A 70,373-nucleotide genomic window follows, 5' to 3' on the forward strand; every position below is an offset into this window, starting at 1 on the left:
TATAAAATAGGGAAAAATTATTGTGTAGTGCTGGCTTTTCCACTTAAAGCATGTTAATGCTAAGTGAGATTATTTCATCATATTTATAAAATCTTCACAATCAAAGTTTTCAGACGTGGAACATTTCTTTTGAGCTATAGAGCCCAGCTGGTCTTGATGCATAATTAGAGACCATCAAAATTTACTTGCAATTTCAACACTTAATCAATGCCAGGACGAAGCGTCACTCGACCCCATGTGGAACAGTGTTATGTGATAAGTGAAACATATGTGAAAACGTATGTGAAAGATTTCTTTTAAGCCCCATGGTAATGAATACATTTCCAATGAGTAGTGTAGGTATTTCCTATACCACTGTCATCGCCTGATTTGTCGCACATTTTGTAATCATAAGATGCAAGCTCGTTGTCGCTTTCTTCGTTTTTCCATCTGCCGTTTGAATTGTCAGTCTCTACCGTCCATATGTCATTTGCATGTCATTGCCTGTGTATGCCGTTTGAATGCGCATGTTCTCTACCTTTCCCTTTTCTAAATGTTTCCTTTTTGAAGATACCTTCAACAATCATTACGCCGTTTTGCTCCAGTTTCGCACACTTAGGTTTTTGACCGTCAATGTAAATTATGGATGTAAAAGTGCAGCGAAGTGCTGAAGCTGAAATGCTGAAAATGCAACGAAATGCTCCGAAATACAGGTATTTATAATTAAAACACACTGAGTATTTTTTCCGATGTAACAAGAACATTAGCAATGCATCAGTGTTGGAAACATTGCTCTGTAGTAACACCTTACAAACTTTTTACATCACAAACATTTGCCGTCACGGACTTAATATCCCACGCTCTTGATAAAGCCGAACTTAAGGCATATTAATTCTATGCTTGGAATATTTAACATACAAGCTTTGTTCCACACGCATGTTTGCCTGCAACCACTCGACATGCCATTTCGTGTGCAAACACATCCCCCCCCCCCCCCACACACACACACAAGTCCGTCGCCCTCCACACACCGTCCGTGCTTCACGAATGCAGCTGCTGGCCCTGCCAAGCGCGGTGACCCGCAGGGAGGGTGCGCGGCGTGCAGCTCCGGCCTGCCGTCGGTAACCCTGCCCTCCAGCCCCTCACGGGTGGTGCAGGTCTGCCCGCCATCGTGACGCGAGCTCCGTAGATGCTGTTCGCCGCTGCAACACGTGCCTGTATCCGGAACCAAACTCGCTGTGCTTGTCTCTCGGTTGTCTCTAGTTTTCCTCTGATTTTAATGTAAAGAGGGTGGACAAAGACGACGGAGTGTGAGGAGATCACATCACATGGTGCACGACCATAACATGTTCCAGCCGCATTACGTGGTCTGCAGACCGCCAGCCAAGTCGCTTCAACATGGGGATTCCGTTATATGTGCGTGGAGTTTTCGCAGGGGAGTCGGACCTAGTCGGACTAGGCATGGCAATCCCGCGGTGACGTCACCACCGGGACGCCCCGGGGCATTTTTACCTGTTGAAGGGCATCATAATGCGGGTTTTCAATAATTGCTTGCCAGTACTTTTAAGCCGTCCTCTCCCATAAAAATGAGTTAAAATGCTTCCTAGTACGTCTCCTAGCCATATCCGGGGTTAAAACAGCTGTAGCTGGTCAAATATTCCAACATCAGCCCTTAGCCCTTCATCATGCTTTGCATGTAATAAGGGCGACTTTTACCAACGTTTGAGATGATTATCGCCCTACCTGTCACGGACCGTTTCGGACTTCCGATTTAGTGCGGGTTGATTCGAACCGGTGACAAGTAAAAACGAAAGGTCAGCTCGATTGAAGGGAAATTTTCGGCTGTGCAACCACTGAGAAGGCGGCAACGGTTGCATTCAATGTTAAGACAGGCACTTGGAGTTTTCCTGGGCGAAAGAGCCGTGTAGGCAGTCACAATATGATTTCGCATGATGTCATCAATAGTAATGCATAACTCAGTTTTGAGCATATGCATGAGCTCGGAACTGAGACTTTCCCACAAAAGTTAAGAGTGCATATGTCATTTGTGGACTCCTCCTACCGCGCACCATCATAGCCATATCTAAACTTAATTTGTTTCCAATCTTAGGCCGATGCAGTTATGGCCCCAAATGCATAGTATGAAGTTTTTTTAAGATTTTCAGAGAGGTTTAAGATCAGCCCTTAGCTATAACCTTCTCAAACTCCCCCTCCCCTTCTCATGCAACTTTCCTTCCAAAGCTAAGAAATAATGACAAATGGGCCTAAATACGTTGCAAATTTGTAGACCGCTTGTGATGTAGACAACCCTGGCACCGTGAAGCCTTATAAAACCTGCTTGATGTATCAAACATGGTTAGTGACACAATTCAAGGTAAAAATTTCAGAGCTGAACTGAAGTTTTTCGTGTGATTTCTTCGATACCTGCTGGTTGGCCAATGCAGACTTGAGATTTGGGGGTGCATTGCAGGGTGCTGTCTTTCAAGGTATAAAAATGAGAGGAAAGTGGCACCTCCAGTAGGCAAGCAGTGCCAACTGGCTCCACAAAACCTAACAGGATCCATGGGCACCGTAATTGAGCGATGTATCATGCAGTACTCATAGCTGCAGGTTATCATTTTTCAACAGTAAGAAGGATTGCCTGGGGAAAGACAACAACAACATTAATTGGTGACATTTTGGAGTTCCAAAGAGTTCCTGTGCCATGAAGTTATGTTATCTTATGAGTGCCTTAGACGTGTCAATGGAACATTGTTTAAATGTAACTAAATACTGTGATGATCCTTTTCAATAAGAAATGGAGGACCACAGGGTACCTAACCCAACACTATGCCTGATAGGCAAGTGAGACCCCCAAAGGTGAAATCCTCTGAGACCAAACATGACTAACTCGTCACCAAAGTAAGAGACCTGAAGGCCCCAGTGTTCACTTACGCTATCTAAAGCAAACAAATATAGGTAGTGCAACACTTGGGACATTAAAGAATGGCTTGAAGGAGAAACATACTGATCCCCATCCACCCCGACTCCCCCCCCCCCGCACTTGGAATACCTTGGTTATTGCACTAATAGTGGTCAAATGTTAAGACGTGTTAATGGTGCGTCCCAAATGGCATGCTATATGACATATTTCTGTAAATGTACGAACACTCCAAACACAAGAGCATGTTCATCATTTATGTGTCAAACCTACAGTTTCCCCAAATGTTTGTATTTTATATGACTATCATTAATCACAGGAGCACAGTAGCTTAGGAGCATAAGTTTAGGAAGGCACGAACTGAGTACACCATGTGATCTGGCAATTTTCTACCAGATTGAAATTTCTGTTTGTCGATTTTAGATTTACTGAAGGTTTCATTTGGATAGAAATGTCTTCATATCACAATATCAAATTGCGTCCTTAACTGAGCCTTCGCCTGGAAAGTAGAAAAGCCATGTTACAGATAGAAGCGTCAACATATGGCCTGGACTGAGACACCAAAAACAGAATGCAAATTAGCAAAACCACGGCTGGAAATTAACAAACTCGAAACACGGAGAACCAAACGGGTACTTGCGTTTTATCAGCATGCATTAGAGCCTAGTAATACCCGCAAAATTTGCCATTACAGCATTCCTATTTTAGTTATGCATGCATGAGACACTTTTATCGTGTTCCCTCTTGTAATCTGACCGCATTATTTCGATAGTTCAACTTAAAATCACCGCTTAGAACTGGAGCGACGTGCACCTCAAAACAAAAAAGTTGGTCGCGACCATTTCAGATCACTGACCTCTCAACGTTCATGAATTTAAATCAAGAGGTTTGTTGACACTCCCGTGTGTATTCAAGACATTCAAAATAAACATCAGAAAATATCCCGTAGTTAATCTGACTTTCTTCAGCTTCAGGCGCGCCTTTTGCATCTCTTTTGGGGCAACGGGGGGGTCCTGTGTGCGTCAGGAGCTTACAGTGCCTAATAGGCGCTTCTGTTTCGGCAAGGGGTCTCGAGTCGGCCAGGAGAACATTTGCTGAGCAGGGAAAGTGACGGACCCCGAATGTCAGCGTGTCCCTCGTGTTGGTCCAGGCCCTCTGACAGAAGGCACGGGATCGTATGATTATGGCCTGCGATGAGGCAATGAAAGCGCCATTTGTCAGCCAGGGCCACAGTACCAAACCGGGGGCCCTCTACCCCATTTCAGCCAAGGACACGCTCAGCCCAACTGGAGTCTCTGTGCCGATTATTGGACCACCTGCAGCGATAAACAATCTTGTTGCATCAGTGAGGACTCGGGCGTCGATTTGGGTCTAGCTGCCCGGGTTAGAGGGTTTTCTGCTGCAGGGAGGACCATCAAAGGAGTAATTTTGCAACATGAGGTCTGGGTGGGCTAAGTAATAAAAGATGATGACACATGCCTTTAAATACGCCAGCAGGCTGGATTCTCTCCGCAATTGGTCACCGTGTTCTTTTCAAAGCGTGGAAGGAGCCCGAGTTGGCAGGGTGAATAGGCGCCTTAATTGAATAGGAAACTACACCCGGACCGAAGCATGACGCATCCCTCAAAAGGCCTCCGGATCAATGAGGATACCCCGCCCCACGTCGCCAGAACGGCTGCCGGAAGACACCCCGCGCTCGGACGAAATGGCCTTTTACCCTTGACCGGAGCAATAATATGTCCCTAGTGTTCCAGCCACGGACTCCATGCCCCAAAACAGGTCAGCGGTGACAGTAATATTTAACAGCGTAGGCTTGACCTCATTTTTAACCAAAATGAAGTCAAAATGAAAAATGGTCAACGCATGTTTGCCTAAGAACTATAGTCCTTGAAGAATTGGCAAAGGAGGCAAACAGCCTTATCAACAAGAAAAGCGATAGCCAGGGCTGGGCTTCCACAAAATCTAACAGCGTTGACTACTGCAGATAACGCCGGGCGGTGGGGCGGCCGGGCGCGAGAACGACCGTCGTGAAATGATGCTCCCGAAACTCGTTCATAATCAATGCGTAGCGTTTGAAGATTAGACCGTGACATGTTCTTCGCCTGTATAAGATCTAGGTTCTCCCCAGAGCAAGTTAACAGGTCCAACAACACGAAAGATAGAGATTGTACCTGAACTCTCCCACTTCCACCACTGCAGATTCCAGCACCAGTTAACGATGCTGTAAAGGATAATCCGTTCCCTTTATTTACCTGAAAATCGCGAAGGTGAAATCTACTGACGAACTACCTTATTAAAGTACGAATTGATGTCAAGACCCGTTTAAAGGAGCCTTTTTCAAATGCGCCATTACTGTCATTTGCCCGTTGGCCACCGCCTGGCGTTGGCCGCGGAGCTCCTACTGCGCGCCCAACGGAGACCACGGAGACCGCGACGGAATTTTTGGGATTTTTGGCACTTGCGAGCGAGCTGGTTCAAAACTACATAATCTAGTTTTTCCCACTTCTTGATTCCGACTGAAGGTTGAAAATCCCAGAAGAATATGGGTTGACCGTGTGAGTATACATTTCTGGCTCGATTCTGATCTACAATTTACGTTCGCGAGGTCCGCAGCATCGCTGTAGAACTCTGTAAAACTTGGGAAAGCTTCTGAATTATATTGGTTTGAAAACAGCCCACTGAGCCATTGTGGAATTATGAGTGCCGGTAATCTATTTCCTGCAGTCATTTAAAGATCGCTTGCTGAAATTTATTAACTTCGAAGTGCCAACAGACTTTCGTCATTCGGTAACTTATTGATTCTGTTCCAGTTAAAGGAGATAAAAAGAGCTAAAACTAAGAAAATCTTGCCCCTCGAAATCAGTAAATCCTGTGCCCCCTCCCCTTTCTTACCAACGCTATGTCTGCACTCCTGTTCCCGAAAAATACTTCGAGATACACTACACATTGTTACATCTTTTGATTGCTTTAGTCATAAGCCCTACGCACACGACTTTTAGAATGCTCGCCGCAAAAGAGCATTGTGGTGGAAGATGCATCCGGATGGGCGACGTGGGGATTAGGAATGGGTAGCGGTGGGGTATGTGCACGGCACCATGAGTGATGGGTAGAGTGGGCTGAGGAAATCTTTCTTGCGAAGACCTTTACAGACTGGTCAGATAAGCAACTTATAACTGCTACTTTGCCAACCTTGGCTGGCATTTCTTTCGTTTGTCTGATTAAATTTCGGTGATTTGACTAGATTGCACGTCTTAAGAAACCACTAAAGCCATGGGATTGTTACGTGTGTTACTTGCACTGCTACGTGTTCTGTTTTATGTCATTACCAGTCAGGCTAATCCACCCTAGAATCCAACCTTCTTTTTGTGATTCTGAATGAGAATCACTATAACGGTATGACAGGAATCAAAGTTTATTCAAAAACTCCAGCTTTTAACTCGTAATTCGGCTCACATTTCTTTCGGAATCGATTCCAATGACGCGACGGTGAATCAGACACAAGTATTCCGTACTCCACTCCCTCACTACCAGCGGAGGTCGGCGGGCGGCGCATGACGCCGCCCCGCCCACGTCCGCTCTCACCCGCTGCACCCATTCCCACCACGACCACCGGAGGTCGGCGGGCGGTGCGTGCGCCTCCCCCGCGTCCGCTGTCCGCCACTGCACCCATCCCTCCTCCCACGGCCACCGGAGGTCGGCGGGCGGTGCGTGCGCCTCCCCCGCATCCGCTGTCCGCCACTGCACCCATCCCTCCTCCCACGATCAGCGGAGGTCGGCGGGCAGTGCGTGCGCCTCCCCCGCGCCCGCTGTCCGCCACTGCACCCATCCCTCCTCCCAAGACCAGCGGAGGTCCGCGGGCAGTGCGTGCGCCTCCCCCGCGTCCGCTGTCCGCCGCTGTGCCCTATCCCTGACCCCACCCCCTCACGACCAACGCGTCGGCGTCGGCGTCGGCGTCGGCGCGCTGACCGCCGGCCAACGATTTTCCGGTCGTCGTCATGGCGACGTGACGTCACGTCTGTCCAGTCAATACGGCGCTATTGAATGCCGAGAGGCGTGCCGTTGGGAGGCGCAGGAGACTGGCGCGGGCCTTGTGGCGGCCAGTCATGGCGCTGGCAGTGAGACGAGCTCGACAGGTGAGCGAGCGCCGGGGGGAGCGACCCACAGGCTCGTGGGTGCCCAGGGCCAGGCGGTGCCGGGAGGGACGGGCCGGGCCCGACGGTCAGACAGCGGAGGCGGTCCGCAGGTCGGCTCCGATAGTGTCACATGCTCGTGCGGCTGGCCGGGACGACTGCGGTGTCTGGTTGGGACAGTGTCTGCTCTGCGTTACCTACCTCCGGCCTACCCGACCGAGCTTTGCTCCAGCGCGTGAGGCGTAAACCGAAGCAGTCCTAGGTCTAGCATGTAGGTTGGAAGCGAACATGGAACAGTAAGATGCTCTAAGTCGTAGAAACATTTCATTAGAGCGTACGGATGTGGCTATCAAATTATTTTCAGGCTGATGTTGGGAAGCCGCTTAGAGCTTGATGCGACCTTGCAAGATCGCTTCTTCTGTTCTGTTTTTGTGTAGTTTCCTGCATTGCCTGCGTTGCTGTACTGCATATACCGCAAGGGAACGGTTTGTGGCCAAACGGCCAAGGCTAATTGTTGATCATTTTATAATGAGGATACATGAAAAGACTGTCTAATACCATTTGATTGAGACTAGATGGTTTGATGACTGAATAAAACAAACTGCTTCATTTCAGCAGGAAACAAAGGCCATAATGTCATGTTCTTACAAACGCTTGCCATCTATGTCCTTTTGCCTTGCACGGCGCAGATCATCGGTTAAGACTGACAAAGATAGCCCGATCTGGTGTTCCGCCCCGACTTGAAATGACTTTGGCGCACGCAGATGATGTCGGCACGATGTATGAGGTCCCTGTATGTATATTTTTTGATATGTGGATTATTTTGGACCATCCCATCATGATGGGTTTTCTTTGATCCGGGATATGTGCGATCTATCGCGCGTTCTCGAGGCATGAATGTCTCCAAAAGAAATAAATTGCTAGACGTCATTAGAATGTGGTCACCTCGAAGCGTGTTCCACGAAATGAGTGGGTGAATTGAACAGGGACATATTCCTGGACGTATGCGTTTTCCTTGATCGATCTCCGTGCAAACTCATTTGTGGCAAATTTATATGTCTATGAGGTAAAGGTTAAATTTGAGATCATTGTCCCAAGTGTCCCTAGACATCCTGACACAGAAAAACTTAACTTGCAAATAGTTATAGGTTGTAAAAAGGTTTTTATTTGAAAAAACAACAATGATAATAAGCTCTGTTTTTTATTGCAAAAAGACCACATGCATGGAGTATAGTCCCTAGCTTCTGTCGCTAAGCATAACCGGTCTGCTCAAATGCATGGTGATGCCTACCTATTCAGTTAGGGCCTTCAGTCCCCCCTAACTTGAGATCCAGATCCCACAACTTTGAGAATAAAGTGGATCAAATCCGGGAGAAATCCGTTTGTTAGCTTGTGTTAGTATCGAGTTATTTTTCACTGTTCAACCCCCACCCCTCCCGTCCATTTTGCGAAGCTACGCCCGGTGCTGTTTGGTGTTTACCAATGCGATGGTTTCCAGGGATGTTTTCAGAATATTTGCTTTCCTGGTGGCCCCATGCTAGTTGTGTCCCTATACCACCGCTCTGAGTACCGCCCGCTGTATTGTTGAACGCGCTGCACTGTTGAGAAGGGTGCAAGGATTGCTGGTGTTAGGTTGGAGCGGGCTGCCGCGAGTCTCTACAGCGTTAAATGCGAATCTCCCCCCCCCCCCCCCACCAATATCTTGAAAACTGACCTTTCGAATGTCAAAAATTCAGCGGCGTTCGATTGCCCCCGACAAGATCCTCAATTCTCAAGCAAATCTCAAGATTGTTGATAGGAAGCAATAGGTGGGAAAACATCTCTCTCTCTCTCTCTCCTCTCTCTCTCTCTCTCTCTCTCTCTCTTGGATTTTTATTGATTCACCATAGCTGTAATGTTTTCAGCCGATTTCCACGCAAGCAACAAATTAGAAGTTTATGTGTACAGCAACGAACAGCAGCATTGAACAGATGAACGGCAGCATTGAACAGATTGAACAACATTGAACAGGAACACTGAACAGATGAAAACTCAGCGGTGCAACCAGGAGGCGTGAAAATATTTGATATGCTAACATTACTAAAAGTGGGTTACTTTGAGCTAATGTGGAGCACATCAGACTGTACATTGCTATGATATTGAAAAGTAGGTACGGACCAAAAAATGGGCGGTAACAGATTCATAGGAGGTGCCAGTATGGTGAAACGGGAAGGTCTGATGGGTGTCTGTTATAAATATTGGTTACAGCGCTACTTAGCGGTGGAAACAAATTATGGGGTTTAGATACAATGTGGGTACAGGTATATGTCGTCAGTCTTAACATGCGCTCGGGTGGACGGGGGTCAGATTGATGCCCTGCTAAGGTTTTCCAGAATCATTTCAGAACGGTGCGGTGTGACCGCACTAACCCGCTGTAACCTGGCATGTACCATGTGAGGTCGTTGACGTATGGCAGGTCAAAGTCAGGCGATGACAGTCAGCGAGAGGCATTTCTATGGAACCGTTAAATGTGATGCAAGAACAGTGTTAGATGAAGCAATGCATATCTTAGATACGTTCTTAGATAATAGACTAATCGAACTTATGATTACAGCTACTTGCAATGACCAAGTGTCAGGTATAAAGGCCAGAACCGGGTCAAAGCTAGAGTGTCTTTTACTCGAAAGCTTAGTTTTATCGGGTGGTTTGTGGTGTTTGTTTCGAGTTCATTAATGACGGACCGCAACAGACATGCTCCATGGACCTTTTAAAGGCAAGTGTAGGTCAATATCCTAACATGATCTGGGTCAACATATCGTTTTTAGGAACATATCACTTGGCGTAATCCCTGCCGCTTACTCGAATGGCAAATAGGAGCAATCTCGTAGATATTTGGTCACCTTGGCCTCATCAAGGTCAAACAAGGTCACTGACCTCATTGATCTTTTGCTTAGAACAGGCATCTAACTTTTCGTCAGTTGTATGAGGAGGTCTGGGGTCACTTGAGGCGCCAATTTTAGGTTTAACCTTGTTTGACCTTGTTCGACCTCAAGGTCATGACATAGGAATCTCAAATTTTGACTCAAGTAAATTCACGTAGAAGTTAATCTACCCTACCAACTTGGTGTTTCTGGCTAGTTTGGTTATCGAGGTCTCGGGAGGGGGTCAAATTGACCCCTGCCACTCCCATCTGAGGGGGTTTCAGCCGGCCATCCGGGCACGTGCTAATGCGCGTATCCAGTTTTCAAGAGTAAGGGAAGAGACAAACGACTAGATTTTGGCCCATCGCCGTGGCCGAGGACTGTCCGCTGTTAGAGGCCGCCTGTCCTGTATGACCATCGGCAAATATTTGGTCGTGCAGGGAGTCTTCGAAACGCTATCCTCTTCATAGGTTACCTTCGCCCCATTTATGAGTTCTGAACTTGCATTTAGTATATGTTTATAGAGTTTGTTAAGTGTTTAGCATTGGAGGATGGAATGTTGCTAAAAGATTGAGGTCTTCATGTTCCAGCTGAGATAAGTTCCCTGACTCTCGTCTATGGAGGCGGACCTGTGCAAAATGCTTATTTTCCCTCCGCCAGCTTCACATGTGTATACACTTGCCTTCACTATTCACTCATAGCATCCACTCATGCCATGCTAGCATATGGAAAACTGGACTTGCAATGGGGTGAGCGAACGTTCGCTGGATACCCAGCGCGCCAAAGTGTGCAAACGTCACAACAAATCGTGCCATCTGCATATGTCATGCTATCGAGATCAGGGGGTGGAAGGGTCGGAAAGGCGCTTGCCCCCGTAATTTTTGGACGGGAGTCAATGCCCCCCCTCGCCCACGACTTTGGCGGAATCAATCTTAAATTGTTTTATGTACAAACTTGTTGTTGAGTTGGAGGCCATTGCGGATTTTGTTCATTACATTCGGTATAACCTTCCAGTATTTTTGTTTTCTGTAATTTTCTGTCATGTAGATGACTTATTTAAAGAGATTAACGCAACCCTGTGATTTGGTGGAAGATGGTTGTCTTGAAGTTTCTTCAAAAAGCTACATTGTCAGCGATGAATATTTGTCTGCCGTTTCGCTTATGATTAAGATTATATTTCATCATTACCATGCACGGCGCACGCGCCATGCGGCAGGGACACTGAGCCAGGAGTTAAGCCAGGATACGGTGTACAGGAAGCCACTTGACATACGTTTGTCGCGTCGGCATCATATTCAGATGAGTGTCAATATTCGCGTCGATGGCCTGCTATTGGTTCCCTACTGGGTATGGCTGGTATTATTGATTGTCCTTGTCGTGTTGAGCGAGGTAAATGCTTGTTATTGCACCCAAGAACCGAATGAGTTCGTTTTAAATAAAATTACGTTAGACACGCTGGAACTCCGATAATTGGTAACAAAAGTAGGATCTACGGGCACATACGGCCTCATTGTTTTTACTCAATGCAAAAGACTGCATTGCATCTCTGAGCAGATTTTTCGGTAACTTAGAAATCCTCTCTCGCGTAAGAATGCATGGGTATAGAAGGCTGTTGTTAGGCGCGACAAAGCATGAAAAACCCTTAAAAAGGCCTTGATAATATTTATTTTATATGAAAAATATCGGTCTTCTGTACATGCACTCATGTAGCAAATCCCGTACCCAACCCAAAAACGCCGGTGGTACCCGCAGTTTCGTTGTGATGTAGACATATTCTTGCTCTTACTGCCCGGAAGGTGTCGGCGTCTCTAGGAAAATGTGGCCCGTTTTGATCATGGGCATGATTTTTGGATGAGCATGCTTATAGCTCATTAACATTAGTTGTCACGCACTGCACTTATCACGGCGTTTTTTTCCAAAACAGATGTTTCTGCCGGAGTTATTGATTGCTCAAAAATAGGTCAACACCTGAGATGAAAGCACATTGTGTTCAAAAGTATGCAGACTAAACTTTGCAACCAGACACGCTTGAAGCTCGCATGACGTATTGGTCTAGGAGGAGGGAACATTCGCAATGTACTATCAATCTGTTGCTGCATGAACTAATTTAGAGCTCATGGAACATTACACAATTCAACTCCAGACAACGCTTGAACCGCGGACCAGGTTACCCATTCAGGAGGACGAAAATGTCGAGGAGCTCCAGCCAAATCCCGTCGTGGCGGCGTTCGTCGTAAGGTGCCCCTCAAATTTCCCTATTTGCGCATTGATTCATGACCGTTTTCTTTTTCTTCATGATCACATCGTTTCTGAAGTGATGACTCACCAAGAACTTCGGGGCCTAAGCTTACCATTGTAGGTCCTAACTGACGACAGTGCACCCGTGCATTGGCGTTTTAGGTTGGATCACGTCATTACATTCATGCATTAGGTCAAATAATGCCCCAGAATGGGACCCTATAACTCATCGTTACGCAAAATTGCTTTCATTCAAGGGATTGTGTCCGCCGAAAAGTTATTACCTGACCTGACTGAATCGATATGAACAGATATGGACATCATAAACTGAAAGTCACTAAGTGACGCTAGCAATGCAAAAATAACGGACGGAACACTGACTGCCTTTTGTTCTAATGTGCAAGTCCAACCATGAGAACTATGAACTCTGCTGAACTTTTGGACAGCAGTTTGTATATGGTTACTACCAACAACACCCTTGGCTGTTATATCCGTTGCACGACGGCGCTCTGCGCGAAATTCTCATAAACATCACATGCATGTTTGGAAGTTGCGGCATCACCTATAGATTGATTGTACACTGATTGTTCCTTACTTCAATAAATGTGATCGTTAACGACACAGGCTTTACTTCTCAGCTGTGTTCCTTGAAACGTGGTATTGCCGGTTAAATTTGACTCTTAACATTCAGACACAACTCTTCCAAAAACTTTCTAGAGCTTGGGTATTTCGAGTGAGAAATATTCATGGAGAAGGCTTGAATTATACCCAGTTCCACTCTTTCAAAATCAGGAATGTCCTCCAACTTGCCGTTCGCCATGTCGAGACGGTATAGCGGTCAAGGCGCGCGAACATCTCCACCAAGAGTAAGATATGAAGTCCTTTGGGGTTTGAAAATGCGTGTCATGGCCACGGGATTGATGCCTATTTGTTTTATTAAGAGGTCCCTCCCAGATCTCCATTTTTGAAATGACCTTGCGATGTTTTGCAAGGTTTGAACAACCTGTCGTAAGTATCTGACCGTGACCCTGCTAGACTCCATTAATCACCCCTTGTTGCTGATTGATCTGGCGTCGTCTATAATACTTTGATAGTGGCGAAACGCGATCTTGCCCTGGTAAGCGAGTAGTTACATAGCCGTGGCCTGCGCGCTGGGCCCGTGTTTGCGTAGTCCTGGCTCGCTTCTTCCGGTCACGTTTGCACCGGCGTGTTATGCTTGGCACTAATGACGTTGGATGAACTGTTATATAAACCACCGCTCTTTGTACTTCTCTATTACATAAACCAACTCTATGCACCATTACATAAACTACCCGCGACTACACCCTTCGCCGCTGGTGTCCCAATATATGGCTGGCTTTGCTTCATTGGATTTGCATGCTTCTCCGCATGCGCCGTTAAACCCTCACTGGAGCTCGCCGCGGTGGTGCGCCACATGGCGTGCTTGCTAGGCTGTGCCACCTCTGCACATCGGTCTGCCCAAAATGAGTCCGGCGCTCCACCGCCGTTGCCACCGTTACCACCCGCGTTCTGCCACCACGTTCTTGCGGCTTGAATGGAGCCTCAAATGTCGCGTGAAAGACGTCATTTCGCTATGGCTGCCATCTGGACGCCAAAGACGCCAGCTCGTTAGGTAGCTGCCTGAGGCTATTTATAAACGGCATTAGCGAACGTTTTAAGGACTCTGGCCCAGTTTTCTCCCCGGTGGCGAAAGGTGTTCATCAGCCTCTCCGGCTGGTTGGTGACCTGCGGCAATCGAAATAGATCTGGGTTGTCGCTCTTGATCTTTTGGATGATGTTTCTTGCCAGGAACTACACCACGCGGTGATAACACCGATGAGGTGATAAAGCCATCCATCGAAAGAATGCGTCTTGTGAAGGCCACGCCTTCTTCCTCACCTTATCAGTGTGCAGCCCCATGCACAGATGTGCGCCGTTTAGCATCACTTCAAAAGGATTCGCTATTATTCAAATAAACGCACAAGAGGAAATCACCAGCACCGCGCTGTGTAGCACACCATCTACCAAAACACTAAACAAAGAACCAGGGAAGCATCCACGAACAGCTTTCATGCGATGAATCCGGCCTCGTAAAGGTCACCTTCACCGCACTTTACGGAATTGTTCACATGTTCGATGAAGATGTTATTTGAAACGAGGACTGTCACACAAGGTACATGCTATTAATATGTGCTTAGTTTGCTACCAAGGCTATCATCCAGAAGCATTGTTCATATGTTCGGTGAATATGTTATTTAAAACGAGGACTGCCACACAAGGCACATGCTATTAATGTGCGCTGGGTCTGCTACCAAGGCTATTCCGAGGCAGCTCCCCGCTCAGCTTTTCTTGCTCTGCTGCTTCTCGACCAGCCAAGTTTCTCTTGGCTGGTCGAGACTGATCGCCGCATCTTCAATGGGGATGTTAGAGGACTGCACAGTGAAGCATGTAGCACCCAACCAGTCCACGCGCCAGCCAGTGGATGCTCCGTCCTCGATGGTTCGTCTCCCGAGGCGCGGCGTCCGTAGCGGGCAGACCCCGCCGGGACGTGGATACGGGCGGGCTTCCACGCAGCGGTCTTCGCGCAGCGCGCGGAGATACACAGGGGGCCGCAGTTCAGACGTTTCACATTTTTGGCACCCTCCCGGTTCTAAGAGGCATCGTTTCTGCCAGCCTCATCGTCGCGTGGTGAGACTCGGAATCTCACGCACCGGCTTGATGCTGGGTGCGCTGACATCGAGGTCATACCTTGATGCTGGGTGTGCTGACATCGAGGTCATACCTGGAGGCTCCTGTGCGAGAACAGCTTCGGATTGGCCATGTTTGCGTGGACGGATAATGCACATGCACCCAACTTGACTGTGTACTGATTTCCAGTAGGCGAGCATCATACCACCCGTAACTTAGGTGTCCCGATATGCTGGAGAAATGCATATCTCCTTCCCGCTATCGATCGCGCTGGGAGAGAACAGCGGCGGACAGCCACCTGCGGCCGGTGGACCGCGTTGTGATAGGGCGGAAGTCGGATGCGGTCCGAACAAGTCTGGTACCAGAGTCTGGCAGAGGCGTGTCAAGTGGATCACAGTGAGGGGTATCAACGGTGACGTCGGCGATGGCCGCTGGCTTCGCGGTAGATCCCCGGACGCTGACGCCGCCATTGGGCGCCGAGAAGGTGCCGCTGTGGGAGTGTAGCGCAGGCTCCTGCCCCGTCCTTTGACCTGACCTCAGCTGACCTGGTCCCGTTCTCTGCCGCCAGACCGGACCCAGCCATGCCGGAGCAGAGCAACGACTACCGCGTGGTAGTGTTCGGCGCCGGGGGCGTCGGCAAGTCATCGCTGGTGCTGCGCTTCGTGAAGGGCACCTTTCGGGACAGCTACATACCCACCATCGAGGACACGTACCGGCAGGTGAGACGCCACCCGGGGGCACGGCTCGGCCGTGGCCGCAGTCGCTCCGGCTGCGAGCAGAGAAGCCTGAGCTATTGCTAGCAGACAGTCGACTTGGATGGAGAAGCGCTCACTGGTTCAGACCATGGCAAGTGCGACTGATTTGTGATTGCAACGGATGATGAGAGCGGATCGGCGGCAGAAATTACAGGCGACCCGCCGGGCCTCCGGGAACGCCGGCCGACCCACAGTGGGGGGGGGGGGGGGGGGGGGCGAGTGATGGGACCATAAGGAGGAGAATGTCGGCGTCTTTGCAGCAACACGCGGGTCTTGCTCAGGCTCCCAGCATCAAACGTAGGCTATTCAACGCACAGTTGATTACGTTTATATTTAGAGCCCATGCGGACTTGCCTTCCTTACGTGCTCTTTATTCCAGTCAACGTTCGTCAATCCTCGCACGCTCCCAAGGCAAAATAATCGTCAATATACATATTACACAGAAGGACACCATTGTAAAATTGCAAAACATATAAGCATACACACGATAGCTTAAGGCCATAATCGATGAATATGAATGCGTACATTAAAATCCGTTAAATAGAAATGCATACATATGTGATATATAATGTTCCAATGCATGTTATTAATATGATATACATTACGACCCTGGCATGTTTCCTTTCGGTCTCATCGATTGTTAAGTTAAATTTTATGGAAATTCTTAACTGATATTGAGAGCAGTTGAGATATTTTGTATCTTTTAAGCAGGTGACGGAATGTTTTTGAATGTCAAATACCTATCTGGTCAAAATCGCATACAAATACGGATCGAGTACAGGAAAATTCCCTCGGCTTATCCAAATATTAAGTCAAGCATTTGAGCACTCAGAAGTGGAATGCTCTGTGCGAGTTTGATGAGCGTTGAGGTCATGTTAGGTCACACGCAGGCTGTGTGACCCGCGCGGCGCTGGTGAGTTAGTCAATGCGAAACAAAGCTCGCTCGGTCAAACAATGCGACTCATCGTTTTGTTTCCAACTTGACGTGTTGAAATCAGTGCCAAGTTATATGGGTTATATGCAATTTTATGGTGATTTGAAGCTGTTGTGGCAGTGAAAATAAGCGTTGCCACCGTCTTGTGACTTTGATCCCACAGCATACATCGGGGTGCGAATTGCTTGTCTTCATTTTTCAGAGTCCTTTCACTTCCATTAAGTTTTGTTAAAATAGGAAGTGGTTGGGTTCCAACGCGGATGATTCGGTCGATATGACGTGATCTGATTTTCGTTAGAGCCATCTTTACTAGTGCATAAAGAGTTGCATTGCGTTGCATAGCGGCCTCTTGAGCTGTTGCATGACCTGTCGCAAGGCCCCACTACATTCCGTCCCCCTTTCTCATACGCATGCATGCAGATGCATGCAAATGCATCACATGTCTGCATGCAAACATGCGGACATGCACTGCTTTGCATTAAACATGATCTGTAAGATGAGATACAGCGTTACCTTACCATTACAGCAGGACTTGAGCCAGCATGAAATTGTCAGGGTGACTATCCACTTATTTTTTTTTCTGGGAGTGCACCGGGTTTCCTTTTTACATCAATTTCCTTTCATCCTGCAGGCACGGTTTGGGGTGGTTTGGGCCACACATGAGCGCGTCGGAGCAATCGCACGGAGAGACTAGTCTCTCAAAGAAATATGTTATGTTCCCCCACCCAAGGTGCCATGCGCAAGACAAAAGACACATGAGACACGATGCGTCCAATGCGCCTCAAAGGGCAGTGCTGTTGGACAAACCCTCGTCCATACAGCTCGCCGTAAGTGCGGCAAAACACGCGGTCGGTCGGTTGACAGGCTCCGCACGTCATTCGCAGAACCGCAGTAGTGCGCTGTGTGCAAACGAGCACGCTTGTTTAGTTAGACGGCACACGCGCGGGGTTTTCGACCAGCTTCACCTCAGTGTAAGCGCGTAGGTTCTTGGTGCATTAGCTGTGCATTGATGTGCTGATGTGCGGGGGAGTATGGAGCAGATTCAAAGGCTGCCGCTGCTGCTGTCACAGATTGCGCGGCTCGGCAGCTGCTGACGTCACAGCTGGCGTGACGCCGCGGCTGATGACGTCATAGCTGTCGCGATCCTGCTGAACGGCCTGGATTTATTCTCGTCGCTTGGGCAGCGGGAATGAAAAATGTCGTTCTTGTATTTGCTCTCGCCTAGCACCATAATTACCTATAAATGAAAAATACCCGGGTTCAAATTCGCTTCTGGAGCACCTTTTTACCTCGCGGGAATTTTCTTTGATTGCTTATAGAGAGCGTCGAACTGCAGCAGAGGACCACCTATTGCTCCCTAGTTCTGTGTGTCTGCTGGAGGTTTCTTGAGACACGACAGGCAGCGCGGGGCCCAGCTGCATTGCCCTCCATCCGCCGCCGGAGTTTGGCCAGGTGCACCGGGAGTGACGCAGCGCCCGAGGACATGTCCCGGAAGTCAGAAGTTTCCGGGAACTTGCGACAGTCGCCAGCGACGCTCCTGGGGGGAGGGTGAACGATGGCTTGGTGGCTCCGGAACAAGGCGGGACGGGTCGAGCCGCGCGGCTGCGGGACCGCTGCCGGCCGCGCCGCCTAACAGCCGCCCTGACCTTTCTCCAAAGGTCGTCGGGCGGCGGGGCTGCCTGTCGAGTCCCGAGGGGGGCCGTCGATACCGGAGCAGGACGGCAGGCACCCCCCGCCGTTGGCCGGCATCAGCGGCTGCGTCGCGGCCACAGCAACTAGTTGGCGGCCACAGCAGCTGGGTGGTGGCCACAGCGGCTGGGTGGCGACCACGGCAGCCAGTTGGCGGCTACAGCGACTGGGTGGCGCCTACAGCGGCCGAGTGACAGCCCCAGCAGCCGGGTGGCGGCCACAACGGCTGGAGTGGCGGCCACAACGGCCGAGTGGCGGCCACAACGGCCGGGTGGCGGCCACACCGGCCGGGTGGCGGCCACAACGGCTGGGTGCCGGCCATAACGGCTGGGTGGCGGCCATAGCGGCCGGGTGGCGGCCGCACCGGCTGGATGGCGGCCACAACTGCGGGGTGGCGGCCACAACGGCTGGGTGCCGGCCACAACGGCCGGGTGGCGGCCGTAACGGCCGGGTGACGGCCACAACGGCCGGGTGACGGCCACAACGGCTGGGTGCCGGCCACAACGGCCGAGTGGCGGCCACAACGGCTGGGTGCCGGCCACAACGGCCGGGTGGCGGCCGTAACGGCCGGGTGGCAGCCATAGCGGCCGGGTGGCGGCCTCAGAGCTGCGCGTCTGACGTTAGGCCGACGGAGCGCTACCTATAGCAAGCTTCCGTCCTAGTAGCACTAGTTCACACAGTAGCACACACCTAGTAGCACACACACACACCTATTCACAACAGTCATGCTCACTTTCACCGAGCCCATCTGTCAGCAGTGAGGCTTAAAGCAAACTTGTTACATCCGTGCTTGGTTTCATAAGGTTCATGTTCGCTGCTGAATAAAATTCCCTCACAAGCCACACTGCATTCTCCCTTTGTCCTTGTGCATGCCATCGCCGCGTCCAGGTGTTGTCATCGCTCGTCCAGTCCGAAGTCCGGTCATGGTCAGTCAACGGGACGGATGATGGGGGATTAGCCGTCTAATGGAAACGGCTCACTGCCGTCCGAGACGATTGACTGGGGCTATATCGGTACCGGCTCAGGCATCGCCGTCGATGCCGGCTGTAGACATTAGCACAGCGCGCACACATCGGACCATCCGCCTCCAGCCGAAGAGGCGTGGGTCATATGAGTTGTGAATCATACATGACTCATGTTAGGTCAGAACATGCATATGCTGTGAGCTACCGTGAGCGCTACAGTGATATTATATATATATATATATATATATATATATATATATATATATATATATATATATATATATATATGTGTGTGTGTGTGTGTGTGTGTGTGTGTGTGTGTGTGTGTGTGTGTGTGTGTGTGTGTGTGTGTGTGTGTGTGTGTGTGTGTGTGTATGTATGTGTGAGTGTGTGTGTGTGTGTGTGTGTGTGTGTGTGTGCGTCATTGGGCGTTTACGACGCACTCAGCTGCTGAGGCTATACGGCGCCGCCTACCTCACTCTGGCGGGGAGGGCAGACACCACGAGGAATCGAACCCCATACCTCTGGTTTCCCAGAAGCGCAGCTAATTCATTTCGCCATCGTTACCCTGACCATAACTGTGAGGCGATGAGTTAAAAGTGATTGTCGGCGTCGAAGTCGAGAGTCTCCAAACGTTTGTAAAGTTACTGGTGGCAGACTGATGTGTTTGCTTCATTGTTCCAGATCTGGGAGCCGTGCCGCCTTGTCATGAGTCACATGCGACGGGGCAATGACCCACCGTTTTGAGTTGTTGGTAAATGAGTTATTTAGCCCTTTCTTGAGGCCTGCGTCGAAGAAACACGCTCTGTTCTTCTTTTCAGGTGATCAGCTGCAACAAGAACATCTGCACGCTGCAGATCACAGACACCACCGGAAGTCACCAGTTTCCGGCCATGCAGCGGCTCTCTATTTCCAAGGGCCATGCCTTTGTGCTAGTCTACTCGATCACATCTCGACAGAGCCTGGAGGAGCTCCGGTAAGGCTGGCTGAGGGGGAGGTAGAGCGGGGGTGGGAGAATCGACGAAGGCAGTGTCGGGGTTTTCTGGGAGACATCAGATTGGCCCGAAATGGAGGGAGAGCATGGTGGGCAGGGACAGTAGTAAGTATGGGTTGGAGATAGAGAGAGAGAGAGAGAGAGAGAGAGAGAGAGAGAGAGAGAGAGAGAGGAGAGAGAGAGAGAGAGAGAGATAGAGAAGAGAGAGAGAGAGAAAGAGGATAGAGAGGAGCGAGAGAGAGAGGAGAGAGAGAGAGAGAAGTGAGAGAGAGAGAGAGAGATGAGATAGAGAGAGAGGAGGAGAGAGAGCGAAAGAATAGGAGGGATAAGCGGCATGAGAGAAGAGAATAGAGACGAGACCGAGGTGAGAGAGACGCTATGGTGTCTTAGCGCGTCGGAAGACAAGGGTGACGAGAGGAGAAGAGGGGCGGAGAACGAGGTGGCAATAATGTCGGGTGCGCGAGCGGAAACATCTGCACTATGTCGGTGCGCACTTAACTCCTGCTTAGCATCAGAGGTCTGTGAAGACGGGGTCTTCCGAGTCACATTTACAGCACACGATAATGCGCGGCCTCTGACGCGCGGGGGGAAGCCCCGCCCGCAGCTCTAATTGACCAAGATGACAGCTCCCGGATGCCGTCTTGGTCCATTGGAAACTTTCTATTGCAGTGTTGAAGGTAATGCACCAAGGTCAGGAATGGACCGAGTGGTCACTAACCAGTGTTTTGTAGTACGACGCATCGACAATCGATCGGGGCGCAATCTGCCTGTGACTTGGTCCAATACCTGGCTTGATGCCGTGCGCTGTGCTCTAAGACGGTAATAAAAACATCGCCATTCTATTTTATGTACGGTATGATACTTGCATCAGTTTTTCACCCTGCAGTTAGCGGCCGCACGAAGGGACCAGGACAGAACCATCGTGCGTGTTTAGTCAAGAAGGCCGAAAATATGTTTATTGGGTTTGCAATCACCATTACCCCAGTCCTGAAATACAGGAGTGAGCGCAGCTGAAAGACAGATGAACACAAACTTCAGTCAAGCTTCGTCCTTAGATGGAGAGGATTAGGTTGCCGGGAAGGGGGAGACGGACGAGGAGGGAGAAGGAGGGAGAGAGAGGGGGTGGGAGAGTAGGAATAGTAGGAATAGGAAGTAGGAATATGAATGTAGGAATGAGATATAGTTAATAGTAGGAATGAGAGTAGGAATAAACACGGAGAGAGATTGGAAAACAGAGATGGATAGGAGGAAAAGGACAGGAAAGAGATAATTATGGTGTGTAGAAAGAGCTGGCGGGAAAAGGTGTGTCCATTCAGTGACAGTATGAAGTCAACGACACATTTGACAGCTTGACAGATTTCAGGTTGATTTGGTTTTGTTCACGTCGATGTTTTGCGGCCTCAAGCCCTGCACCTATCCTTCTATTCCACAGTATTTTCCGGTTTGTTTCACGCTCCTCTGTGAAAGGACAGGCGGTGTGTGTCGTTGGGTATGATGTATCAGTACGGGTGTTAAGTGATGCGCAGCGTGTTCACTGGTCAAGTATCCTAGAAGCGTATTGTTGACGCCGTCCTGATTTTTCCAGGCCCATATTTGAGGTGATTAGGGAGGTAAAAGGCAACCAGGAAGAGGAAATTCCCGTCATGCTTGTAGGCAACAAGTGCGATGAAAATGAAAACAGGGAGGTACCTCACGCTGAGGGAGAGGATCAGGTGAGATATAATGTGTTTATGGTACCTGCATGACTTAACATCTATGGGGAAACAAGTGGTGCGATCATCATCTTGAGACATTTTAGTTCCTTCGCCTGGTTTTGGGAGAGCAGAGCAGGTGAGGACAGCACGCAGGTGGGGCCAGCAGACAGGTGAGCACAGCAGACGCGCACATGACCGGAAGGCTGCTCATGCTGAATTTTGATCACTATGTAGCAAAAACATGTCGGCTTTAGACTGAGCGATAAGCTGGGTGCCAGCTTTGTGGTACCGGGCATTTTAGGGAGAGGGACTCTCTGTGATGTCTGACTGTTGCACCCCCTGTGCTGTTTGTCGGGGACGTCTCGGCGCGGTACCTGCTGATCAACTTTGGGACGTTCCATGAAGCGGGTCGTTTTCACTATTAGAGACGTAATCATCCCATTATCGTCACGTGGGCCATAAAATGTAAAGCTTCAATACGCCGTCCTTAATCAAGGTGCACGCATTTTATCCACAGAGGAAATCGCAACCAGCGGTTTTTGTCGTTGCTACGTCGTCAATTATTGTCTGTTTTGTATTGTATGACTGTCCGCAGGCGTCCCATACTGATAGCATTGATAAAGGCTCTTCAAAGCATCAAAACCCTATGCTGGTACTTAACTGTTCATCTGTGTTTCTGTCCTCAGTCTAAAAAGTGGCGGTGCAGCTTCCTGGAAACCTCAGCAAAGAACAACACCAACGTGAAGGAGCTATTCCAAGAGCTTCTCAATATGGACAAAACACGTACAATGACACTGCAATTGGACAGTAAGAAAAACAAATCCCAGAAGGGCACGCGTAAAATCAAGGAGAAGTGTGAGCTGATGTAGGGATCCCTGCTGGCTCGGTGCCATGAAAAAGTCCACGGCCACAGCTGCCGCCGCTGGTACAAAGACTGTTCGGCGGCGGCGCTGACAGTCGCGAGTTGTCCTGACCGGATCCGACCCGGATCTGCCGGTGCTCCTGACCGGATCCGACCCAGATCTGCCGGTGCTCCTGACCGGATCCGACCCGGATCTGCCGGTGCTCCTGACCGGATCCGACCCGGGCCTGCCGGTGCTCCTGGCCAGATCCGACTCGGGCCTGCCGGTGCTCCTGGCCGGATCCGACCCGGGCCTGCCGGTGCTCCTGGCCGGATCCGACCCGGGCCTGACGATGCTCCTGACCGGATCCGACCCGGGCCTGCCGGTGCTCATGACCGGGATCCGACCCGGATCTGCCGGTGCTCGTGGCCGGATCCGACCCGGATCTGCCGGTGCTCGTGGCTGGATCCGACCCGGATCTACCGGTGCTCGTGGCTGGATCCGACCCGAGCCTGACGGTGCTCCTGACCGGATCCGACCCGGGTCTGCCGGTGCTCCTGGCCGATATCATAGGAGGACTCTCCCGGTGCTCCTTGCCGATGTCATAGCAGGACGTTCGCCTCAGTCTGAAGCCGGCGGCGCCCCGATTCTGGTCGAGCTCGCGCCGAGACCCGGTTCTGCTCGCGCTGCGGCCTGGGCGGGTCGTGTGCAGCGCCGGACAGCCTCGATACACAGCAGTCGGCGGCTCGCGAGGCGGTGGCGAGTCGCGACTCGCCTCTCGCGAGATGCGGTTGGCTCCTGCGAGCAGCCGGGCAGGTGCTGTGTCGGTCTGGTGTCGTGACCGCGACACCCGGTCCGCGGCGTCCCCTCGCCGCTGCTGGCGGGAGAGCGTCGCTGGACTTCATTCGAGCCGTCGCATCGATGCAGCTGCACCAGAGCCCCTGGTGGCTCCATGCCAACGAATACAAATGTGACGAACGAAACAACGACCCGGCGTCAGCTGAGCAAGGACGAAATCAACATGATGTGTAGAGTACCACGTCAACGAGCACGAGAGCTGCCGTATCTGGGCTGCCCGTAACAACTGTCAAATTGGAAGTGAGGAAGAGACTGGTGTAAGCCTTCTTTGCCACTCGCGCCTGCTACACGTTGCGGTTCTCTGCGTCCATCTTTTGCGGATGTGTTTTGCAGGAAGTCAACCTCTAGCCTCTAGCGCGTCGAGCACTGATGCAGGGGTCAAAACAGCGAGCTTTCTTCGCAACATTTGGAAGCATGTGTCTGGTACACTGTCATGTACTAGCTGCAGTTGTTCAACCGTGCACTTAAAGGCAATGCCACATCATGCATGTCGGATTTTATTCCTAATGCAGAGTTGTGCTTTGTCGGCGTTACACACGTGATACCGGAACCAGACGTAGAACAATCGTTCTGAGAATCCGATAGATAGGGCATTTCCAGTCGAGGATCGTTATCCAGCACAGCGCTCATGCGCTGCCTCCCTGCTTTGCGTCCCGTGACAACTTGACCCTTCTGTACCAACGAGCGTGAAGGCTCCTCCACCGGCTACTAACGATGTTGTTCAGTTCTCATGCAGCTTTTGTTATCGCTACAGCACGGCTCTCATCGGTTACCTTCTACTTCTCTTCCCCTCGGTCTTCCAGGATCGGTAGATCGGTAGGCCGGTAGATCGGTAGACCGGTAGATCGGTAGCTATTTGTGCACTCGTCAGGGGCTGGGGTCTTCACATGGCAATGCTTCTCGTCACTGACTCCACCACATCGTGATGGCACGCCTGGTGAACGCAAACGCGTGTAGTTCTCCACGTAGATGTCCGTTGATTTCTTCACTCAAAGTTCTCCATCTCTAGATGCACACATGGGTTTGTGAATGGCAGGCTAACCACACTCACGAGGTGTACTCAAATGCGTTGTAAGACATGTTCGGCAAGGGTGAGTTTTGCGTGCTAGACTAGACGGCACTCTGAGGCTGATGCTGACAAGCGTGTTATTTTTAAGCTGCATTTCGTATAAGTTCTGTCGATCTGTAGAGGGTTTTCATCTTGCCCATTTATGAGGGGAATGATGACACTATTTTAGCTACTGGCGTATTCCGTGGTCCTGCTGTCTCACTAGCGTTACACTAGAGTGTGACTGTCGCCCATGGTGCCGACGTTGCGTGGTCTGTCTGGCAGCATACCTATGAAGAGTGAGCCCAATCGTTCATGCTGCGCCTTGTTCAGAGTTTCAGCGTATATTCTATGTGCACGTGTGTACCGGCGGCGGGCGACACCTCGCGGGCAGGGGGCCAGCGTGTTAACTTTCGACCATTGCGCGGTTGGTTCTTCTAGCACTGTTACATATACCACCCGCAGAGCTCCCCATCTTCTGACACTTCTTAGCAGTAGCAGCTTGAACTGCAGCTGGCTACCTGGTGGTCATGGCATGGATAGGAGTTACTTGCAGTGGTGGCAGGCCCCTCTGAAGTGACGTCTTTGCTTTGGTAGATATGGAGTTCAAAAAAATATGGCAAGCGTTCTTCAAAACGCCTAAGCACCTGACATTTCTGGACAACCCATATGCACATGGTGCATGGGTTATTCACTAAGCGCCTACGCACGTGCGTGTAGCCTGACGCCCTGCAGCACGCAGTGATGCCTCTCTCCGTTCCGATCGCCAACAAATTCCGCAGGTAATTATTTTTGTGAATGAATCTTTCAAGGACTCCACTGATGCTTCGGACCATTGTCCAATGGTGTGTTTGACCGAGTCGGCTATATTTCGCTGGCCCAGTCACTACTCCTAATACTGACGATGCACCGTGAGGAAAGATCGGTTTGCGCGTTTGCCCGTCTGAACGCAGACGGCGCCTCGTTTATTTTGATCTTCGAGCTGTGATGTTGGAAGTTGTGCAGTGTTTTCTGTTGCACCCTCGTAAGTGGTGGTCGTACCTTGTCAACTGTCCATACGTAGTCACATATCACTGAATAGTTTTCCTGTTGTTGACCCGTCATCGAATAATGTCCAAGCGCTGTGTGTGGGCAGCACCCACAATTCATTCTCGAATTACTAGGTGCATAGGTTGTTAAATTCACGCCATTACGACCGCGTCGGCTGGTGGAAGACTCGCTGGGCAATAAACCGATAACAAGGAATGTCTTTTGTGTGCAGAGCCTGCCGTTTAATTACGCGAAGCCACACGTCTTACAGCTGCTTGCCCTTGATCACTGCAACAGGTTAGGTCTCTAAGAAGGAGACGGGAACGGCAGAAAAAGAGTTTTCCAGTCCTCCTGACATTCCTTCGAGTGGCTTTGTTACTTTAGTACCTGGTTTTGGCTCGTGGTTTCTATTGCTTCGGTAGTCTGCATTTTTATTGAAATGCTTCAAGTGAACGTAGCTGGCTTTTGTCACTTGAGATCAAACATCATTAGGTGATGCGTTCGGTTGGGCATCTTTTGAAACTGCCATCGTTCATAACGTCAGCTGAAATTAAATCATTGGCAGAATGCGCGCAATGCGTGGCTCTGCGATAAGCTATACGTTGGAAAGATAAAACGCATGACGATGATCAGCATAATGATTAACAGGACACATCTGTAAGTCGACTTCATCTTCAATTTTCAACCACTTCATGCTAAATGTCAATGAAAACGATTGACTGATTTCTGCCGACCTAACGTCTGTCCGTCTTCTACCTGACCGTCCGCAGTCCGCCTGCGGTAGAATCTGCTGTAGACGACTTACAAGACTCTAGCTAAACTGCTTAAATACCCCCCCCCCCCCCCATCGAAGCGCGTTGGTAGCTTTACCGCTACGCGGCAGATCTTCCTTCCCAAACCTTTGGGTTTTCAAGTTAAAGGTATGCTTTTTGGGGAGCAGTCGATCGAGTATTATTGTGCTGATTTTGATGAGCGCGGCATGACAAGGGAGATCGTTCAATTTTCGTTCGCCCATACGTTCGCCGTTTTCTTTTTTCCAAATGAGTGAAACTCCTACAGCGTAACAGGTTAATGCTTCCTGCACGCTTTGCATTCGACTTTCAAGACGCGCCGCTCGCTCAGTGGCGCAGTCGGTGCCGCGCTGGGCCAAAAACTGGGTGGTTCGACCCTGGACCGCCCCAGAAGTTTTCTATCGGTTGCCTATGGAGCAGCAGGTGGGACAAAAAGTTGAACCAAAACTTTGAATAGATCTGTTGACAAATAAAATGATAAAAAGTCGCCAGGGATGAGAGCTGACAGTGATAAAAGGCAAACTAAAGCAAGTTTGTGCCAAAAAGTCCAAGGATAACAGTTCACAGAAATAAGAATCGAGCAGAAAAGGTGATAAATGAAAAGGAAAGGGAATAATATTGACAGCGATAAAATTTGAATCAGGAAGAGGTCGAAGTACGAAAGCCAAGAATGAGAGCCGATGGGCGTAGAATTTGGGCTAGAAAAATTCAACGGACAAAAAGCCGACATAAATAACAGCCAAATGGAAAACGCCAAGAGACGAAAAGTTCACAAGGGCGGTGGATAAAAGGTTGTCTGTCAATGTGCGGAGCTTGATTTAGAGACAGAAGCATAACTGTTTACCTTAAAAACATCAGCGTGTTACCAGCAATGTATTCTGAAACAAGTTCCAAATTGAGTGACCTATACGCCCCTAGATTAGAAGAACAGTCAAATGCAAGCGTGAAGGAACAAAGAAACGCGCAGAATAAACAGATAGATATTGCACAGTACCAGAAAAGGGTAATCATCGGCATGGCTCTTTCGTCACATTTCTCTGCTGCGAACAGATATCTATTTGGCTTTTAAAATCCATCAACAACCATGATAGAGAACAGGATTGTGCTGAAAACACCAGCAAGAACCAGCATCCAGCTTCACACGCACACACTGTATATATATATATACAGATATGTAGATATATATGCATATGGCAAGAATTAAAAGCAAGAACCCAAATCCGTATCTGAATTATGCTGAGGATCAAGCCAGCACCAAGATCTAGTGTAAAGCATGTATTTGTATTTGACATTAAATGACACTCTACATGCATATGTGGCTTTTGCGTGTCATTAGTCTGAGAGTTGAAACAGTATGTCAAAAAACCAACGGAAAACGATAAGGGATAAAAAACACATAAACGTATGCACGCATAAACAGAATGAGGATGTCATATCGTACAAAAAAGACCTGGCTGCGCGTTTAAAACATGTTTTACAGCTGTGCCTTGCTGACCGTCAATAACAAGTGGGCGTTCACGCAATGCACTCATCTCATGCACGTTGCATAAGTAAATATTACGGGCAAGATGCAAAGTATCTTTTATCCTAGGCAATTCGCATTCATTGGTAGATAATTGGTCTGGTGTTATGAAAAGTCAATGGGACCCGAGAACCAGGTTCCGGTGTTTGGGAAGGAAAGAGTTTGAATCATGAGTCCATATCGCTATTTACTTATGAGCCAGTGAGAACCAGAAGGTACTGCTGAGCGGGCACAAAAAAAAACTGGATTCCGGAGCATGGATGGTAAGACAACTTGCGTTTAACCACGCACCCTGAGGTATCAAGTGTCCTCGAGTGAAACTGACAATAAAGCAGAGCGACGCCGATGTAGCGTAGCGCTGTGGTGGCGTTGCATTCCCCTTCATCACCCTCTGGAATGCCAATGCATAGTACTGGGCTTTTGCGTTTAAGCAGACATTTCGCAAAAGGCTCACTGAGCACAGCCCCAAGCTTCAGGCCCCGGCCTGAAACGGATCAGAAACTACCGACCCAAAACCGTAGGATCTTTTCCTAGCGCGCTCAACGCCGACGCACTGTGGCGCCGACCGGCCGTTGGTGGCTTAGACCGCTGGTGGCTTAGACCTCTGGTGGCTTAGACCGCTGGTGGCTTAGACCGCTGGTAGTCTAGACCTCTGGGGGCTTAGACCGCTGGTGGCTTAGACCGCTGGTGGCTTAGACCGCTGGTAGTCTAGACCTCTGGGGGCTTAGACCGCTGGTGGCTTAGACCGCTGGTGGCTTAGACTGCTGGTGGTTTAGACCCCAGGGGGCTTAGACTGCTGGTGGCTTGGACCACTGGTAGCTTAGTAACGTCTCATCTGCGGGCGTGTTTCAGCGCCATGAAACCTTGCGATGCTGATGTCTCCCAAGCCAGACCACGTTCAAAGGTTTCAATGACCAAGCTGTGATCTTTGTCGCAGATCTACCACATGATGACGAAAACGAAAAATCGGTCACTGCTTTATTGTGGATGCTCTACGAGCATGGCGGCGCGGTAATAAGAGCTCCCATCTGCTCTCATTCCCAGCTGCATTTCAGCGCGCAAGCTCTTCGTTTTCACTCCAGGTATTGCCTGTGGGATTCCTGGAATCGCGCCTCGCTTCTGATGGTATCGCGCTGCACATAGTTGTAGCTATTTAGGAAGGATTTGGCTTTACTTCTCCGAAATAGACGTGGTATATATGCAAGCACAAGTTTATTAAGACGTATCTGAAGCTTGCATGTCGGAGCTTGCTCTGATTCAGGGGTTTTCCGTCATCCCGGGATTTGGCGTGTAACGCTCATGTTATCCCCGAATCGTCCAAAAGTACCGGGATGGAAAGAACAGTAATGCTAGAACAGGACAGGGATGCCAATAATCGGGTGTATTAATTTCGCAGGCAGTTTACTTACCTCATTGGTAATTTTGCTTAACTCTATTGGTCAACTTACGTAACCTTATTGGTCAGCTTACTTACTATTGGTCAAGTTATTTAACTCACTTGGTCAACTTACTGGACTCTAAAGGTCAGTAGCATCAAAGTATATGAATCTACCAAGAGAATAGAGAACAGCGAGCTTCAGGGGTGGAGTAACGAAATAGGACAAAGTTGGATACAGTTATCATCGCAGTTTCTGCAGGGAGCCAGGAGCGGAACCCGTGATCAGCACTAAGGGGAGTGTGGTGTCCACCACCCGCGAGTTGAAATGAGAGGCGCTGTCTGGCCGCTGTTAGTGGTCATCACGGTGGTCAACCGCAGTCATCCGACGTGTGAATTCATCATTACGTACAGGCTCAATAATCCATGTCATTTGTGGGGGATATGTGACTATGACCTGAGATGCATCAGCTAATACTCAGCTCTGTGCTGTTACACGCTAAAACGGTGCGGTCTGTAAGCTACACACTCTCTAAAAGCACACCTGAACGCGTTATCGCACACTGATACCTTCCACGTGTCAAATTCCCAGCCACGGTAAGGCGCGATATCTTTACAGTCGTCAGCGGGCAGGTTCACCCAGTCTGTCGTATGTCCCCTGCCACCCAACTTGCGTCACCTGGACTTGCCTGAAGGAGCTCCTTCCACCAATGTCTTCATTTCTCCATCGTATGTTCCTCGCTCGCCTGCTGTGGGCCGCGGCGGCGTGCGCGGTCGGCGCGGCCGGCACGTTTGACCCGTACGTGGCCGGCCGGCACAACGTCAGTCACACGTGGGTGGACCCGCTGCTAAGGCCCGACTTGCCGATGTCACTCAGCGTGTCAGCACCAACATCAGAGCAGATCTTCCCGGTCGTCGTCTTCATCTCTGGTCTAGAAGGTTGGTGAAACCCTGGTAGAAATGCGGTCGCCAGTCTTCCGTGGCGATCATGTTTGTCAGTAAACAACGAGCGTAGCCAGTTGTTTTTAGGTGCAAAGCTCGATTAAATCACGAACTTAGCCAGTACTGTTCGTAATGGCAGGAGTGTAAGACGGTAATAATAGCCTTATTCTCTGCAGAAAAACCAACAGAATGGAGAAATAGAATGAGCCAATCTATTTTTCCATTCTCCTGTTTTTTTTTTCCGAGGAATAAGGCTGTTACTACTGTCTTATCTATGTGAATAATGTTCCTCGCGAATGCACTGAACAACTTACGTAAGGAAGGATTGTCCTCCAGCGCCGTAATCCACCGTTCTTCCCTCAAAAACCCCATCCGCGGTGTGCTGCTTATGGGTGGCTTACCGACCCCAGCCTTGCCGCTAGCTCATGACCCCAGTGACCAGTGTGCCGGCCCGACTGGTCGCTGGTCACGACCGACACACACACCCGACCCCGCCGCCAGGCATGACACCAGCGGCGGCGCAGAGCCGCCTGTTGCAGCGCATAGCCTCCCACGGTCTGGTCGTGGTCACCGCCTGGTCCCTCACGGAGAGCGGTGGCCCAGCTCAGCGCGCCGTCAAGCTGGAGCAGGTCATGGACTGGATGCACAGCCGCCTGCCAGACTACCTACACCATCATCACTTCCCTGGCTTAAAGGTCGACTTCAATGTGAGTACGTGGGACGGGGACTGAGTACCAGCAGACCGCAGGAGTGCTGTTAATGGCGCTGGACTTATGTTTTACTTTGTGGTTCAGGGAATTATTCTATTGAATCTTAAGGCACAGGAGGCGTTTCATGTGGACGTCAATGGTAATTTCCAAAGGAGACTGCAGCACTCGGATATGATAGCTGTTTCCAGCGCTGCCATACTGCTTTTTTTTACAAAACCCGCCGACAGTGAAGGGAAGTCCGGTTCCATGACAGCCACCGTCGGGGTGGCCTGGGCACGTGTCACTGACTGCACTGGAGCAATTCCTACAAGTCCAGACGCGCTGAGAGTCTGTTTGGCTTCAGCGCACCACGATGCTGGCCCACTCGGCCGGTGCCCACGTCGTCGTCAGCTACCTGGAGCGGCAGTGCGACGCGGACACCAACGTCAAGGGCCTGGCGCTCATGAGCCCTGTGGACGGGGTCGACCCGTTCGGCTTCATCAAGGAATACTGCATCACGCCTGGTCAGAAGGTCAACTTTACCTTACCCACGCTGGTGCTGACAGCCGGGCTCGACACTGAACATGGTGAGAGCTGTCTTACCCACGCTGGTGCTGACAGCCGGGCTGGACACTGAACATGGTGAGAGCTGTTTCGCATGCGAACATCCAGGCGGTAATGATCGGAACAGCAGTCACAGTCCCGCAGTGGACAGCAGTCACAGTTCCGCAGTGGACAGCAGTCACAGTCCCGCGGTGGACAGCAGTCACAGTCCCGCAGTGGACAGCAGTCACAGTCCCGCGGTCGACAGCAGTCACAGTCCCGCAGTGGACAGTAGTCACAGTCCCGCGGTGGACTTGGAAGGGTGGGTGTGATCCGATCCCACCCGTGCGTTCCCAGGCTGAGAGGTGGCCGCCGTGAACCGGGTGACATATCAAACACGGACGGCACGAAGAGGGAAAGACTGGTTGACTGCTTCGGTGTTCTGAGAAAATCTGTAGCTTAAATTCCTGGTCGCGCGTCTTAGATAATAACGTTTTCTTCGTTGGTTTTTCGTCGCAGTTTGGGTACAAAAGCAATAGATCATAGAAAATATCCACGACGTTGAGCGCGAGAATTACTCTGCACGCCCACTTGCTGTCCTGATGCTGCGGCTTAAAAAGAAAATTAAGCACAAAGCAACAGGAGTGTCATCTTCCAAAATTTGTTTAAGGATCCCAAAGTAGTGTTAGCGTTTTTAGATCGATTTCAGAATAAACTGCCACACTCCCAACTACAAAAATATAGCTTACTGGGGGTTCCAAAAGGCATGACAGTTTCCCCCACAGTTCCTTCAACCCGCAAGTATCACCAGGACCTCGCTTTGAAACATGTATACAGCTTATAAGTATGCTCTCAATTCATTCAGGGCAATTATAAAGCTTTTGCTTGCATGCCGAACAAATCGCTGCAGTATCTGGTCTTCCAGCAGTTTTTCTTTTTTCAGGGTTTCCCATGTTTCCACCCTGTGCTCCGACCAAGTTAAGCAACGGCCGTTTTTACGACGCGTTCAGCTCACCCCGCTGGCAGATCAACGCCACTCAGTTTGGCCATGTAGACTTCTTCCAGGACGCCTTCTGGATGATCGTCAAGGTAAGCATTCAGAGGACAGAATTGGTGGATCCTATCGAATATTTTGATATTTGTATTGAGCTGGGGTGGAACGCTGACCAACTTGTTTGACGGATATGTATGGGGCGCCCATATACATGGAAGGCTGGTGCCTGGCGGCCAAAACTGAACCGTTCCAAAAAGTTTTTACGTGTTTTGCAACCGGCCGCTCAGCAATGTCCACCGATTAACGTCCAGACCATGCAGCCAATAGAGAAAACGCGTTCAATATTTTCCACACCGGATCCATTCTGCCAAGTACCTGATCTTCTAAGGTCCGGAAGCATTTGAGATTTCACAGATCACATGTGTCTGCCCAGGATACGAAGTTCTGCGCCGTTTGCGCGGCCGACGACTGCGACGACAGACCTCTGTACCAAGACTACATGGCGGGGCAGATCGTCTCCTTTGCATTGGGTGAGCACGGGGGGGCCAGCCGTGCATAGCATTCCTACAAACATCTGCATTGCATGACGGGCAGCGAGAGGCGGTAAGATGAAGGTGTGAACCAAGGCGAAGCAAGGTTTATGAAGCTCCGTCGTAGCATGCTTTGATTGATTGCCAAGAGCTGGGGCTACTTTACAATGATCATCGGATGTAGTCCTGATCTCATGCGTTGGGGTGATCAGTTTATGAAGCTCCGTCGTAGCATGCTTTGCTTGCTTCCCATGAGCTGCCCCAGCCCATGTACAATGTTCATATTGATACTTACATACTTACATCAATGATACTTACAATGTTCATCGGATCTAGCCCTGATCTCATGCGAGGGGGTGAGCAGTTTTGTCGACTTTGATTGCACTCAGTTGTGTGTTTTGAACCCATGAGCAGGATGGAATTCGTCTAGTGTCTAATTCGCTTTCCGTCTAAATCTCATAGACTTTGCTTCCTCCGTGGAGTGGGACTTTGGGTGCTGTAAGTAACGCTTTCGACAACACGCTCATCTCGTTCAACGCCAGCATGAAATACACCGCAGACTATTTCCCCTTGGAGCATGCCTTTTGATACGATACCAGTGGCATACGACTCTAGTCGAGTGCTGCATACGATTTCCTCACTCGTGGCTGCGCGCATTTCAGCCACCACCGACCCTGACAGCTACTGCGACCAGCTCATGTACCTGGAGGATTTCTCACTGCACCCGGTCGCCACGGTGGGCAGGAACGACCGGGCTGCGGACGTTTGCAGAGGATTCCTGGCCGGTTGCGCGCGCCCCTAGCGCGCCATTATTCGCTCCAGTGCGTCCGTAGTGCACTCCTTTGAGGGTCACTAGAGCGCCCATAACGCACCCTTAGCACACCTCGCATTTCCATAAGAATGTCCCAAGTATGTCCCAAGAAGCGTTACTCGCGCCTCAGGTGTACCGCAGTGTGCCTCCAGCGCGCCCCAGATGTACCGCAGGGTGCCTCCAGCGCGCCCCAGATGTACCGCAGTGTGCCTCCAGCGCGCCCCAGATGTACCGCAGGGTGCCTCCAGCGCGCCCCAGGTGTACCGCAGTGTGCCTCCAGCGCGCCCCAGATGTACCGCAGTGTGCCTCCAGCGCGCCCCAGGCGCACCGCAGTGTGCCTCCATCGCGCCCCAGATGTACCGCAGTGTGCTTCCAGCACGCCCTCAGCGTTTCCACCTAGTGCCCACTTGCACCACTAATCGGCCCCTTCTGAGCTGCTGGCATGACTCGAGCGCTCAGTCGGGCGCGCTGTGGGCAGCTGCTTTCCATAATGGCTGTTGGACTGTGCGAACCTGCACGGACGGTCCGTTGCTGTTGTAAGCAGTCAGTGGAAGCTGGCAGTAGACGCAGCGGTCGCTGGGCCCAACAAATGTTTCCCGCGAGGGACATAACCGCCCCGCGAGGATTACAAATCCCCGCCAGGGACGACGGTGCCCCGGCCGAACGTTGCCGCTGGGAACGTGTCGAGTTGTTGGATACCTCGCGAGTGCGGTGGTTGTGAGGTCAAATTGGCGGTAGCTGCGTGTTTTGTTCGCGCCTGGGAGGAGGTTATTTCAAGACGGAGGGTTATTTCAATCGTTGAGTGAACTGCAGGTGGCTGCGGAAAGACGGTGGCTGGCATCTCCTAAGGCATTGATGGTGTGGTCGTCTTCCCATGATGAATTGATGGTGCGGTCGTCTTCCCATGATAAATTGAAGATCGATGTGCCTCTTTAACGAGCAATCCTTGGCAACAGAACATCTCAACTAGATCCAGCAAACGTATAAAGAGCAGAGCATGAACTCGACTCCGTTCTTTACGAGGCGAGAAAATGTCACAGAGGGTTTGTTGAACTATTAGCTTTAGCTATGCTACCGCTGCACAGGTTTCTTTGGTGGGGCAGCGCGTCAGCATAAATTAACGTTTCCCTGCTGTGATGGGAGGAGAAACATAAGCATCAAGCGACGCCAATGTGAGCCGGCTACCGAGCAATAAACAACGGGAGCAACAGATGGGATCACTTCGGCATGCCATGCCAGGTGTAGGATGTGAATCAACACCCTCATGTAAGGAACAGGACTCGGGTCTGAGAGACAGATTCCCTCCCTACAGAAATAGGATTGTCATCTTGAAGTCGAGGGGAGACATCCCCCAACGTCAGCACAAAAGACATGAAGGCAACGCCGAATGCTGTGAAAATGCCGCATCTTAGGTGTGGTTATATGGAAAGAGCCAGAACGTGAGGCGAATGGCTGAAGACTGCCAGAACTGCCCACAGTGTCGCCCATCTCAGCAACGAATCCCTAAAGCTCAGTACGCCGTCTCACATGCCCGGCCAAAGGTGGCTGTTGATCTGTGTGAGATCCAACGCCACCATAACCTGATTATCATCGATAAACTGATAAGCACGGTCGTTGGGTGGAGGTGCCCAGACCCAAACCCCCACATTACCGCGCACTGGGTAGCGATGCTGTGATGCCATCCTAGGACTAAGCCATATGGCACCTCCGCTACGGCCGCGTGAAAATACTGTTTTTGCGGGCTTGTTTCAGCATAAATATTTCCATAAATCAATTTGTTTCAAGACCTAGGACATTCAATTAAGCATGTTCACCTGTGAAATGGCGTTGGTTTGCACCAGAGCTACACACTTATTGCTGAAATACGCTACGAATCTGCCCCTGACAGAGAGATGGGGTAACCCAATCACCAGTGATTTATCCCTGAGCACTCTAGCCGAAAGTGCTTAGAAACAGTCTGTGTAAAAGAGAACAGCATACAACACCAGCAGTGTAGGGTGGAGATGAGAAACAGCGGCCCAGACGGGCTCGCAGCACCCTGGGACGCGCCTTTTTAAGCTGGAGTGCACTTCTTGTAGCCTTAGGAGGGGCGTTGCCGGGCGGATGCAGGGCTGGCTTGTTCTAATGGAGACAGTGAGGGGTGAGCCCCGGGAGGCGTAAATGCAGAGCGCGCCATTTTAGTTCAAAACAGCAAATTTTCCTGTAAAATGGGACGATATCTGGCAAGCTTTGCAATTCCGGTCAGTTAAAAAGGGGTGGCCCATATCTCACCTGGGAAATAGTCTTGGGGATATATAAGGGTAGCCGGGGTATTGTTCCCTGCGTACCGTTTTCACTTAACCCATCCGACATTATGGATCTGCAAGTTAACCAACGACTAGTAGGACCATAGTGAAGAAACAGCGAATTTTTGCCACCTGTCCTCCTCACATTATCCTATATATACTCACATCACGTTATCACATTATCCACACTTCACTCCATTTAGGCACTGCAGTAGGACGATAAATGGGCGATTATTGCCCATTTATAAATGTAATGTAAACATTACGCATGATACCCATTTCTTTACGAGTAAAAATACATTTCACAAAGCGGCATTACATCTAACTATTCAGGCACGTTGACTTCGACGAATATGGCGCGGGCACTGAACCTTGCAAACGTGGTTTAGTAGGATCTGTTTTTGGAAGCAGATCGTGGTACTACTTTGTCTTTATAATCTTTTGAATACAAAGGTGCAATATCTATTGGCATGACATTGAAAGAAAGATGTAAAACAGGATGGCTACCCAGACCATTCGGCGAAATCTCCGTTCGTAATCATTCTACTAGTATTTACCAGCCTCCGCGTAGTATCAGCCAAAAACCATACTATGGGCTACCAAACTTTAGTCCCATGGTGATGTCACGTCTGCGTAGCCTTCTCAAGTAGCCTTGCCCAGACCCATCTCGAGGGCATCTGCTCCGGCCATCCCAAAGCTGTGTGGCCTGGTTACAGTCCATGACTGACCAGACGAGGTGAAATCGGACGGCGGGCCACCTATGCTGTCTGCCGAGCTTCGGCCCCTCGTCCGCCGAGCTCCGGCCCCTCGTTCGCCGAGCCCAAGCTCCGCGTCCGCCGAGCTTTGGCTCCTCGTTCACCGAGCTTTGGCTGCTCGTTCCGCCGAGCTTTGGCTCCCCGTCCACTGAGTTACGGCTCCTCGTTCGCCGAGCTCCGACTCCTCGTCCGCCGAGCTCCGATTCCTCTTCCGCCGAGCTTTGGCTCCCCGCCCGCTGAGTTACGGCTTCTCGTCCGCCGAGCTCCGGTTTCCCGTCCGCTGAGCCTCGGCTCCTCGTCCGCCGAGTTACGGCTCCTCGTCCGCCTTGTTACGGCTCCTCGTCCGCCGAGCTCCGGCTCCTTGTTCGCCGAGTTCCGGTTCCTCGTCCGCTGAGCTCTGGCCCCTCGTCGTCGGGTGCCGGCTCCAGTAGTCGGCTTCGAGTCACTCTTCCCACCAGATAAAATGATGCGTTTGATGAGCTGTTCAACCATAAAGCACATCATGAGCATGTTGGACGTCAGTCTCCTTCTGCTGGTCTCCATGTGAATTCAACAAGCGCTGAAGCTAGAGCTGAGTCAGTCCAAACGCTCAGAGGCCATCAATTTAAGGCCAAAGCTCCGCCCAATAAGACGGCGCTCATGTCAAAGATTGCCGGCCAAGTAACTGGTATATGGCCCCGAACACACGTCGATGTAGAAAGGTGTAGAGGAAACGTGTGGAAGGTTGTAAACAGAAGGGGAGGACCATCAGACAGCTTAGTGAAACTGGGGTCTGGATCAGTGGGGTCGGAAAAATGCGTCTTTCAAACCCAGGCCGTTTGAGAGGTAAATATATTTCTAGACTATCAACACATGCTCTTATTTATTTAGACATACTTTTAGACCACGAAGCCAAAAGGGAGAAGATGATCACGGGGAATGGGAATATTTGTTCTGGAAATTAAGAAAGGCGTCCTTTCGGAGGGTAAACATTGCCTGTTGTTGTGTCTGATCAATTCCAATGTTTGAAGTTCTGTACACTTCTGACCATCTTAAAGTCCTTTTGTCGAGCTAAACAACAGTTGCAAAGCGGATGCGCGGAGTACAGCAGGCTTTTTCCAAATGGTGAGGCAATAAGGTGACAATGTCGGTAAAATAATATTTTTCGACCAAGCGGTACAACTCCGATTGAGAAATTTCCCAGCAAGTATACACCTATCGCTTTGGCCACGGGCAGTTTGCTGCGCCAGTCTTCTTCACGCATGTGTGCGCAATTAATTACAGTAGTCGTCATGCAGACAGAAATATCATGCAGGCAGAACCCCTACCTGGCATACCCGATTCCACGGTCAGACAAACAGTGCTCATTCCTCACTGCTGACAACTTGCTTTACTTCGAATAGAGCACACAATTAACGCTATTTATGTATGTAACTAATCATGGACTTTGTGAGGCTCCTGATAACACACTGATAATCACAGGTAGACATCGGCAAAAAGTCTCGAACAAATAGGCATCTGCTGCCGCACTGTGCTTCGGTACCCATCAGATACGACGAACGAAAGTCAAAAAATGACATTCGTCGCCTTAACAATGACACTTGTCGGCCAGATAAGCCGAACAGGACAGTTTGGTGACAAAACCGGTTTGCCATGTCGCATTGATTATGGTAGGAGCGGGGGCCCGGCCGACCGGGCCAGTTGGGTGTCCACTGCCGGGCAGCACCTCTGGTGGCACGTTGCCAGCCAGGCCCGTGTCGCCGCGCCGGGCGCATCCGGCTGTCTGTCCGGCTGTCTGCCTGGCTGTCTGCCGAGCCCAAGCCGTCCTCCGGCGGCTTCAGCATGTCGTCGGCAGCAAGCTGTGCAGCTGAGGCATAGGCTGGTTGGTGGGGGACAGCGGTCGCCATGGAAACAGCGATGAGGTAAGCTGTTACTCGGGAGGGGGGGGGGGGGGCGTCAATGTAACTGGCCGCTGATGCGTACAAGACCATGCTTCCTCGATAGGTGTCATTTGAAGGCATGTCTGCAGCTGTGTCAGCCACGCGGACCTTAACGGATGTAAAGCAGACGGGAGCTTACATAACACAGCAGTACTAGCCTTATTCCTCGGAGAAAAAGCACTTCTGCTATTGTGTCGATAAAGGCATGTTGTCGAAATATTATCGCATCTATGCCTTCATCTCCTGGTTTTTCTCCGAGGAATAAGGCTATTACTACTGTTTTATGTATGTGAATTATGTTCCTCGCAAATACACTAGGTAACCCGCGTAATTTTACACCGGAGCTCGTTGTAGGTGCGTGATGTTTTCATGCGCTCTGAGCTCGACGGTGGGTTGACCACATCATAATATCGTTATCAATATGCGATAGAATCAATGAATATTTTTGGGAGTACTCGGGGATAGAAAATGATCTCGCCAGATGCTGTATCTGTTTTAAGAGGTTTCCTCACTAATTACGAGCTTGTCGCCTACGACCGTTGGTTTGTGAACAAGCCTCAAGAGTGCTAAAGTCGAGCAGAAATTGGCACTGGATAGCTTGCATAAGTCTGCATCAAATGGACATAATGGAACACCAGTATAAGTGAGCCCTGATGAATTATGCCAGGGCAACGACGTAAAAATATTGAACTCAGGCTCATTTTTTCAGTTTCAAAGTTATTTCATGCATTCTTTGTGTGCTCGACAGCAGGAAAAGCGGCATTGTATGGCTGTTGGCAAGATAGGCCATGCATCGAGAGTAGCATACCGGTGGATGTGACCTTGGGCATGTCAAATCAGTTCATACCAGTCAGCTTTTGTCTGCAGACCCCTGTCTCCGTTGTATCAGGCGCAAAGCTGAGTACGAGGCCAGCCAAGACAAGCGACGCTGCACAGCGCTTATCAGTTGCATCAGATATCGGCCCATATGACCTGTGCACCTATGATGGGATGAACTATGTGTGTCATCAAATGTTAAGATAACTCCGAGTAGCTGTTTTTCACGTGTAGCATTCCATCCAGGCTGACCCTGATTGACCTGACGCATTTTATGGAGGCACATCGTCATGTAGAAGCATAAGTTACAACTGGCGAATTCAAGTCTTTAGAGCGCACATTCTACTCCACGCGTGCTTTGTCTGGCGCCTGGAAGCAAAATGCGACAGACACGACATCGACACACAAGTTACTGTCCATGACCTATGAAATATAGTGTCTTCAAATTTGCATGGGTATCAAAATGTTGAAAACTCGCCCGCTGATAAATTTAACATAAATTACCTTTGGATTCAAAAACCATGAAGCACGAACATATCGTGTGCAAGCCTCTGCCATATTGGGAAAGTGGTGGCGGCTTCAAACCCGTTTTTTAAAGATTTTCGGTCCGTGGTGCCGTTTAACCTGGTGTTAAGCCACATTGTGTTCGGTGGAATTTTAAATGTGTCGCAATGTTTACGACCCAGTCAGCCGGTAGCTAAAACTGTGACAAGCGGGTAAGGGCCTTTAGTGCTATCAATTTTTGAACGCATTCTTTGTAGCTATGAAGTATGCGATGTCATGCGTCCATCGTACTCCACAAAGCTACGGTTATGCTCCGTGTCAGTGTACAATATATATATATATATATATATATATATATATATATATATATATATATATATATGTGTGTGTGTGTGTGTGTGTGTGTGTCTGTGTGTGGGTGGGGGTGTGGGTGGGTGTGTGGGTGGGTGTATGGGTGTGTGTGTGTGTGTGTGTGTGTGTGTGTGTGTGTGTGTGTGTGTGTGTGTGTGTGTGTGTGTGTGTGTGTGTGTGTGTGTGTGTGTGTGTGTGTGTGTGTGTGTGTGTGTGTGGGGGGTGGGTGGGTGTGGGTGTGTGTGGGTGTGTGGGTGTGTGTGTGCAATATATACAGATACACCTGCAAACCATGGAGTCGCCCGTAGTTCCGTCATGGCCGCCATGTTATTCGCACCCCACACGTCTGTGCACCTGGCTGACTGACACTCTCCGGACTGGTCGGAGGTGGGCTCATCACCTGCTACCGGCCCCGCTCCCCTCCCCCCCCCCCCTCCCCCTCCGCCGGCGCTGTGGCCACCGTATCGCCGCCGCATCGGAGGCCGAACGGGTCGTGCCGCCGCGGGAAATTAATGATGCGACTCCTTATCTGTCACGCTGCGGTGGCAGGACGTGTCGGCGGCCGAGGTGAAGACAACCGGCTGTCACAGGGCGCAGACAGCTCAGTGGCCGTCGGTGTGACGTCGCAGTCGGCGGGATGACGTCACTTCTCTGGCACTCGTCTTCCAACAGAGAACAGCTCCTGTCTCAGGCGTGTGGGAATGGCGGGTAGAATGGACCATGTTACACACTTGTGACTATCAAACGCTAGCTTTATGCGTGCTGTATGGGACTAACTGGCCTAAAATCGGGGTTTGTGGGACGGCCATAAGCTCTTTGGAGCGACTGTACCTGTTTGCCTGCCTGGACCGGTCGAGGTGTAACTATGTCGACAAACCTTGTTTTATCCAGAGGTAACTCCATAACGGAAATAGGATGGAACGTTCCTTGGAGACAGCAGGCACTTGCCAGCAGAGTGCTGGTTGTCTATGAAACTGTTGTTTCCACCTGGGGTCGTTTATAATTTTGTTACACAATGTTGACATGCACTTAGTATAGCAATGGTCTATACCCTCCCCTCTCCCCAAATTGTTACAACAAATTAATCATACTAATTTCAAACTACTCGTCTGTTGAATTCCCCAATGGTATCGTGGAGTTTGCTATTTCAACCAGCCGCGCGCTACACGGGAGTACTAGCCGCGCGCTACGCGGGAGTACCAGCCGCGCGCTACACGGGAGTACCAGCCGCGCGTTACACGGGAGTACCAGCCGCGCGTTACACGGGAGTACCAGCCGCGTGCTACACGGGAGTACCAGCCGCGCCCTACACGGGAGTACCAGCCGCGCGTTACACGGGAGTACCAGCCGCGCGCTACACAGGAGTTACATCGGAAGTAATGTCTCGCTGACATGACCTCTCACAGAGATTCAAGTCACGTCACGTCTGCCTTATATTACGCCTCTATCGACCGCGGCGCACAGGAGCATATTCCCATGTGGGCCCTTCGCAGCACATGTTGGCTTCGGAGCACATGCCCTTTGCCTTGTCAAATTTAGGGCATGTAGTTCTACATTTTATGGGATGGAGTACTGCATTTTATGGGATGTATGCAATGCTGCAATTTATGATATGTGCGCGGAAAAAATGTTGGCAGTTAGAGCCTTTACATAGACACGTAAATATAACAAAAATAAAAAATATGCAGCGTCTCAGAACTACGCACGAAGCTTCCTACGCATGCGCCAGGCTATACTTGGTTTTCGTTATTTCTTTTACTTTTTGTTGTGTTCCCTCAACACCTACTCTCCCTACCCCTTTGTGAAAAGTTGTGTGCCTGCCTAGTAGTGCGCACTTGAGCGTTGTAGTTGGTCTTCAACTAAGTGGTGCTGGTGAGAGGTGACTTTTTTGCGAAGAAAATAGTGTGCACAAGGTAAGCGATGGTATCCGTTCTCTCCGCCTTCCCCCCCCCCCCTCCCCTGCACTCTACCAGACCATAACAGTGCGTCACCCCACATGTCCTTCATTGTTTTGGGGGCGCGATGACCGAGTTCTTAGCGCCTTTGGTCCCCACGTAGGAGTCGGGTTCGAACCCCGTTGGCGCCTTGGCCCTTGCCTGTCAAAAAATTTAAGAATTTAATAATCCTTCCTTTTTGTATCCTTCCTAATCCTTTTTGAAAGACAAAATCTCTGCATTGTTTCAGAGCGCCGTCACTTGATCTGCTCTTGGTGTTGAGCTTCGCCATCGGAGCACCATGCGCTCAAGGTAAGGTGGATGCAGATCAGGTTTCCGAACAACGCACACACATCTGTGTGGCCCAGAACCGTCACTCGCTCGCCACGGATGGCAGTCCGCCGCTCACTGATGATGGTGTACCTGGTGCAAGTACACTAGCGTCACTAGTTTGTTTCCTGGAGGGGGGCCCAGGTAACCCGTGCATGCACCAGAGCTCAGCTGCACTGTTTCACAGCTGCGGCCTTTTACCATGTAATCAAGTGCAAGTGGTATCAAACACCTGCGTCTTTTGCTTTCGGTTCTTATTTTTGCGCGAAAAACGAAGATTTGCTAGAGGCTAACAGACCAAATCAGTCCGGTTATTTCCAGCCTCTTCGGACAGCAATGCGTTTGCATTCGCGCTTCCGGTGGCCCATCTTTTCGACATTTGCACGGCAGGCATTTCACTGCCATACTATTTTGCGATTTCATCAAACATTTCTTTTATGTCTTATGTCATGCCATGGTCTTAATTCTACCAAAACATAACTGAGCATTACTTAGACTGCGTTTTCTGTGCAACAGTTCACTGACATAACAGTTTACATCGTCAGCGCTTCCGCGAATAGATCCGGAATCAACCACTACTTTGAGAGGTCAAGTCAACCGAGGTCAAGCTAGGGGGTCAAGTCAAACTGACCTGCCCGGTCAGTCCTGACGTCCAGACGCCGGTGCAATGGATAAAGGTGAGCTGCTGGAAAATGTCCTTTGCGGCAGCGTTCAGACTTAGTGTTAACACGTAAGTCAATGCCCGTCACCACCTCAGGTAACTCAGCCTGTAACTCACTGACTAGGCTTGCAGTCATCCAAATGCTACATCGAAGGGCTGTTGGGAATTATATGAATGTACATGGATATATATATATATATATATATATATATATATATATATATATATATATATATATATATATATATATATATATATATATATATATATATATGTATATCTCTCTCTCTCTCTCTCTCTCTCTCTCTCTCTCTCTCTCTCTCTCTCTCTCTCTCCTCCTCACTCTCTCTCTCTCTCCTCTCGTCTCTCTCTCTCTCGTCCTCCCTCTCTCTCTCTCTCTCTCTCTCTCTCTCTCTCTCTCTCTCTCTCTCTCTCTCTCTCTCTCTCTCTCTCTCTCTCTCTCTCTCTCTCTCTCTCTCTCTCTCTCTCTCTCTCTCTCTCTCTCTCTCTCTCTCTCTCTCTCTCTCTCTCTCTCTCTCTCTCTCTCTCTCTCTCTCTCTCTCTCTCTCTCTCTCTCTCTCTCTCTCTCTCTCTCTCTCTCTCTCTCTCTCTCTCTCTCTCTCTCTCTCTCTCTCTCTCTCTCTCTCTCTCTCTCTCTCTCTCTCTCTCTCTCTCTCTCTCTCTCTCTCTCTCTCTCTCTCTCTCTCTCTCTCTCTCTCTCTCTCTCTCTCTCTCTCTCTCTCTCTCTCTCTCTCTCTCTCTCTCTCTCTCTCTCTCTCTCTCTCTCTCTCTCTCTCTCCTCTCTCTCTCTCTCTCTCTCTCTCTCTCTCTCTCTCTCTCTCTCTCTCTCTCTCTCTCTCTCTCTCTCTCTCTCTCTCTCTCTCTCTCTCTCTCTCTCTCTCTCTCTCTCTCTCTCTCTCTCTCTCTCTCTCTCTCTCTCTCTCTCTCTCTCTCTCTCTCTCTCTCTCTCTCTCTCTCTCTCTCTCTCTCTCTCTCTCTCTCTCTCTCTCTCTCTCTCTCTCTCTCTCTCTCTCTCTCTCTCTCTCTCTCTCTCTCTCTCTCTCTCTCTCTCTCTCTCTCTCTCTCTCTCTCTCTCTCTCTCTCTCTCTCTCTCTCTCTCTCTCTCTCTCTCTCTCTCTCTCTCTCTCTCTCTCTCTCTCTCTCTCTCTCTCTCTCTCTCTCTCTCTCTCTCTCTCTCTCTCTCTCTCTCTATCTATATATTTGTTTATCCATGTATTGAAAATCGCACGTGTAATGTCTGCTAACTTGACATAAGTGGACCAAAAATAAAGGCTATTGAAAACTTGAAGGACTAAGGGACAGAGGAAAGGAAGGACATGAAATGAGGGGTACGGTTAGAGAGGTACGAACATAAACCATAAGCAGGGAAAAGGTTACTCAGTTTCCGACACAGGAGGGCTGCGTTGCTCTGCCGGCGCTCGCGGTCCCGTCACCGCCGTGACATCGTGCCTGTTGACTGCCGGCGGCAGGACGGCGCGCCGCTGGAGGAGAGCGGGCCCGGCATGCGGCTGGCCGGCCGCTCGCTCCAGGTGCTTGCGGCCACCGCGGAGATGGCCGGCACCTACCGCTGTCGCAGCTGGCGCCGGCGCCGGCTCCCTACGGCGCGAGGTTCGCCTGGTCGTGCTAGGTCAGTGGATCAGCTCTGTCGGAGCGCGCACGGTCAGTGGGTCAGGTCGGTTGAGTCCTGCTCCGTCCGGCGCGAGGTTTGCCTGGTCGCGCTAGGTCAGTGGATCAGCTCTGTCGGAGCGTGCATGGTCATTAGGTCAGGTTGGTCAGATCGTGCTCTGTCGGCGGATCGGTTCCGCCAGGCGTTATGTCGGTGGGTGCGATTCGAGCGGTTAAGTTGGGCTTGTGGGTCAGTCCCGCCTGGTCGTACCTGGTCTTTCTTCAAATTTGTCTGGCCAAGCCGGGATCAGTGATTTAGATGCACCAATCACCACTCCAATCAGGAGAGGGTGCAGAACAGCTGAGTCATGCTAAGCCGGTGGTCTGGTCCGCTGATTAAACCAGACTCAGCTGCGTCATGGGTGGCTCGGTCCCGATATATTGCGTTATAAACACTGATAATCGAGATGAAACGTGACACTGGTGAAAGGTCTGGAAATAAAAGTTTTATCCATCGATACGTGGACTTAAACTCAGTCAGAAAATTTGCATGGAAATGTGGATATACTGTACATTTGGGGTCTGAACAATTTTATTTTTTGTAATGGCACCAAAAGCAGCTTGACGTTAATTGTAACTTATGCCAATAAATCACCCCCAAAAACGACAGCAATACAATAGATTCATACGCGTTTCTTTAATGTGTGTGTAACAGTGGAATGCGCTTTTCTGGCGCTGATGACTAAATTCGTGATTGGCATCATCGCAAGCCTGCTGAGGCCGGCGCCGGGATATGGCCCTGAGCTTCAGAAGGCAAGTCTGGGCAGCGACACGTCGTCACCGCCGCTCCCAGCTGGCCGCAGTACGCCGCTAACCACGTCGTCACTGCCGCTCCCAGCTGGCCGCAGTACGCCGCTAACCACGTCGTCACTGCCGCTCCCAGCTGGCCGCAGCGCGCCGCTAACGCCGCGGGACCATTCCAGACGAGGACGGCTCGGCGAGGGACCCGGTGACCGAGAGGCCGTCCCCGGCGCTCGGTCTCGGCCGGCCGCTGCCATCATCTCCGCGGATCACCAGGGTACGGACCCCGTGTCCTCTCCCCTGGGACAGGGTGGGAACGGTCCGGCGTCGGCCGCACCACCGGACCTGTGCCGGCCGCACCATCCAGCGGTACGCCAGCGGAGTTCAGGGTGATCCTCGACCATCGCCGGCGCCACGTCAGATGATGACGTCCCGAGGACGAGCGCGCGCGCGCTCTGCACTCGCTCAGGCCTGGGATTTGAGTGTTTTGGTAAACAAACTCAATACTGAGTTATGATGTCAGCTATCGCTCTTCAGTATCTCAGGCCGCTGGTTATCATTGGTTAAGCCACGTCATCAAGTAAAAGTGACGAGATTTTCGCTGCTCAACGTTTTAAGCTGCGCTGCTCACGAGTGAACAAGGTCAGGCAAAAAAGAACAGAAAATTGAAAAACAAGACACGTGAATGCTGGTATTGCTTTGAGGATGTGCAGACACTGCCATTAGAAAGCTCTCAGAATGATGACTCATCCAGGCTTCTAAGGCCTAATACGTAAGCCATGGTTTTCCTTAAAGGTCTCACATTTGGAAAATATTTTAAAAACATGCTTCAGTGAAACGTTAGAACCAGTTACGTCTGATATTAGCATTGAGTGATGCCAATGCAGCACCGTCAAGACAGAAAAGGAACATCAATTTTAATTATTTTCGAGTCCAAGGTACGCTGTCAACGCTTTGTAACAGCATTACGCCTCTTCCCTGTAGTTGTCGTGATTGCCGTCGTGAAGACAACCGGCGGGTGCGAATACAAAAACTTTGTGATTGGCCTAGGCGGTGGCAGAGGCCTGTTACCGAGAGGAGCATTGGTTTAAGTTTGAACCATGGTGTCATTATGAACCATGTAATACTCCCAATCACAAAGCCAAAGTGCGCCTCGAAAAGAGCTGCTGGGGTAAACGTAACAGGGGAGAAATGAAACCGTTAACAGAACGTTTCGTTGAAATCGCGGGATAAAAGCTTCATGTGCGCATGTCTTTTTGTTTAAACAGCTTCGCAAGCTTTCTTAGCTTCTACTACACAACCTTTTAACAAATAAGCTTGTTGCAAGCGTCACGGAACACACGTCGGAAAAGCAGGGCTAATTAAATATATTTGTGTCATAATGGTGAGCAGGGAATACAATTATGTTTCTACAGCAGGAGCTTTACTTCAAATCAAACATTCTGAGATATTCAGAACGATTTTAAGAAAACTGACGTCAGTGATCAAATCGCAGCGTCTGGTCTCACAATAGGTGAAAAGTGCAAAAAGGTGGCGTGCTCCCTTTAACTTTGTCCACTCGGGAACATGAGCACAGGATTGAAGCGTCGAGCACCACAAACGTAACCAGCGTTCGCTTGACAACGTCGTTCATCTAGTAACTCCTGGTACATTGAAGGTCGATCATTGCCAGTATAAGAACTCTGAAATCAAATCACCATGCACCGCCTCACGCTGAAGAAGGCATCGGTCATCACTGACCTCGTTATCCAGACGCCAAAACAAATTGTCGATAGCACTATCGGTGTGAGAACGAGCACCTGTCTGTGCGACCGTCAGGTGGTAGCCGACCCACTGCCAGCAGGTTTTCAGGCTGCTGGCCTTCCCAGTGTGAGTACAGACTTGTCCCGCTCGCGGCGTCACCGGCGGGGCTCGTATGTCAGTCAGTTTGTGGCCGCCTGGAGGGGTTCCGCCAGTCAACTGCCCACCCTGTGTGGTGGTTCGCGGACGGGACATCCGGGAGCGGTTCTGTCGGCACGGACGTCGGCTCAGTCCATGGGGGGTGTGGAGGAAATTGACATCGAATCGTACTCGCTGCGTCGAGGCCTTAAAATGTACGCTATTGCAGCAACACTTCCATTATGACGAGAAACAATACTAAACGCGTCGTTCGGGCAACTTTTGAGAAAGAGGCAGCACAGGACAAGGACAGAACCCGGCGCAGTGTTTGTGGCAGCGTCAGCTAGGAGTCGGGAGTCTCGTGTTTGTGGCTAGGAGTCAGGAGTCTTGTGTTTGTGGCAGCGTCAGCTAGGAGTCAGGGGTCTCGTGTTTGTGGCAGAGTCAGCTAGGAGCCAGGAGTCCCGTGTTTGTAGCAGCGTCAACTAGGAGTCAGGAGTCCCGTGTTTGTGGCAGCGTCAGCTGGCAGCTCAGTCATCTACAAGGACTGCATCAGGCTGACCACTGATCTAAAGTACAACAGATAGACGGCAACGAAACCACTCGGGCTTTCATGTAATGCAAATTATTTCAATATAATCATGACCATGCATACCGTTCGCAGCGTGCAGTCATGGCTCGCCTGTGGCCGTGAGCAACAGACCACCGTCCCTCGTCCATGGTCACACTTTTAGGCTGCAAGCGGGGGCAACATCACCTGAGACGTCAGCGGGATTTTGCGTGCGATAGGTCCCCAATCGCTGACCAGCACGTGTAGATACTCTCTTTTTCTCGCGCCGGCGTCTCCCACCAGGCATGCATGCCCTCACGACAGCAGGATACTAATTTGCATGCCTGCTCATGCTGGTGCACACGAGCCAGTGACATTCAGTGATTCAGTGACGTCCGGTGATCCAGTGATGCTCGGTGATCCCGCGACGCCTTCTGATTCAGTGACGCCGCTGATCCAGCGACCCCGTTGATCCCGTGATCCCCGGTGAAACAGTGGCGCCCGGTGATCCAGTGGCGCCCGGTGACCCCGTGACGCCCGATGATTCCGTGGCGCCCGATGATCCAGTGGTGCCCGGTGCTCCCATGGCGCCCGGTGATTCAGTGACATCCGATGATCCAGTGGCGCCCGGTGATCCAGTGACCCCCGATGATCCAGTGTCCGGGGAGCCGCCGCGTGCTGTCCCGATGCCGCGCCGCGCCGCATCCGTTGCTGACGCCGCGTCCCCGTATGCTGCAGCTTGCACTAGATATTCGGGTGATAGGGGCGTGCTGGTGCGCACCCGGCGTCCATCAATCGCTGCCGCATCACCATCGCACGATCGGCGCCGGCCCGGTCGGCAGACCCTGTTCGACAGGCGCGGCACCTTCAAGTGCTACCGTGCTGCCAGGCTCTCGGCACTGTCATGCATGATGCATGTGCATAACTTTGTGTATGAGTGCATTCGTCAGCCTCGTTGGCCTGTGGTCGGGCCCTAAAAAGGGCTTCGACTTCATGTGCCGCTGACCGGCTTTCCAGCTATCCATGGCTAGGGATGCCACGAGAGTGCCACCTTATCCCGTCAGATCGCGAATAACAATGTCGGTTAGCATTGGCACCTCGGCTGATGCTCATATATACGCTTCGATAAGGACTGACAACTCCCTGCGGGTAGATGGGTCGGAGCTGCGGCACGAGCAGGCCAACAAAATCGACATGTCGTGAGCGGAGTTGATTTACACGCTGTCGGGTGCGTCATGCAGTCAGGTTGTCTGGCTTCAGACCACGCTCAGTTCTCTCGCACCTTCGCAGATGCACCCGCGGCGATCCACGGTGCGCCAGAGGCTCGGCGGAAGGGTGCGCTTCCGGTGCGTGGCTAGCGGCTGGCCCAGGCCCAACGTCCGGTGGCTTAAGGTGGGTTTGCGCATTGAACTCGGCAGTTCGAATTCATGCCCAGAGTGCCACATTGCTTTGGAGGTATGTTGTTGAGGAAGCCAGTATTGATTGGTTTGTATTGGTCAGTCATGCATCTTCAACAGAAATCTGCGTGTCCAAATCGTAACATGGCGATCACGCCGTGCCGATACGCCGCCGCCGTCTCATCGTCACATCACGCTCTCACTCTGTGGCTGGCGCGTTCACTAGGACGGTGCGGAGCTGCCAAGTGGCGGTCTCGAGGGTGCTGACCCGTCCGCCTCGGGTCAGCTGACCCTGACCCGGCTGAGCTGGGCCGATGCCGGTGTATACGAGTGCCGGGTGAGGAACCCGCAAGGTCAAGACGCCGCCCGGCTGCGGCTCGACGTGTTCGGTGGGTGGTGCAAGGTCGCCGGCGGTGTCGCCGTCTGGTGTTACCTAAAGCTGCCGCCTGGCGGCGCTAGTGCTGACGGCTGATGGACATTAACTCCGTCCCTAGGTAAAGTGCTGCCACCTAGCTCGGACAATTTACATTGGTTATGGCACTGTCGGTGCAAAACTTAAGACTACACTTCTACGCTGGCTTTTCTCAAAGCGATAGGCTCAAGGATCAGCTCCTATCAATTATCTGGTTATGCCTTTGCCGGGGCCACATTGCTAGAATTATTCAATATAATGTTTGGCACTTATCATTGCCATGATCTTCTGCGGCGGGCTTTGAATTTTAAACTCGATTGTATGTTAAATTTTAGATTAGCGCTAATAGATTGTTGTATATGGTAACAGGACTATTTACCAGTTTTGATATAAACGCCCTTTTAGCTTGCATATCCTTGTTTTAGGGTTAAGTTAAGAGTTGATAGCATATGCTTCAACAGTACCTTCCGTATAACATATTTATGGATGCTGGCAATGGGTGCTCTCAGAAAGTAACTTTCATGGTATGGCTTTTAAATCTGCGTATTTGTATGATATATTTTCACGTGATTTTGATAGTTCTGATGATAGGGGGGGTGATGTTGCATCCTCCGGGGAAGTCATCAGGTATCCGAAGCGGACCCAGCTTCTCCGTTTATCCAGCCTGCGCATGTCAGAGCACCGCTAAATCTGACGGCCGTGACCTTGCTCAGATCCATTCGAAGAGAGGCCAAAGATCCTGGGCGACGAGCCCCGGAGCACAGCTGTGGACGCTGGGCGTCCGGTCACACTCCGGTGTCACGTGACAGGGAGCCCGCCGCTGCAGGTCAAGGTCAGTCGGGCTTCCCACGCTCAGTTGGTCATAGCACGGTGTTGTGCCGCCACAGAAATCCCTCCTCTCCAAGGCAGGGCGAGTGAATCTATGAATCGCACCGTAGCGAACCCGCCACTGCAAATCACGCCCGGTCTGGCTGCGGTGTGTCGCCGTTACGGTCCAGCTCACGCGCGAGCTCTGAACGCAGCCGTGACCCTGCTTCGCCTGCCGCCGTCAGTGGCTGAAGCGGCTGGACCCGGCCGCCGTGCCGGCCAGCCTGGCCGCCGCCGCCGCCGTCGAGGTGCTGGACGGCCAGCGATACCGGCCGCTGAACGTCTCGCGGGCGGTCAGCAGCCGGCCGGACGAGCTGCTGGTCACGCTGGCGCTGGCCAGCGCGCGGCCCGCCGACGCCGGCCTCTACCTCTGCCTGGGCGCCAACAGCGGCGGCTTCCGCACCCGCGCCGCCCGGCTCAGCGTCAGGGGCAGGGTGAGCTCGCTCGACCGCCGACAGACCGGTGCCTGGGGGATGGCCCTCCAATGGACCGACACGTGGGGGATTGCCCTCCGACGGACCGGTGCCGTGGATGCCTGTCGACAGACCGGTGTCTGGGGGATGGCCCTCCAATGGACCGGCGCCTGGGGGGATGGTCCTCTGACGGACCGGTGCCGGGGGCGATGGCTGCTGACGGGCCGGTGCCGGGAGGGATGGCTGCTGACGGGCCGGTGCCGGGAGGGATGGCTGATGACGGACCGGTGCCGGGGGATGGCTGCTGACGGGCCGGTGCCGGGAGGGATGGCTGATGACGGACCGGTGGCCGTGGGGGATGGCTACTGCGCCTGGTCTGACGGATCGGTGCCTGGGGGGATGGTGTGACGGCCGGTGGCTGGGGGGGTGCTCGACCGGGCAGGGGGAGGGGACGGACCGGTGCCGGGGGGGAATGGTGCTGGGACGGACCGGTGCCTGGGGGGTGGCTGCTGACGGCCGGAGCTGGGGGATGGCTACTGACGGATCGGTGCCTGGGGGATGGGCGGTGCTGGGGGGTGGTGCTGACGGACCGGAGCCTGGGGGATGGGTGACGGACTGCGGGGGGATGGCTGCTGACGGACCGATACCTGGGGGCGATGGCCGGCACACCTGCCAGTGGGAGGACTGGGGGAGCGAGAGACACCGAATAATGCGTCATGTTGGTGCGGTGTACGACCAGCGGGCGCGGTGTTCTCGGTGCAACTCAGCCTAGTTAGGTATGTTATCAGTGTTTTGGCTCATCACTGGTTAAGTAATCATTTTGATAACGGCTCGGGAACCGGAGCGATATGTTGCAATCTCTACTTGAAGAACAGTGCCCCCATCAATACGTGAATGGTGGTGAATTCCGACGAATTTACCAAATATTTATCAATATTCACCAGCCCCACATTTCATACCTCGCTCCACAGCCAACTATCTAACTCGCTGGCTCACTCCGATGGCCAGAGGCGTCACTTTATAAACCCTCGGGACCCCAGACCCCATCGCTAACTTAAGCCGCCGCTCGGTGCCACGGTGGTATTATCCTGTTTGCATAACTCGCCACCTTTAAAACGGAGTGTTATAAAAAGGCAACTTTGTGTTGTACCTTGTTGCGACTTCATTGCGCGCCTGATGCACTGTTAAACAGGGACGTACGCAGCATTTTACAATGGGGAACACATCTCATAAGTGGAAATGGAATAAGGTCCGCGACAAGAGCGTGCAATTCCTTGTGTGTCTAAAACAACATCACATGTTCTCGATTGTCTCATTTTCATGTGTCTACGTGGAGCCTCTTACCGTCAACATTGAGTCAAGTGTATACTAATGTGTCATACGTTTGGTAAACGGGAGAGCGTGCCCCGGAAGAATCTACGTGCGCGCGTCCCTGTCGTTGAAGTGAGAACGAGCTGCACGAGCAGCAGACCCGTCCCTGTGTCACGGGTACCCGCTCTCATGGAAAGAGGTGATATATTAGCACGAATGCGCCGACACGGTTAGGGATCAGAAGATGTACTCACCTCTCCCCATTCGTTGCATATGACTGCTCTGTTAGCTTTGTTAGCAGTCATAGGGATGTGCCAAATAATCATTCATAATGATTTTTTAGCCATGGCCGGGCACGGCTATCGCGGATGGGGAAGCTCCATGGCCCATGATGGGGGCGGCGGACCTCGGCGATCTATCTTCCACCTGATTGCATCAAAAAAAGGGCGTCGATGAATGGAATCGGTGCATTTTGTGTGCTGTGTTTCAGAGTGAAAAAATTTAAGCGCGATTTTGAATGGTTTTGCAAAACGTTCTGCCATCAGCACAGCTTCGGAACGTAAAATGTCTCACTGCAACCATTGCTAGCTCGATAACGCCGTCTAATCAGTACCTCGTCGAACACTTAAAGTTGATGGCTTTCAGCAAACTTCCAACTTCCGATGTCGAAACATCACGAGCGTGTGTCATTTCTTGTTTATATCAACTTCAACTGTGACAAAGTGCTGGTCGTGTTATGCATAAGGTCAGTCACTCTGTTGGCCCACCTGGTCACCAGCCTTATAAGTCCGGTCTACATGCTTTGTCCTTCCAGTTATTGGCATGCCTGTTGAGGTCGCGTGAGTTCAGTTTCCTATTGAGGTGTAGGCATCTTTTGGCAGTGCAAAAGACCCATGTTGTAGTAGCATCTTCCTGGAAAAAATGTGCCATGAGCACACTTTTCTCTAGTCTGAATGTGTTAACCACACTATTCTTAATAAAACGGACTTTTTGTACATCGGACCACCTACTTGAACAATGAACCAGAGCTTTTTTCGATGGTGATATCGGACCGCTGTTCTTGGATGATTTCTGTGAATTACACCTTATTCTTAGCTGCTTTCAAAGTTGCACCTTCAAATGGGTTTGAAGGAGAAGTCATTCGCTCGTTAACTAATTTGTATTCATCCAGTAAAAAAATAAGTAGCTTTACTCGTCAACCGCTTAAATACAAATTTAGATGACAGTTATCTGGAGAGAAATCCGGTTTTAGGGGCTAGGTCAATCTTTGTCGGTTAGGGGGCTATGTCAATCTTTGCCGGTTAGGAGGCTAGGTCATTGGTATCGGCTGAGCTACCCCAACCGATTTATGAAAGCGAAGACCTGTGAATCGCGCTTGAATGTCTGGTTGGAAGCACGGCTCCTGATCAATGATCATCACCCATAGGCGGGGATCAATGCGCTTTGATCTGAGACGCACACCCCTGACCAGGGACGTCACTAGGGACCAGGACCGCCGCATGTGATCTGACGCACACCCCTTGACGAGGGGACTGTCACTGGGGACCGAGGACCGCCGCATGTGATTCTGAGACGCACCACCCCTGACGAGGACGTCCACTAAGGGACCAGGACCGCCGCATGTGATCTGACGCACACCCCTGACGAGGGACTTCACTGGGGACACAGGACCCGCCGCATGTGATCTGACCCACACCCCTGACGAGGGACGTCACTGGGGACCAGGACCGCCGCATGTGATCTGACGCACACCCCTGACGAGGGACGTCACTGGGGACCAGGACCGCCGCATGTGATCTGACGCACACCCCTGACGAGGGACGTCACTGGGGACCAGGACCGCCGCATGTGATCTGAAACCCTCGGTCGCGATCTGCAGCTCGTGTGATGGCCCGCTGCCCCATCCTGTGCCATATGTGAAACCGGCTGGTCCCAGGCTCGACCCCACTGCCCCCATCCGTGCCATATGTGAAACCGGCTGGTCCCAGGCTCGACCCCACTGCCCCCATCCGTGCCATATGTGAAACCTGCTGGTCCCAGGCTCGGCCCCACTGTCCTCATTCGTGCCGTCTGCGACGCTGGCCTGGTCTCAGATTCGGGCCCGCTGCCCCCATACGTGCCGTCCGCTGACACTAGCTGGTCCAAGGTTCGGGCCCGCTGCCCCCATACGTGCCGTTTGTGACACTAGCTGGTCCAAGGCTCGGCCCGCTGCCCCATACGTGCCGTCCGTGACAACGGCCTGGTCCCAGGCGCGGGCCCGCTGCCGCCGCCGCCCAGCGGCATGGTGTATCTGGTGCTGCTCGTGCCGGTGGCGGTGGTGGCTACACTGGCACTGACCGCCATTCTGTGCCTCTGCTATGTCAGCCGTCTACCCCAGGTCAGTGCGTAGCAGCAAACATAGCATCAATGCAAGCTGGTATGAGCGATGCGCCCAGATAAACGTATTGATTTTTTTACACGCGCGTTGATCCCGAACATCAAAATGAACCCACTCGTGGACCCATCAACTCGTTAAACCTCCAACAGCTTCAACACGATCGCTAATTTTTGTTCATGTGAAGGCTTTTCGAATTGTACCGGCATTGCTCCTTATAGTCATTTCGATTGTTTCTGCTCACTTTGCATCTAGATGCCTCGATGCTGCCCAGAATTATTATGAGCAGACAGCCCAGATGCTGGTGCGGAGAGACGGGCTCTTGCCCTGCGGTGGGGGTCGCCACAATCCATGCTGTGGATGTCTTACGATTTTGTTTGGGCAGGCATTAGACGCTGTGTGGGAGCAGCGGAGCGTGATGGTCCTTAGAGCCGCATGTCTGCCACCATTCGTCATTCTTCTGCGCAGACGCCCTGCGGAGCTGAACGCGGCGCAAAGAGTACTCTGATGAACTACGATGAAGCTCGCTATAACACCTCAGAAGCTGAACATCGGAGCCAGCTTCTTCCAGGTGAAATCTGCTGCTCGTGCTTTCTAGCGTTTTGCTTAGCTTGCGAGCTGTTACAACAGATAACGATAACACATCAACAGAACAGCAGGTGCATGGCAGATTATGGTTTCTTCTTAAGTCTTGGTGTTGGAGTCATGGCAGCTCGTAAAGTTCGTCTGAAGCAAGGACTCTCGGGGTCAGACACCTTCACTGAAGATACACCGTGCTCCCTTTGAGTGTAAATGAAGGGGACTTTTGGGACCGCATACAAGGTGCGCCTCACGAACAGTCCATAACACCTCCCCCCCCCCCCCCCCTCCCCCTCCCGTCTGAATTGCTCCGTATTTCTCAAAAGCCTGAGAAACTATTTTCCTCTGAGCATGGTGCCTGCGTCGTACTCAATTTCGAAGGTTGCGGAAAAGACCCTAGGGAGCACCTGTGCGTGGGTTTAGGGCTCCTGCTCACTTCAAGGCTATGGGCGCGCCTCTATTTCGGCCCGGGACAGCCCATCGCTAGGACATTGGGCCGGTTCTCTGTCAAGGCTAGATCACCAGCCTGCCTCGACTTTGTGGGAGCTCCCCTACGTGGGCTTAGAGCACATCTCTTCTTGGGCTTGAAGACACCTCACCACCGAGCGTTAGAGTATCTGTCTAGGGACGAGACCATGTAATCTGCCCTTCTTCCCTCACTTTGCTTCATCCTGCATTCTCACGACGCTCCGTTTATTCTACTTGCATCAGCCACCAGCGGGCTTAGGTGCCTCTGGCGGAGGCTCCTACTCTGTTCGAGCTCTGAGCACATACCCCATGTAGCACATGCCCCATATAAGGGATCGCTTCGTGGCCCTAGCATCAGATGAAAACCTTCGGGTGCATGTATCTCTCCCAATTTGCATCCGCTACCCTTCATTCTACGGCACTGAAACGGTCACTACGGGCCAAAGGGGCTCTAACCCAAACCGAAGCGAACCGGCGCCCGCCTTGCTCACGCTGCCCGCGTGCTCTGGCGCCGTCTTGCTCACGCTGTCCGCGGCAAAGCATCGGTCCAATGTCCTAGCGATGGGCTGTCCCGGGTCGACACAGAGGCGCACCTAAAGCCTCGAAGTGGACGGGAGCCCTAAACCCACGCGCAGGTGTTCCGCGAGGTCTTTCCCGCGACCTTTGAACTTGAGAACGATGCATGGACCATGCTCAGAGCTAGATAGTTTCTTAGGTTTTTGAGAAGTGCGGAGAGGTTCAAACAGGAAGGGGGTGTTGTGTGGTGTGTGGGGAGGTAGTGTCGTAGACTGCTCGCAGAGGCATACCTTGTATGCAGTTCCAAAAGCCCCTTTCATTTACACTCAAAAGGAGTTCAGTATATCGTCAGTGAGGTTGTCTGATTCAAAAACCCTTACTTCGAGACAAGCTCCACAAGATACCATGACTTCAAATTCGAGATTCGAGGAGAAATCATAAGCTGCCATGCACCTGTTGTTTTGCTGATGTGTTCTGTGCCCCGGCGCCCGTTTCACTCACGCTGTCCGCGTGCTCCGGCGCCCGTTTCACTCACGCTGTCCGAGTGCTCCGGCGCCCGTTTCACTCACGCTGTCCGCGTGCTCCGGCGCACGTGCTCTGGTATCCCTCGCCTGGGTGCCGCGTGTTTTGGTGCCCCCCCCCCCCCTTCATCTGCGTTACCCGCGTGTTCCAGCGCCCGTCGCGCTTGTGGTGTTGTGTTCCGGTGCCTTCCCTCTCACACTCGGTGTCCACGTGCTCAAGTGCCTTCCCCCCTCCCCCCCCCCGCCCCTGGACAAGTTAGTTTCATTTATGTTAGCTCTACTTATTGGATTTAGTCGATGTTTTTTTGCAGAGGCCCTTGCAGCTTTAAAATGTATTCCCTCGGTCGAGCATGGGCTCAAGACGCTGCTGCAGGTCTCGCGAGATTCGCATCTCCCATTGTTTTGCCGAATTTATTGGCATAAATGTTAGTGAAATTATCGAGACAAATACCAATGAAACATGAACTTGGGGGCCTTCGGGGGCATCGAAGGAACCATTCTGCCGCCCTTCATGCAAACCAAGGGAATATTCCAAAGTCGAAATATTTAAGGGACAGGTTGATAACCGTCCTTGCCGTTTATGACCTTTCGGCTATATGTTAGGTAGGTGATGTAAGTGTCAGGTCTGGGTGCTTTAAAAAGAGTGTAAGAGTTTCCTGTGTTTTTTCTCTTATTATTCAACAGCTAACGCAAAAAAATCATTTGAAGTAAAGGGTGGGATTGCTTTGATGATTATTGGTAGCGAGCTCCTTCTCAGCGTCGGATGTAGTCACTCTTGACCTCGTTATGCCCGATCGGCTCACGTTTTATCGTCAGCTTCCGGTGGACACAACTTTGGTATGACATAGATTATAATCATGTGACTTCGAAATAATGTCAACAGTCATACGTAAGAGTGCTAGTGTTGTTTTATAGCCTAATGAGCTTAATGGCAGTATGCATGCTTCGTACCCTGGTGGCCGAAATTAGAGCCTCTCGTTCCCTTGCGCCGCAGGCTCAGAGCCATCTCGCGGTCTCTCAGAAAGCTACAGCTCACAGCTCTGCCACGGGCGTCGCTACCATCAGCTGCGCCTACACCCCTCGCCAACACCCGATCGTCGTTGGTGTCCGAGAGAACGCACATGCGTGGAGCGTCGCCTCGGGAGCAGTTCAACTCCCATCGGATGTACCTGCCGACCACTACCAGAATCAAACTCCTCGCTGGCGTGCGCTGGGCGTCCGCCGCGCGCGATACCAGCGCAGTATGCATGCTGAGCTGCGGAAATATCGCGCCTTGTGAGGGCGGGAGACAGAAGAATAACGGCATCAGGATTAAAACTGGTCGCTTAGTTTGAAGTATGGGCGTTCCCAGCTGTGATATGGGCCCACGCCACCCAGCAATGGTGCGGTGGGGTGGACAATAGTGACTGGAGATTTCGCTGGAGCGAAGCCTTTCGGCGGGTAAGCCGTCCCGTCTTTGCCGCCAGCGGGTGCTTTGTTGTATTCGTATGGTCATGAGGCCCGATCCATGTGTGATTTAGATCCTAGACCAGGCTCCAAACCAGTGCAAGGCACCGGCTGTGTCTCTAATGTGGTTTGTGAACCAACCCAAGGTTTGCGTGGCGTGGAGGGACATGTCACGTCAACATGTCAACATGTCAAGCCTCCTTGAAGAGCTGGTGGTGTGGGAGGCAGTGGTCTGGGCTGATGGTGAGTGAGGCAGTGGCCTGGGCTGATGGTGAGTGAGGCAGTGGCCTGGGCTGATGGTGAGTGAGGCAGTGGCCTGGGCTGATGGTGAGTGAGGCAGTGGTCTGGGTTGATGGTGAGTGAGGCAGTGGTCTGGGTTGATGGTGTGGAAGGCACTGGTCGGAGCTGACGTGTCCGGCGGAGGTGAGCCTGCTGGTGTAATCGATTACCGATTGGGAGGCATGCGCTCGGCCGCGGAGCGGGAAAAGGCTTGGTCCGGTTTGCTGTGCTAGTCATCGGAACAAGTATTTGCCCGCGCTAGATCATCTGAACAAGTATTTGCCTGCGCCAGGTCATATGACGCGCGCGGGACGAATGTACCAGTGGACGGGACGTCACAGACAGGCCGGTTAGGTGTGATATGCTCGGAGTATGCGCCCACGCTCTGGCTTATGACCAAACGGCGACCATGATTAAATCCTATTCTGATGGTGCATCGGTTTGGCTTGGCGACTTGGTGGAAACAGCTCCTAAAATCACAGGCATGCGCGAATAAGCAGCTCTCAAATTCATCAGGGGCTATCATGGTTAGCAGCGGGCACTCACGTTTCTTTTCTGAATCGTGCATTGGATACGGAACCTAATTGATATATTTCCAGCTATGTGGGACCATAAGCGTGATAGCATTGCAAACACAGCATTTCCCAAACGTCCTTCCTCGAAAGTTAATAACAAAGCTCGATTTCATGGCAACAGCATATTGCCCCAATATGCTTTGCATATCACAGAGCAGCGATCAACAGCACTCGCCACGTAGACATGGCTGGTCACATCTCCTGTCGGCAAGTTCGCGACGGCAATACAAATACATATACCATAATATAACGGTGTGGTAATGCCTAGTGGCACCGTTAATGCCTAGTGGCATTACCTGAGCGACACGGAAGCTCGCCCAGCGCTCGACGAGTGAGGTGAGTACATCCTGCGGTGTATCTAGAGCACGTCTCTCGTCGGCAGGCCCATGTGGCCTGATGGCGAAATAGAGCTACGCGCAGTAACAGGTACTCGTCTAAAAATCAAACGTAAGCGACAAGCCAAACGAGAGGTCATTCAGCTGGAGTACGTCGGAAGGCAAATCATGTCGTTAAACACACAACGCAAGCGGCTTTGCACAATCATGCACATCTCAGCGAAGTCAATGATCCATCGTACATGTCTGTGTTCTCGCTTATCTCTCGCGATCAGGTAAAGATACTCCCGCATTACGGCTGGATGCCTTTGAGACCTGTGCGCCGTGAACATCATCGACTTAATTCGAGCTGCATGTCACACACGCATGAGCGTAACTCTTTCCTGGGACCCCACCGTCTCGTTAGTAGCCTTGGTTGAGCGATTTCTGCGCTATTTAATCGCTTCCAAGATGACATTCGTGAGAGGCTACTGGTGCATAATGTTAAATTACAAAATAAGCGGTAGCACTTGTTCTCCCGTTCTTCTGTGGAGAAGCCTTTGTCTCGCGGCCTCTCGCTTCTCAGCCATGGAGCTTTCATCCACAAATTGTCATCGAAAGCGAAGCGACCGCGCATGATGAATGGCGGCATCAACAGACCCACAGACCACAATCAACAGACCCGCAGACCACTTGCCCCGCGCATCTGGTTACAGCTGGCCCGCTCAAAGCATACTGTCTTGCTTGGCGCTTGGCGTCAGCGCCAGCGCACCAGGCGCTGGCGAGGCGCTGGAGCTTGGCACGAGGCGCTAGCGTACCAGGCGGGGGCGAGTGGCCGCTCCTTAAGTACGGCGGCGGCAGGACGCCATTGGCATCGGTCTGGCACCGCTGCCACTGCACCCGCGGCTTAGTCCGCTGCGAGCCGGCTGAAGGTTCCCCGTTGAGAGGCGAGCCGGAGCCGTCACACCCCGTCCTCATCAGTGGGGTGGCTGCTGTGGGTGGCGACAATGGCGAACCGCGGGCACATCGTATCGCGATCAGGAGTTGTGGCCTCTAAACTACTGGCAACACCTCCGTAAGACGAGACTAATCAACGATGCGGCAGTGATGTGCTGCCCTATATACCAAAGCCATTCCATAGCCGTAGCCGTAGCAGCTTCCCCGATATCAAAGCCTGGATACGCCTCTGGAAGCATACAAAATGGACCCGTGATCGTCCGCACGGGGCGCCTTTGTGTGGGGTCACGAACACTGCGGTTACAGGACAGCCGTCTGCCGGACCCTGCGCTGGATCTGCTGCTGGTCCTCCTCCACCGGCAGACAGGGCGTCGGCAGGGGGTCATTCCAGGGCTGCAGCTGGGTCGAGCCGAACAGGCAGAATATGGTGTTGCCGAAGGCGAAGAGACCGGCCGCCGTCAGAAACACCGTTCGCCAGTTGGCCAGGGAGGGCTGAGGAGCACCAGGGACTGTCAGATTGGGAACGCTGTGGGCACTATTAGATGTTTCACGTCCAACAACTAGGACGGCAATGAGACGAGATGTTCCGACTGGGACCGCTGCTCGTTCCATGCACACATGGAAGAGGGCCCCGTCATGCACCGCCTGGCGGACTGAGGCGTGCCTCATTAGCAGACCTCTTGCTCTCTCGGGCCAAACGAAATTGTAAATCGCACATTGTGACATTGACAGCAGTGGACCATCACTTCAAACTAATAGCTCGTGCAGCGCTCTTCCGTGCCGCCTCTCGTGTGGCCTCCTGCAGCCGGGTCGGGCGTACTCGCCGGCCGTAGCGGACGTGCTCACCTGCTGGTTGAGGACGTAGCCTGCCTGGAACGGCGCGAGCACGCCGGCCAGCGTGGCCACGCAGTTGGTTAGGCCCATGAGCGTGCCGGCAAAGTTGGGCGCCAGGTCCATGTGGTTGATGTTGTAGCCTGTCGGGAGGGGGGGGGGGGGGATTACTGGTGGAGGGCGTGAAGAGGCGTGACGAGCGCCTAGTGTTACGAATCGTGCGTAGAACTGAGACATTCCCGTCCGTGAAGGTTCCCGTCATTCCCATCATTCGCGTGAGTCAGTGAAGGAAGGGACACGCCGGCGCATACTCATACACCCTCTCGCCTTCGGAGATGGCTGGTGTCACGAGTTGTGATCTTTAAGACTGAGCAGTCGGCGGAGCAGACTCGGTCGCATGCACCTCAGTCAGTGGAGGTACGGCTTCGCCAGCAGCAGTCGCGGCGGGACTCTTCACCCAGCGAATGGGGCCTGAACCCTCGACCGATACTTGAGGCGATGACCTGGAACGCGCTGTACCGCGTAGCTTGGCCTGCTGGCCTTATTACCCGGAGCAGTTGTTTGCACGGCCGGCCGACGCAGCCCAGATAAGGTACGACTCCTGCCACGGTTACGGGGCGCCGTGGCGGCGGCGTGGCGCCGAGCCCCCGCATGGCAGCGAACGGCTGGGAGCGCCACGAATCGGACCGCGTTCGGCTTTGGCGGTGGAACATTTTTAGAGTGGAGCAACCCGTCACTTACATATTTTTGTATGCAGTGGCACAGGGCCAGTGCACAATGGTTATTGGCTAGTCCGTCTGACAGTTAACCGTTCTCCCGCCCCTGCACCGTGATAGGTCGCCCCCGCCAATCGGTCACGAACACATGGAGAGGGAAGGAGGCTATCTCTGCACGTGGCCGATTGCCACAATGCAGACGGATCAGCCTCGTTGGCGGCTTGATCAGTGGAACGGTAATCGGCATGCCTACTAGGTGTTTAGACACATGGAGAGAACAGTTGGGTCATACACAATGATGCTCCTGTACTAATCTGGTCTTACCTGAACAAGCTCGTGGACGCGGCTTCATAGATATTTATGAATTTTTATGGTCGACTGTCCTCGCCGGGACTGATCCATGCCATGGACGACGTGAATAGAGCCTGCTGATGGAGGGGTATGACGACTCCATACATTACATACTGATGGCGAAAGTTTTACCTCGGGGGATTGCAGAAGTAAATCGTCAAGAGCGAAATCTATTTACTCATACACATTGAAGCTCAACGTGCTTCATGAACTCGGCGAAGGCTGCTGAGGCACAAAAAAAGAAAACGAAATTTTGTACAACAGCAAAGTATGACTGCGCTCAACTTTGCAACACGCTAAATAGGTGACTGTTGGCTAGCATGCCAGTCAGGTAGCACGCCAGCCCTCAGAAAATATCGTAAGGTGAGCGCATTGATGACGTCACACCTCGTTTTGGAAAACCAAAGGGCAAATCGTCCAAACAGGAGCAGGGCCAAGGATAGCTAACGGGTATGTTTAAAAGGCATGCCAAAACTGTGAACCACTTATTCACAGTCCAACCGTGAACCGCCGTCCGCACGCCACCAAAAAGACATGCCCAACATTCAAAGTAATGGGCGATACAGCAGCCAGCTGACTGAATGAGCTGTTTCCGCTCCACTGATGTCATCAAATATGTTGTATATGACGTCATGCCGGCTTTGTGTCCAGACTACCACTTTTCTCACGCAGCTCGATGTTGCCACTTTTCGATAGTGTTAAATTGTACGGATGACATCCCCTGGGTAGGGCCTAGATAAGTCGTAAAGAACTGATGCGTAATGAATCATCTGTTCTCGTCACGTGTCAATGTTGTAGTTTACCTTGAGCGTCAGTTTGCAGCGTCATATGTATGGTTCATTTTTAACGTGAAGCACATGCATCACGTTTTTACTTTGCGTAATTATGAACTAAATCAGCGTGAAACCGGCTTGAGATCGCATGCATTTTTCTAAAACCTGCAGTCAGGGTCAAATTTCAATACAACTTCAATATATTGCAGCATTGATGACGTCTTGCGCGGCAAGCATACAAAACACAGGAGTCGAAACACAATAATGCAGACGTAAAATGTCAGTGAACAATCTAAGTCCTTCCCTACGAAAGCTACATCTGGCTGAGTTGGTTTAACTTACAACCCTTTTGGTAAACATAGCGAGCTTTCTAGGAAGTTCCAAATATGCGTTGAAAAGACAACCACCCAAATATCTGTCAACTGCCGGATGTTGCTGAGCTGTTTCATTTTGTGGCTCGGTCAGGAAGCTACTGGAACAAGGTCATATATGTTTTGGGTGTGTTCCACTCAGCGAAGCCTACCGAGAGCTATGATGGCGTCTTGTAGGGCCTTTTCGACGTTACGAAACCTGCAGTCCAATTTGCCGAGCTTGCTCTCTACCTTCGTCAACTGTCCGGACATGGGAACACGCGGTGGGGAATTGCAGCCTCTTCTGACAGGCGGCGGGCATGGTGGAATCGCGGGTTTGCAGCAGGGTTGGCAACACTTCGGTGGAGGCCTATAAAACCTCTTCCTGGGAAGTGGCGGTGAACAAGGGGGATCGGGTTCAGGCGGCTTTCTGGTAACAACGCACTTTTCCACCTCGTATTTCTGACCGCATGAGACTTCAAAGGTTTTAGTGTATTCTTCTTTCACTGACTCGCCGGTGCAAGGGTCTATGTATGTGTTACACCACTGTTCATCGTCTGGAGGGCCTTTTCGACGTCGAGGGTAGTCTTCATATGAATCAGAATACATTGGTAGAGACGATTCGCAACCCTTGTCTCTTACAGATTCCTCAACCCGCACCAAGGTTCTTGGCATAGTACCCAACGCATGCAAATTTCACTTATACTGCCACAATTTTCTGCCTGGATACGTTGGAACCAAAATTTAACAATATCTAATGAATAGCTGAATGCGACAGGAGAACTGATTTTCCAGCACGACTAGAGCACGAGCTAGATATCTTCGCACTCCTCTGAAAAGCCACACGAATTACATCGACCTGTCGTTGCTGTTTAAGTGTTGTCCAAATATTGCCCACTGTCGCATCGGCTAGTGTTTTATTTCTGACTCATCCTCTAAACTAACCTGACAGAACACCGCCGTTGAAGCCCACTGTGACGACCATCAGAGAAAGGACAAGAGCATCATGGCACCCTGCGAAGGAAACTCCAACCAGCGCCAGCGCCGGAATGTACAGGCCTGTGTGTGACACACAAAACACGTTAACTGCCTATAGCATGGGAAATCCATACACTGACAATCAGTGACTAATCTGACCGATCATAAACGCTGGCTGATGGGCAAAAAACAAATAAAGCATGAAAGTTAAAGAGCGTGTTTTTATCATTGTGTCGTTCACTCCTGATGGGCCTCATCACACTGCGTATGACATTCACAAGAGAGTAGTCTATATGCGATCCAATGTTTGTTTCTTTAAAGTTGTTTAGCGCAGTGCAAATGTAATACATATCAATCAGTTTGTCATGAAAGAACTGCTAACTAACACCTTACACTACTGAGAGTTTTGAGACAGTTAGAAGCCATGTGTTGATAGAGGTTTCGGGCACCGCCCATGGTCACACACAAAACCTAAAAGACACCACAAATAGGCACCAGAGTGAACAATTACACAAATTTTACAATATCCACACGCGACAAACTATACACAAAGTATCGGTTTGGAACAGATTACAAGATGAGCCATGGTGATAATGATTCTTGTTTTTCTACAAAATCTAGAGTATTCCCACCACGTCAGGTGGTTATAATGGCCTGTGATTAAACGGCCGTCTTTGGGGGTTTCAGCCATTGTATTTTAACAGCAAGTATATGCTCGTTAAATGTTAGCCTAATTTGTCGCTTTGACTTCCTTACGAAAGAGACATTCTCCCTTTTGCTCAAACAAATAGCACAAGAAACACGATATACAACACCAGACGTCAAACATTTTCATTTCAGCTCCGCTGAGCACGCGTGACGCATTCGTCTACCAGATGGCCACTCAGGTTCACAAAAGTCCGCATGCACTGATAGGTTTTTTACGTTCTTGATTGTGTTTGCGACGCATCCCGTATATTGACATTTTTATTTTTACGGTAGGGTAGTTATGTGCACATGATCTCATCGACATAAGTAAGAGTAAGAAATCTATCAAAATCTTCAGATCTAGGCGGCTGCCGCCGCTGGTGTTGGGGTGGCTGATGACGTTGGAGCGGATGGACGGCTTCTTGATGAAGTGCGCGAGTAAAAAAATTATAGTCGTTCGCCTTAAGCAAAAGTCTGGATATTGGGGTATAAATGGAAGCTGATGTCTTCGCTGGACGACAATCTCATGGTTCGTCTTAATTCCGAGCGAATACCGTTCTTTGTTGATATTGACAGGCATGGTGCACCGTCAACAGTAATTCCTGAATGGTTTGGTGTTGTCCAAAATCCCGTCGGTCATCTGAAGGCCACATCAACTTATACCAGCGCGTCCCAAAATGTTACTTCCTCTGATGAGTGAGTAACGTCCAGGGTGAGCTTGACGGTCGAGTGAAGATTTGATGCTTGTTTTTCATGTGACACATGTATCTTACATAGGGAAGTCGAAATGACCATTTAGACTAAGATTTGACAAGCACATATGTGCCGCCCAAAACAAATCGGCTGAACCCCTATAGGAGATAATTTCATCATAGTCAGATCTCACGTGACAATATCCCTCTTTTAATTCCAATTTTGCAAAAAGCCAAGGATCGTCATTGCCGGAAGTTTTGTGGAGGCCATTGCGTAACAAAAACGTTTCGTCATGGTGTAGTTTGTAATTTGTAGTTTTTGCCGTTGTGTCGCTCATTAGCTTTGGAAAGACCTTGTCTAAACAGTGAGGCTTGGTGTATAGTTTGTCGTGTGTGGATATTGCAGCATTTATGTAAATGTACACTCTCGTGAGTCTTGGTGGTGTTCTCTCCATTTTGGGTTTTGCATGCTACTATGGGACGTGTCTGAAAATGTGTACAGAAAGATTCAAACTGGCTCAAAGGCTCTCAATATCGTAAGCAGTTCACTAACACTTGATCCATGAATAGCTGGCGATAGTCTCCACCGGAATAATCAAATTTAAACATATCATGAGTGAAGTCAACGCATGTCGAGACTGACAACAGTGGTCCAGGCCAGACGCAAAGCTTCCCTGAGGAAGACTCGAACCCAGGGCCGGAAGCAGGCGTCTGAAGGCGCCGTGAAGCCCGTGATTGGCTGACTTACCGACCGAGTTCCAGAGCTTTCTGTTGGCAGTCAGGCTGAGCCGACCGCGCGCCATCCAGTCGGCCACGAACGACACGCCCACGGCAAACGCCACCTTGGCCAGCTGGGGCAGCGCCGAGAACATGGCGTTCTGCCGGACGGATGGACGGAGGTTGAGGCTCCGTTGTACACCGCTCGACTAGGTGTCGACTTATCCCATTCGGTGTCGAGTTGTCCCATCTGGTGTCGAGTTATCTGATCTGGAGTCACGACGTTCGATCTGGCACGGTGTCGGCCATGATGTTGCGCTGTTGTTTTTTGTTGTTTGTGTCGTGCAAGGTGGCACACCGTCACCGTTGGTCAGTTTAGCGTGCATCCTGTGATGGAGCCTGCGAGTAAGTGCGAGTCCGAAGAGATGCGAATCAAGAGGTAGGTACGAGAGATTGCTGTGTGTTTAGCCTAAAGCAAAAAGGTAAGTTAGCACAGATAAGCTTAACCAAATGGGTATAAACATTCATATGCTCGGTGCCTTTTTACAAGCATTGCGAAATGGGATCTCTCTACCAACGTTCTAGGTTGTGACGCCCTCGTTGCAGGCGCTCGCCACCACGGGCCTGTGTGGCGCGCGTGCAGCGGCCCCTCACAGTGTTGAGTGGGTAGCGCAGCGCTGTGCTGATGTACGTCGGCAGCTCCGTCATGATGAGGTAGTCGCCCCAGTTCTCGCAGAAGTGGACCACGACCAGAGCTTGGAACGGTCGTGACAGGAGAGCTTGCTTCCACGGGAAGTCCAAGGGCTGCGTCTAAAAATGGTCCAGCAGTATGTGGTCAAATCCAGCGATGTGGGTACGCGCTGTAACTGGTTTCGTAACCCAGGTTTCATGCCTACATCAGTGCCTGTCGCCATTGGGGGGAACTTGAAATAACGTGCATGTCTATGAAGCCTCACTTTTAGTAATCCCTTGCCAGGCACGGGCAGACTTTGCGTTTGCTAGGCAAGGTTTGCTTTGTAAGAGCTTTGCCTGCCACAACCTGTCATCCGGTTTCGATTAATCAACGTGAACGTCGGAACTCATCCACCCAACTGCGGCTCGCGAAAAGATGCCAAGCTTCCTCTCATGAGGTGAGGCGTACACGCACGTACGCGCTTACACGTGCACCCGCACGCACGCACGCACGCACGCACGCACGCACGCACGCACACGGTCACCTACCTCTTCCGCACTCTGCCTGGTGAGGGTGTAGATGTAGACGCGCTCTCTGAAGGTGATGCGGGGGTGGTCGGCGGGCCTCTCGTGCACCAGCAGCAGCCAGAGCACACACCAGACCAGGCTGAGGCCTCCTGTCACGTAGAAGATGGCCTGCCAGCCGCCGCCCCAGCTCCAGCTGGCCAGCGGGCCCGCCACCAGGATCGTCACGGCCGTGCCCAGCTGCTTGCCTGGCGCAGACAGGGACGCGTGACGTCCCAGGCCGCAGGAGAGAGGCGTGAGGCGTGAGGAAGGGGGCGTGGGGCGGCAAGAGGGAGGCGTCCAACGGCAGGAAGGTGCCGTGACACGCGAGGCGACAAGAAACAGGCGTGAAGAAAAGAATCTCAAAGTAAGAGCTTCCCAAATCGTGCGTCATGCCTCGCTGATGTGGTATCTAACAGGTGGGACCCGGCACAGGTAAAACTCAATGAAACCCTTCCATTGGGGAAGCCGGCGCTCGGGCTTCAACTGCAGGACCCAAGCCCGGGCCTGCGCTGCAGAGCGGCACGGCGCGAGACGCGACGGCGCGCCCACTGACCGACGTAGACGAATGTACTGATCCGGCTCCGCTCCAGCGGCGGCACCCAGCGGGCGAGCAGACAGTGCACGGCCGGAGTGACCACGCCCTGCAGGTGACGAGGTCAGGTCAGGGGCGGCGCTGCAGCCGGGAGGGCGGCGCCTGACAGTGCTGGGGTCACACAGTCCATCGTGTCCGCGTTTGTACAAGTGTTGGCTGGTTTTGTCTTGAAAGGCCGTTATGCAGTATGTACTTAAGCGTCTTAAATATATATATAGATATAGATATATATATATATATATATATATATATATATATATATATATATAATGTCACCACATACAGCCATTGTCGTTATTATGCAATGACACAGAAGATTTCCCCAAGAAATGTGGAAACAGTGTGATGTGAACGGTCTGTCAACGAAGTCGAGCGTCGTCTAGCAATTTGCCGTCACTGTACTGGACGGACGGCAAGCATTGAAACCAACATAGCTATTTGAAGTAGCTGCTCAACAGCTGCTCAGGAGGAGCACGCATTATTCCACGCGAGGGGGCACCGGGGGGAGGGGGACACGCTAACCGAGTCCATAGCACGCGTGGTACCCGGCCTGGGGCGTTACTCACACTGGCGAGTCCCTGCAGAGCCCGGACGGCCACCAGCGCGTGGAGGCTGTAGAGGGCGCAGACGGGCGTCAGCAGGGTCAGCAGGCCGGTGGCGCCGATGCCACCGGCCAGGGTGCGCACGGCGCCGACCCGCTCGGCCAGCCGGCCACCGGGCACCTGGGACACCGTGTAGCCGGCGAAGTAGGCGCTCAGGATCACGCCTTGGGTCAGCTCGCTCCAGACGAACGGGCCGTCCTGCGGAGCGGTGTGAGTTAGCTCACAGTCCCCTCCCCTATTGTACCGCCCCTTCCCTCAGCTCGCTCCAGACGAACGGGCCGTCCTGCGGAGCGGTGTGAGTTAGCTCACAGTCCCCTCCCCTATTGTACCGCCCCTTCCCTCAGCTCGCTCCAGACGAACGGGCCGTCCTGCGGAGCGGTGTGAGTTAGCTCACAGTCCCCTCCCCTATTGTACCGCCCCTTCCCTTCTTGTACCGCCGCTTCCGTCTGTTAACACAGAGCAGAACGGGCTGCTGCGGTCCTCGCCCAGGCCTAGTACGTGGTCGGAAGAGTGGAGGCGTTTTGATGTTCATGTTAACCAACTGAGAATATTTCGAGACGCGCAGAACGTGAGATTGTTACACAACACCCATATTTGGTGTGATGTAGTACTGTGCGAATACGTAACGCCGAGACTGTCCGTTGGATGCTTCAGGGGGCTCATGTCTCCGCAATTCTGAAAAGAATTGTTTCGACATGGAAAGAAGCGGCAAAAGCCCCAAAAGCCCCTCTTAGCCCCAATGATGTTACAGAACGACACCCTTGCATATTGTTTTCGACTTTTATCTTATATCAGCGTGCTGCGCAATGGAGGAATAAAGCGCAGAATAAATGGGGCCTTTATAGGCTATTCTGGCCTATATTATCTTGCAGCTGCAGAGGCGGATCCAGGATTTCGTCAAGCGGGGGGGGGGGGGCACAGGACATTGTGGTGTCCCCTGGAGTTTGGGACCCCCTCCCCAAAAGCTTCTTGTATTTCGGTCATTACATTTTAAGACAAGTTGTATGTAATATGTATATATATTTCTGTATGTACATATTTACTTCTTAATTTATTTAATAAATACGGAAACCTGTCCTACTGTGCACAGCCCTATAAAGCATAGTATCTGTATGCATGCGTGTCACGCATGCATGCAGGTAAAGCCCG

At 51.4% G+C, this 70,373-nt stretch overlaps 3 protein-coding genes and 1 long non-coding RNA gene across 5 annotated transcripts in view; 3 read left to right on the top strand and 1 right to left on the bottom strand.

Moving 5' to 3' along the window:
* The first annotated feature begins 6,947 nt into the window (after nucleotides 1-6,947).
* LOC119090416 (GTP-binding protein Di-Ras2) lies at nucleotides 6,948-25,879 on the top strand. Of its 2 annotated transcripts, none has more exons than XM_037213214.1 (5): nucleotides 6,948-7,032; nucleotides 15,424-15,574; nucleotides 20,020-20,174; nucleotides 21,778-21,904; nucleotides 22,573-25,879. In XM_037213214.1, exons 2-5 carry the CDS (start codon nucleotides 15,437-15,439, stop codon nucleotides 22,753-22,755), a joined length of 603 nt encoding a protein of 200 aa, XP_037069109.1. In that variant the 5' UTR covers nucleotides 6,948-7,032; nucleotides 15,424-15,436; the 3' UTR covers nucleotides 22,756-25,879. The 2 variants fall into 2 exon arrangements, with proteins under 2 accessions (XP_037069109.1, XP_037069110.1); XM_037213215.1 differs by lacking the exon at nucleotides 6,948-7,032 and adding an exon at nucleotides 7,276-7,300.
* Nucleotides 25,880-30,010: 4,131 nt separating this feature from the next.
* Nucleotides 30,011-34,761, top strand: LOC119090331 (chlorophyllase-2). The gene is made up of 6 exons (XM_037213121.1): nucleotides 30,011-30,290; nucleotides 30,795-31,000; nucleotides 31,347-31,569; nucleotides 32,469-32,614; nucleotides 32,953-33,049; nucleotides 33,712-34,761. The coding sequence occupies exons 1-6, from the start codon at nucleotides 30,062-30,064 to the stop codon at nucleotides 33,849-33,851; spliced, it is 1,041 nt and encodes a 346-aa protein (XP_037069016.1). The 5' UTR covers nucleotides 30,011-30,061; the 3' UTR covers nucleotides 33,852-34,761.
* A 20,154-nt stretch (nucleotides 34,762-54,915) lies between these two features.
* Nucleotides 54,916-58,548, top strand: LOC119090393 (uncharacterized). Its single transcript, XR_005093219.1, has 3 exons — nucleotides 54,916-55,044; nucleotides 55,510-55,612; nucleotides 58,120-58,548. It is a non-coding gene; the product is annotated as an uncharacterized LOC119090393 (long non-coding RNA).
* Nucleotides 58,549-60,996: 2,448 nt separating this feature from the next.
* Nucleotides 60,997-70,373, bottom strand: part of LOC119114934 (putative inorganic phosphate cotransporter) — a 16,321-nt gene continuing 6,944 nt past the window's right edge. The window contains exons 4-11 of the mRNA XM_037238989.1: nucleotides 69,189-69,422; nucleotides 68,584-68,671; nucleotides 68,013-68,236; nucleotides 67,446-67,601; nucleotides 66,823-66,952; nucleotides 64,663-64,776; nucleotides 61,543-61,670; nucleotides 60,997-61,188 (exon numbers count right to left, since the gene is read on the bottom strand). Coding sequence (XP_037094884.1) covers nucleotides 60,997-61,188; nucleotides 61,543-61,670; nucleotides 64,663-64,776; nucleotides 66,823-66,952; nucleotides 67,446-67,601; nucleotides 68,013-68,236; nucleotides 68,584-68,671; nucleotides 69,189-69,422 — 1,266 coding nt within the window. The remainder of the gene's footprint in view (nucleotides 61,189-61,542; nucleotides 61,671-64,662; nucleotides 64,777-66,822; nucleotides 66,953-67,445; nucleotides 67,602-68,012; nucleotides 68,237-68,583; nucleotides 68,672-69,188; nucleotides 69,423-70,373) is intronic.

The sequence above is a fragment of the Pollicipes pollicipes genome, unplaced genomic scaffold, assembly GCF_011947565.3.
Source record: "Pollicipes pollicipes isolate AB1234 unplaced genomic scaffold, Ppol_2.1 Scaffold_3087;HRSCAF=3621_pilon_pilon_pilon, whole genome shotgun sequence".
Taxonomy (NCBI): Eukaryota; Metazoa; Arthropoda; class Thecostraca; order Pollicipedomorpha; family Pollicipedidae; genus Pollicipes; species Pollicipes pollicipes.

Bases quoted from the DNA above. Each gene is read 5' to 3' on its own strand.
- LOC119090416 (XM_037213214.1), top strand. From the start codon at position 15,437: ATGCCGGAGCAGAGCAACGACTACCGCGTGGTAGTGTTCGGCGCCGGG. The intron at 15,575-20,019 runs GTGAGACGCCAC...TCTTCTTTTCAG, and splicing joins TCGAGGACACGTACCGGCAG to GTGATCAGCTGCAACAAGAA. The intron at 20,175-21,777 runs GTAAGGCTGGCT...TGATTTTTCCAG, and splicing joins CAGAGCCTGGAGGAGCTCCG to GCCCATATTTGAGGTGATTA.
- LOC119090331 (XM_037213121.1), top strand. From the start codon at position 30,062: ATGTCTTCATTTCTCCATCGTATGTTCCTCGCTCGCCTGCTGTGGGCC. The intron at 31,570-32,468 runs GTGAGAGCTGTC...TTCTTTTTTCAG, and splicing joins CGGGCTCGACACTGAACATG to GGTTTCCCATGTTTCCACCC. The intron at 33,050-33,711 runs GTGAGCACGGGG...CGCGCATTTCAG, and splicing joins GATCGTCTCCTTTGCATTGG to CCACCACCGACCCTGACAGC.